The sequence below is a fragment of the Pecten maximus genome, chromosome 18 (genome assembly GCF_902652985.1).
Source record: "Pecten maximus chromosome 18, xPecMax1.1, whole genome shotgun sequence".
In the NCBI taxonomy this organism is placed as follows: domain Eukaryota; kingdom Metazoa; phylum Mollusca; class Bivalvia; order Pectinida; family Pectinidae; genus Pecten; species Pecten maximus.
The window spans coordinates 22,297,662-22,369,750 of record NC_047032.1 but is presented as its reverse complement, the minus strand read 5'-3'; the positions used below and the strand labels follow the sequence as shown (position 1 = coordinate 22,369,750).

General features: G+C 35.5%; 2 protein-coding genes across 2 annotated transcripts; one reads left to right on the top strand and one right to left on the bottom strand.

Moving 5' to 3' along the window:
* Positions 1-12,804: 12,804 nt before the first annotated feature.
* LOC117316690 (gamma-1-syntrophin-like) lies at positions 12,805-37,327 on the bottom strand. The gene is made up of 14 exons (XM_033871424.1): positions 37,212-37,327; positions 36,543-36,689; positions 33,192-33,350; positions 31,757-31,880; positions 30,249-30,283; positions 29,691-29,803; positions 28,425-28,554; positions 27,856-27,894; positions 23,190-23,306; positions 21,369-21,440; positions 20,254-20,406; positions 18,025-18,117; positions 17,397-17,504; positions 12,805-15,746 (listed from the first exon to the last, which is right to left on the bottom strand). Exons 1-14 carry the CDS (start codon positions 37,218-37,220, stop codon positions 15,645-15,647), a joined length of 1,401 nt encoding a protein of 466 aa, XP_033727315.1. The 5' UTR covers positions 37,221-37,327; the 3' UTR covers positions 12,805-15,644.
* Positions 37,328-37,402: 75 nt separating this feature from the next.
* On the top strand, positions 37,403-46,568 carry LOC117316562 (EF-hand domain-containing protein 1-like). The gene is made up of 11 exons (XM_033871206.1): positions 37,403-37,566; positions 38,469-38,690; positions 39,048-39,198; positions 39,634-39,770; positions 40,187-40,414; positions 40,858-41,199; positions 42,053-42,193; positions 42,815-43,109; positions 44,383-44,473; positions 45,207-45,399; positions 45,873-46,568. The coding sequence occupies exons 1-11, from the start codon at positions 37,519-37,521 to the stop codon at positions 45,948-45,950; spliced, it is 1,926 nt and encodes a 641-aa protein (XP_033727097.1). The 5' UTR covers positions 37,403-37,518; the 3' UTR covers positions 45,951-46,568.
* The last annotated feature ends 25,521 nt before the right edge of the window (positions 46,569-72,089 follow it).

The following is a 72,089-nucleotide window of genomic DNA, read 5'->3' as shown; positions in this document are numbered from 1 at the left end:
CTTTACAAAGTTTGAAGTAGCATTTTTAGAAGAACCAGCTATTTCAGTATTTTAATAATCCAACACTTTCACCCATGTGCATCCATGTGCGTTTTGTCTAAATTGTTGAAGTCTCCTTTTTTGTGATGGTTCTCTGAATCAAAACAAGTCAGAATTAAAGATGAAAAATATGTCTGTGAAAAACCCCCTGTATATAGATATTTTAGAGTCTGATACCAACAGCCCATTTTCAGGATTTTCTCCCTTCTATAAGTTCACACAATTACACAAATCACATTGAGACCAAGAGTTATATCCCTTTGTTAATACCCATATTTAGTTTTGAATATTTTGCAAGCTGTACCCAGATGTAGAATGCTATACAATATGAATTTAATATATTTTATCTTATACATAAACTTGTTATAGATATTAAATGCTACCAATTTATTTGAATAAAATGTTTAGCAAAGATTTCCTGCCTCTTGATTTTTTTTACCTTGGTCATAATTTGACAAGAGAATTATGATATGGTGTGGTGTGTCTGCTGTCTATCTGGTATAAACTTTTGATTGTCCAGTGATATCCTCACAGTTATCATTTGTAGTTGTGTTTTCCTGGGTGGCATTTTGATTTGGGTCAGTGCAAGGTCAAAGGTCAATTGAGCAAAAATTATCTGATTAAAGGTATTCTGAAACTATGGGTAGAAGTGGGGGGGACAATAATACATATCAATCCATTTCTTTTTTGGACTGAAACCTGCAAGAAAATTTGGATTTGAGCCCAACAACGAAGCTAGGCCTGTATCTCTTGCCTGGATATTTAACACTCCCATTTCATGTATAATACAAATACTATCCAAGTTTGGGATCTGCTGCTCGATGTCATACATTGCAGTCAACACTTTCTTTAAGCTGATATTGGTAGCATTTGACATTTAAACTTAAAAAATAATCACAATACATGTTCTATGATGTCGACCACCTTGTCTTTGACCTTTGAACCAGTGACCTTGATCTGTGTTAAATTGACCATGTAATCCTGACCAACTCATATCTACAAAATTTGACATTGACCTTTTGGCTTTAGGGGATATTAAATTGGGCTCCGTCCGTCTGTCCGTCCGAGATTCTTTTCCGGGCTATAACTCCATAACCGTTCAATGCAGCTCCTCGAAAACTTGCTGTATATATCAAACTAGTGCCCTAGTTGTGCCTTTTGCTATTGCGGACCTTCCATTTTCGGTATTTTTTCTGTCAGCATGGAAACTTAGTCAAAAATACCAAATTACTGTTTCCTTTTGTTTCTGGGCTATAACTCAAAAACCGTTCAACGCAGCTCCTTGAAACTCTCTATATATATCAGACTAGTGCCCTAGTTGTGCCTTTTGCTATTGCAGACCTTCCATTTTTCGGTATTTTTTCTGTCACCATGGAAACTTAATAAAAAATACCAAATTACTGTTTCCTTTTGTTTCCGGGCTATAACTCCAAAATTGTTCAACGCAGCTCCTTGAAACTTTCTGAATATATCAGTCTAGTTGTACCTTTTGCTATTGCGGACCTTCCATTTTCGGTATTTTTAGCTCACCTGGCCCGAAGGGCCGGTGAGCTTATGCCATGGTGCAGCGTCCGTTGTCCGTCGTCCGGCGTCTGTCAACTTTTTCTTTAAATTGCTACTAGTCCTAAAGTATTGAATGGATTTTCACCAAATTTGGTCAGGAACATCCTTGGCGGAAGGGGAACAGAGTTTGTATACATTTTTACTCTGAACCCCCAGGGGCCTGAGGGGCGGGGCCAAATAGGGGAAATAGGGTTAATCCTTTAAATCGCTACAATAGTCATAAAGTTATGAATGAATTTGAACCAATATAAATTGTGTTGATATGATTTGCAAGTGATTAGATAGTGTGATACGATGAGGTTGAATGACATGTTATGAGCCTTGTACTCAAGGATGTTCTTTTTAAGTCCTGCTATTCTCCGACTATATAGGGTCGGGCACCCAAGGACTGGTCTCATTTGGTTAGTTTATATCGACGATGTAGCACTCTAAAGTAAACAAGACAAGGGGCTTTTGCAAAATGGACAAAATTGGTCAGGGTTAGGGTGAAAGAGTCTGTCATTGCCATGACTGCCATTCACGATTGTGGCTTTAAATTGATTGAGCAACTGCCTTATTCACCTGATCTCGCTCTATCAGACTTTCATTTATTTCCAAAACTAAAAACTGCTATTTCAGGCACCTTAACCCTATAGCATGCACTTTCAGTCCGATGATGACGTCATACATGCAGTGGATGACTTTCTGAACAGCTAAGAAAAGGAGTTCTATAATAGTGGCATTGATGCCCTTAAACACTGCAGGCAGAAGTGTGAAGATACTGAAGGGGGTTATGTTGAAAAATAATAAAATATGTCCGTCAAAATTCAAATCCTTCGATATGAGGCTCACAACTTAATCGGCCCTCGTATCTATAATAGATATATAAACCATTTTTGGCATGTTTTCAGTATACTCATGTAGGGGAGATAACTCTTCGGTGTGCAAATTCAAATTTTGCGCTATACTATATAGCTAATATCACATACAAAACATACCTGAAAAAAAAATATAAAAGCTTTAATCAATTTTAACATGTTTTATTGCATAATGGCATGTAAATATTACAGATGAGAAAATAAAATTATTGCCATGGCCTCGTGATAAAAACATAGAATAATTCTTGACTAGATGTGTAAATAACCTAGGTCATATCTGATATACATTCTATATAGCTAGCTTCCAGCGATACTGACAGGTCAAAACTTACTGGCATGAAATCAAATCCAAGGGCACCCAATACCAATGTCCATATAGAAGGTTATTTCAGGGCAGTACACATTTTGATTTATGAAGAGCTGTGACTATTAACATCAATAAAATACAATGGCCCAATGGGCCTGAATCGCTCACCTGCTATCCAGTGATCCTTTTAGTACATCAACATACTTTAGAACGAGTTTATCAGAGACCAGATGTAAGATCTCGGGGCCCCGACGGTTATTTGAAAGGTGTGTGTTATCAATATTTTGGCCACTCTCTTTCAAACTTAAATCATGGTCAAGGTCATTCATTTGAACAAACTTGGTAGTCCTTTACCCCAGCATGCTACAGACCCAATATCAAGTCCTTGGGACTTGTGGTTATTGAGAAGTTGTTAAAAGAAGTTTAGCCTATTTGAACAATGATCTTGAATGTAGGTCAAGGTCATTCATTTGAACAAACTTGGTAGATCTTTATGGCAGCATGCTTCAGACCCAATATTAAGCTCCTGGGCATCTTGGTTATTGGGAAGATGGTAAAGGATTTTAGACAATTTGACCCCATGTGACCTTGAATGTAGGTCAAGGTCATTCATTTGAACAAACTTGGTAGCCCTTTATCCAAGCATACTACAGGCCCAATTTTAGGTCTCTGGGCATCTTGGTCATTTACAAGAAATTGTTTAAATGGAAAAGTTGACACCAGAAGGCTGGTCGGCCGGCCGGACAGACGATGGATGGACACCACACCATGGCATAAGCTCACTTGCAGATGAGCTAGAATAATTAACTAGCTGAAAGTTTACCCTCCCTGCTACACAGGGAACGGTCCAACCTGGAACATACAAAGTCTGCTAAATGAATGCTAAGAAAAAAACTACAAGAGGCCCAAGGGCCTTAACGGTCATCTGACTCTAAATTAAAACCCTTATATTATTGTAGTATGTAATCTCTGTAGCAAGTATATAGTGGCACTGTTGGCCATGGTGGCCATCTTTGATTTCTGACCGGCCCAATAAATAAGAACACTTGGTCTGGACCATCTAAGGATAATTTCTGGTAAGTTAGAGCTGAATCCCACTGGTGGAATTTGAGGAGGAGGAGAAGTTTGAAATAGGCATTGTTCAGGAAAACCATGATTGCAAAATCATGTTACAAAATGGCTGCCAAGTCAATGATTATACGAGGCCGAAAAATAACACTGTGTTGGCCCTCCTTCCTTAACATCCTCACCAATTTCCAGCTCAATGGCACCAGCGGAACTGGAGAAGAAGTTTAAAATGTGTTTTTCAAGATGGCTGCCATAGCGGCCATCTTGGATTTCTGGCTGACCAGATAAATAACAACACTTAGTAAGGACCATCTCAGGATCATTTCTGGTAAATTAGAGCTTAATCCCACCGGTCGAATTTGAGAAGGTTGAAATAGGTGTTGTTCAGGAAAACCATGATTGCACAATCATGTTACAAAATGGCCGCCATTGCTGCCATGTCAAAGTTTTTACGAGGCCGAAAAAATAACAACACTATGTTGGCTCGCCTTCCTTGAATCCTCACCCATTTCCAGCTCAATGGCACCAATGGAACTGGAGAAGAAGTTTAAAATGTGTTTTTCAAGATGGCGGATATGGCGGTCATCTTGGATTTCAGACCAATCCAAAAAATAACAACACTTGGTCGGGATCATCTCAGGATCATTTCAGGCAAGTTTCAGCTCAATAGCACTGGTGGAACTTGAGAAGAAGTTTAAAATGTGTTTTTCAAGATGGCGGCTATGGCGGCCATCTTGGATTTTGGACTGACCCGAAAAATAAAAACACTTGGTCGGGATCATCTCGGGATCATTTCTGGCAAGTTTCAGCCCAATAGCACTGGTGGAACTTGAGAAGAAGTTTAAAATGTGTTTTCAAAATGGCGGCTATGGCGGCCATCTTGGATTTCGGACTGACCCGAAAAATAACAACACTTGGTCAGGACCATCTCAGGATCATTTCAGGCAAGTTTCAGCTTAATCCCACTGGTGGAACTTGAGAAGAAGATTGAAATGTGAAAAGTTTGCGGACGACGGACGACGACGGACGAAGCATGATGGCTATAGGTCATCCTGACCCTTCGGGTCAGATGACCTAACAAGAGGCCCAGGGGCCTTAACGGTCATCTGACTCTAAATTAAAACCCTTATATTATTGTAGTATGCATTCTCTGTAGCAAGTATATAGTGGCACTGTTGGCCATGGTGGCCATCTTGGATTTCTGACGGACCCAATAAATAACAACACTTGGTCTGGACCATCTAAGGATAATTTCTGGTAAGTTAGAGCTGAATCCCACTGGTGGAATTTGAGAAGAAGTTTGAAATAGGTGTTGTTCAGGAAAACCATGATTGCGCAATCATGTTACAAAATGGCCGCCATTGCTGCCATGTCAAAGTTTTTACGAGACCGAAAAAATAACAAAACACTTTGTTGGCCCTCCTTCCTTAACATCCTCACCAATTTCAAGCTCAATGGCACCAGTGGAACTGAAGAAGAAGTTTAAAATGTGTTTTCAAGATGGCTGCCATGGTGGCCATCTTGGATTTCAGACCAATCTAAAAAATAACAACACTTGGTCGGGATCATATCAGGATCATTTCTGGCAAGTTTTAGCTCAATAGCACTGGTGGAACTTGAGAAGAAGTTTAAAATGTGTTTTTTAAGATGGCGGCCTCAGCGGCCATCTTGGATTTCGGACCGACCCGAAAAATAACAACACTTGGTCGGGATCATATCAGGATCATTTCAGGCAAGTTTCAGCTCAATAGCACTGGTGGAACTTGAGAAGAAGTTTAAAATGTGATTTTCAAGATGGCGGCCTCAGCGGACATATTGGATTACGGACTGACCGGAAAAATAACTACACTTGGTCGGGATCATATCAGGATCATTTCAGGCAAGTTTCAGCTCAATAGCACTGGTGAAACTTGAGAAGAAGTTTAAAATGTGTTTTTCAAGATGGCGGCTATGGCGGCCATCTTGGATTTCGGACCGACCCGAAAAATAACAACACTTGGTCGGGATCATATCAGGATCATTTCAGGCAAGTTTCAGCTCAATGGCACCAGTGGAACTTGAGAAGAAGTTTAAAATGTGTTTTTCAAGATGGCGGCTATGGCGGCCATCTTGGATTTCGGACCGACCCGAAAAATAACAACACTTGGTCGGGATCATTTCAGGATCATTTCAGGCAAGTTTCAGCTCAATGGCACCAGTGGAACTTGAGAAGAAGTTTAAAATGTGTTTTTCAAGATGGCGGCTATGGCGGCCATCTTGGATTTTGAACCGACCCGAAAAATAACAACACTTGGTCGGGATCATTTCAGGATCATTTCAGGCAAGTTTCAGCTCAATGGCACCAGTGGAACTTGAGAAGAAGTTTAAAATGTGTTTTTCAAGATGGCGGCTATGGCGGCCATCTTGGATTTCGGACCGACCCGAAAAATAACAACACTTGGTCGGGATCATCTCAGGATCATTTCAGGCAAGTTTCAGCTCAATGGCACCAGTGGAACTTGAGAAGAAGTTTAAAATGTGTTTTTCAAGATGGCGGCTATGGCGGCCATCTTGGATTTCGGACCGACCCGAAAAATAACAACACTTGGTCGGGATCATCTCAGGATCATTGCAGGCAAGTTTCAGCTCAATGGCACCAGTGGAACTTGAGAAGAAGTTTAAAATGTGTTTTTCAAGATGGCGGCTATGGCGGCCATCTTGGATTTCGGACCGACCCGAAAAATAACAACACTTGGTCGGGATCATCTCAGGATCATTTCAGGCAAGTTTCAGCTCAATGGCACCAGTGGAACTTGAGAAGAAGTTTAAAATGTGTTTTTCAAGATGGCGGCTATGGCGGCCATCTTGGATTTCGGACCGACCCGAAAAATAACAACACTTGGTCGGGATCATCTCAGGATCATTTCAGGCAAGTTTCAGCCCAACAGCACTGGTGGAACTTGAGAAGAAGTTTAAAATGTGTTTTCAAAATGGCGGCTATGGCGGCCATCTTGGATTTCGGACTGACCCGAAAAATAACAACACTTGGTCAGGACCATCTCAGGATCATTTCAGGCAAGTTTCAGCTTAATCCCACTGGTGGAACTTGAGAAGAAGATTGAAATGTGAAAAGTTTACGCACGGCGGACGGCGCACGGCGCACGGCGGACGGCGCACGGCGCACGACGACGGACGAAGCATGATGACTATAGGTCATCCTGACCCTTCGGGTCAGATGACCTAAAAATGTAGAAATGAAAAAAATCTGTTTGTGAAAGGTTTAATAATGGACAATATTTTAATTTCTGCTAAAAGGAATATCTGAGGTAATTTTAAGATACAAAGTCTTACAATGTCAACAGTAGGCTTGATGAAAACTTTGAATTTTCAAACATGATAATGTTTTGCAAATTGGATGATGTGTTGATGAAATGGATAAAAGACTGCCTCTTTAAGACGGCGGGATATGATACACTTTTAACAAATATCATAATAGTTCAATTCTATATTATATCTGATATACCTTTTATCTAGAACGATTTCTTAACAGAATGAAATCAGTTGATATATACAATTCGAAGGCATGTTATCTAACTACTTTCATTAGAGAATTATGAACACTTTGTATCTGCTGAATAATGTGTCAGGACAGCTTCATTCCTGATTTGTATTCCCCTATAGATCTGGTCAAGATGTCATCAATGTTTGCCTTCCATAAACAACTCTCATAGCAATAATGCCAGAACTTTATAGGTCTCACACAACTATTTCACTATATGTTATTACCAATGACACCATCCCCTCAATCGCTCATTTGAAGTTCAAATGTTGTGAAGTTTATCATATTAAAGATTTCCCTACCAGAAAAATGAGGTTATTGGTTAGGTTTAAAAGCATATAAGAGCACACTGGTACTTGGAAGACAGTAACCCTGATATTCAGTGGACTGGGGAACCCCCCCCCCCCCCCCCGGAAATTTCCGCCTTTTCACACCTGGAATCCTACGTCTTTCTATCTATACCAGGAGTGTATGTTTTTGATTTTCAAAATCTCAAGACCCTACTCTTTATTCTCGTATAATGAAAGCTATTTACTCAGGAAATAGCTACAAACCTAAGAAACACATTTTGGTTCTGGTGAAACACCAGCTGGGCTGAATTAGTTGTGTGAAACCTGAAACAAGACATCCTCAATATTAGCTACAGTTGCAGCATTTGTTACTTTATGTTTTCCCCCTACAACAGCAGCTATGTCTATATATATATATATATATCTTTAATGTAAATTTGGTTAAAATTCCCTCAATAAATGTAGGAAATATTGCTAACAAAATGTAATGACTCCAGCATTTCTAATCAAATATATTTTTGATCGCCTTGAGGTGGGAGGGAAAATTCATGCTTATTTGAATATATTGTTTGAAGTATGTTCCATTAAATAGTCAACTTTCTTGAAATAATTTGTTCCACCTCGGACTACATCACCACAAATTCCTTGTGCCGCACTTTTGTGTAAATGCACTTTTCATATATGCTCATAATCGCATCATAACCAGCTACAATTGTACTTGCAGCAAGGTAATCTACAAACTTATATACAGTTTAACAGCCATTCTCTCTTAGGCATAACATCATAACTGCCTGTACAATATTCTAACTTACATATATACAATATACAAGTAAAAACTGGTGCTAAAATTACATTTATATATCTATAATAAAAAAACTAGATTTACTACTTCATCATTTAAGAAATTGAAGGAAATAGGTAGAGGTTACACAATGAGTGGCTGTTGTATATACATAGTATTTCTTTCACTCAAGCAAGTTGTTTTTCCAAAGTTACAAGACAAGAGCTTTAGCGAGTACCAACATCCATATGTTTGTGTGACCTGTTTCTACTACAATAGAATACTGAGGATGTATGGGCCCGTTTTGTGTCAACATGTGTTCTTTTCACAATATCAGGTGTGGTTTAAGGATATTAACTAAATTAAAATGCTGTTAATTAATATGCAAAACTGACGATTTTGAAAATGTATGGAAATATAACAAATCATAACAGATAATAAGCAATTTTTTTTCTTTTTAAATTGATAAAAATCTATATATATATTTTAAAGAAAACGACAAAAACTGTGAAATAATTCTTGTGCATTATCATTTCAAGATCTTCGTGACACACCCTTCAAGTGTTAGCCAATCCAAGTGCATTGAACCACATGATTAAACAAGAGGCCCATGGGCCTTAACGGTCACCTGAGTTTTGATATATTTTAGCACATTTGGCCCCGTGACATTGAACGAAGGTCAAAGTCATCAATTTGAACAAACTTGGTAGCCTTTCATCCCAGCATGCTACAGACCTAATATTGGGTCTCTGCACCTGTTCGTTATCAAGAAGATGTCATTTAAAGATTTTAGCATATTTGACCCATGTGACCTTGAATGAGGTCAAGGTCATCCATTTGGGAAAACTTGGTAGCCCTTCATCCCAGTATGCTAGATATAATATTGGGTCTCTGGGCCTTTTGGTTATCAAAAAGAAGTCGTTCAAAGATTTAAGTATATTTGACCCCTGTGTGCTTGGTAGCCCTACATCCCAGAATGCTACAGATATAATATTGGGTCTCTGGGCCTTTTGGTTACTGTATACCTGGTAATTTTCGCCCCTGTTTAATTTTTGCCATTTTCGCTCTTTGATGATAGGGCGAATTTAAGATGACGGCGAAAATTTCAATCTCAATTGCCGGATTTGCAAGTTATCGTACTTAGGCTAATTGTAGTCGGATCCAAAACATACCCTCGTACTTTTCAAGTGTGTTTTATCCTATACAATTACAAGCAACACATTATATATTTACACTAAATTTATAGAATAATAAATTGTTTTATTCCAATCTATGCATGTGAAATAAAATCTTGATCTAAATCTATGCCTAGTAAATTATCACGTGGAGTTAACTCGAGAATATGGGCTAAGACAGTGTACCAGGATTAGTATATTTGATTTAAAAAAAGCTATAAATACTAAGTAACTTTTCAAATCCAATCATTTTTGAAAATGATGCACACAAAATAGCATCAAATTCTTGCCATTGTGAAGACTGATTTTATGAGTTCACCGTCGCTTGTGGCTTCCATCCATGACAAATGAACAAAAGAAAACACTGGTCAGTAGACTTCTAATTAGTCACGGCACGGTGAACTTACCACTCATCGTGTTTGCTTAAAATCGACCATGCATACCTGATACTATTTGAATCAATATAGGCTAAAAGTAAATCTGAACACAGGCAAACGTATATTTCACACCTGATTACATTTCACACCTCAGCAGGATATGCAAAGAAAAGAAAATAGGGGAATTCCATAAACCAGAGTGTTCCGAGTGCAATTGTATCGAGAATTCCGAACGGAATTTTCTAATTGTGAACAAGGAAAAGACATTTCTTAAAAAGTAGTTTAGGGCGAAATTAAAACGGGGCAAATATCTTTTGTGTTGCTCAAGGACGAAAATAACCTGGGGCGAAAAATACCAGGTATACAGTATCAAGAAGAAGTCGTTCAAAGATTTTAGCATATTTGACCCCTGTGACCTTGAATGAAGGTCAAGGTCATCCATTTGAACAGACTTGGTAGCCCTTCATCCCAGCATGCTACAGATACAATATTGGGTCTCTGAGCCTTTTGGTTATCAAGAAGAAGTCGTTCAAAGATTTTAGCATATTTGACCCCTGTGACCTTGAATGAAGGTCAAGGTCATCCATTTGAACAAACTTGGTAGCTCTTCATCCCAGCATGCTACAGGCCCAATATTAGGTCTCTGGGCCTTTTGGTTATCAAGAAGAAGTTGTTCAAAGATTTTAGCTTATTTGACCTCTGTGACCTTGAATGAATGTCAATGAATGTTTGAACAAACTTGATAGCCCTTCATCCCATCATGCTACAGACCCAATATCAGGTCTCAGGGCCTGTTGGTAATTGAGAAGAAGTTGAAAATGTAAATTGTTTACGACGCAAGACGCCGGACAAAGGCGATCACAATAGGTCAACTGAGACTTCGTCTCAGGTGACCTAAAAATAGTCCCAGTCAAATGTCAGCGTGTCAACCAATCATAACAATTTTATTCCACATGTGGTATAAACTGATGTTATTCAATAGTTGTAATGATTATTTCATACCACGGGAGTTGAATAACACCACCTATTGTGGTAGAAAATTCCTTAAAACACTTATTACCAAGTACCTGTCTATTTTCAGAGCTTTGTTGTTTTCGTAGACCACAGGGGCCGTCTTCACTCTTAGTTGTTCAGGCCCTATGTTTCATCAATATTCCCTAACTTACTAAAAGTTAACTCAAATTTTCCCTAGGAAAATATTTCGGAATTTATGGAAAGTTCTTTAACTGAGATGTTTGCTATATATATCATAACACTAAGGCTAAGAAATTCCCATATGTTAACAAGTAAGAATAGTTAAAGAAAGCGGGTCCAATCAGGTTTAAAAGTGTCGGGCAATGTTGTACGACACCACTGAATAAGGTTTAATGTTTTCTGTTTACATGGAGTATTAAGTAATAATTTCCCTTATAACCTTAGAGCCATATAACCCAGTCTGAAAGTTATATGGCTCTATTTTACCATTTCAATTTCTCAAATCTGAAGTATAATTCCTAATTCCAAAGTTATATATCTTGGCACAATTAATATTATCTAAGTAAATTCAATATTACCCCGGTACTTTAAAAATCACATTTGGAACATTTTAAGGTCACATTGTAAATTCCTCAAACTGAATTAGTAAAAATGCTGTCAACCACTTAATTGTACTGCCTGAAACCACCCAAAAAATCGATCTTAAAACAGCCATCTTTGATATTACCACAAACACCCGATGGGATATTCAACTGGTAGAATGTAATGCATTTATATTTAGAAAACATAAGTGCTTTAGACATCTCAATGAGGAGAGATCTACTGCTGACAGAAGCAGACAGGAGGATCAGCACAGCATGACTTCCCACCAACAACAGGCAAAGGGTTAAGTATTCTTCAATCTAGTTCCAGTTAATGAATGATAAATATTATAATCCATTTGCATACTCATCAAGAACATATATGCTTTGTTTCCAAATACATATATATTGATTAAATGCCAATCTCCAGAATGTGTTCCAATAGTATGAAAAAGTTTGAGTCTGCAGAATCTTGTAATATTCCCAGAGGGGTTAATACATGATCTTTGATTCAAAATTGTGGATGGGCTTATTGCAGGACAATTAAAAGGAAATTCTTGGCATTTTTACTGAACTGAAGTAGACATGGGTGGGTTATTACCAGTCGTGAGTTTATTCTAAATACTGTATAAAAGACAATATGCATAATTACAGCTCTATATGATATATAGTTTGATATATATATATATATATATATATAGGAATAAAGAGAACATCTTCACTCAAAAAGCACAATGGAGGGATTTAGTTTGGATTTCAAGTGGCGAGGAAAACTAAATAACAAGCCCTATGAAGTAAAACTATATAATTTGTTAAAGATTAATTTGATATACATATTAATATAAATAATTTGAAAATCATAAATTCCTTAGGAACAATTCATAATCACTTGTAAGCACAGTACATTAACTCTGTGAATACCTAGATACTGGTATCTAAATTCAAACAAAAAATTAAAACAGAGAAAATTTATTATTGATGATTTGTGTGATGTTTAGTATAAATTTAATAAACTCAGTAATTAGTTATAATGACAAACTTTAAGATAAAGGATCGTAATCTAACTTTTTGACTAAACATTCCAATACACCTGAAGTTTCAACATGCAGAAACTGTGTAACTGTTCTTGATGTTAAAATATGAAGATCAAAATATAAATCATTATTCACCAATATATATTTCAACACAAACGATGAGTATTTTTAAAAGCTGCTAGGATGCTATATATATATACACACAGTAAAACAAGCTCAGAATGAATAAACAATTCCCTTTATTTTGTTAAAACGCATTTATAAACAATAAAAAGTTCCTTCCAGCTAGAGAGTATTCAGTCAATGGATTGCCATACAATTTTAGTTTTGCTGGTTTTTATTTACGATTTGCTACCGAATCTGTGTAATTTCAATTTCTGCTTTTTTTTTATAACAGAAGTCAAAGGTTTGGAGATGGACTTTGTAATTAACTTGTTGATTTAAAGTACATGTTCGTCAACACTGTATGAAATCTCAATGTATAACATCAATGGTCATCACAAATTCAGCGTTGATCCATTTGTATTTATAAAACACTTCAATCAACTTTATTGTATTTTTTATTCATTGTTGGTTATAAAAAAGAACTCTTGAGTATTTTCTAATGTAAACAACCTATAGCTAGTAACAAGATCAAATAAGACATGTTTGGATAACATTAGTAAAACAAATCCCTGTGAAAAATAATTCCCTTTGGAATCAGATCTTCAAATCTTTCCCGCTACCAGGATGATAAATGATCCACACCTGCTCATAACATAAGATTAACTACGTATACAGGTATCAGAGTGACAAACATGTCTCCGCCAGTAACCCCCACCAGTAACCCCCACCAGTAACCCCAAGTAACCCCCACCAGTAACCAAGGAGAAGATTAGTATAATTATTTCTATGATTTTTTTTTAAAGATTCCCACTAGAGGTATGCAAGGCTCTTTGATTTTTGCTAAACTGTTTTTGTGAAATTTTAATTGAAATTCTTTAAGTTAAAAAGTCACTTCTCTAGAAAAAGTAAACTGACCCAATCTGAACTTGACCTGTATATTATTAATTTATCAAACAACTACAGTATACATACCAAACAACAATTCTATATCTGTATAAGTAAAACAAGTGCAATCAATGATTACGAAGCTAACCGGCAGTAGCAATCAGAGTATACACTCATTTTTTTGTATGTTTAAGCATGTCATTTTGAAATTGCACGTCACATAATATCATTACTAAACCTCTAATGGATGTATAAACCAAATAAGAAGGGTGTGGACTTGCAAGCTTTCCAAAACATACCCAAAAATCTTTGAAGTGGGTTTTGGTGCCAAAAAAACTAAAATTTCTGCATGATTCCAAAAACTTACCCTAAAAACTTAGTGGGGTGTGACGCCGACACCAACACCGGGGGTACAGCATTAGCTCACGGTTATTCGTTACCAGTGAGCTAATGAGAAGAAAAGAATTATGATGGAAAGACAGTCAAAGGAAACATTATATGATGAAATGGTTGGACATAAAATATGGCCTACCGGGTATATCATATATAATCAATGGTACCTAGATGACTTTTATAGGTAAGTACTTATACAGTTTTATCTATATTGTCTTTGTAGAAGGTAATTTATGTATACTAACATGTCCAGGTAAAAACAAAACATTGCAGGTGATCAGATGAAATATAAATAAATAAAAAGTTTGATGTATGAAACCTAATTTGTATGTAAAACTCTTCATGTTATGCTAAATGAAATTTTCAAAAAAAATAAACAAGAAATTGAATCTTTAAAATATGATTAGTTGTAAAACAGGACACACTAACAAGTTCTATTATCACAGCCATTTTGTAGCCTACTCGTCATAGCAACAGACATTATCGACCATATCACAATAACATCACTGAAGTCACAATTTTTTTTAAGTATACACAAGAAATTTCTTTTTATCGCCTATATAGGGGAAGTAAAGTTCAAATACTCTACATTATCAAGATTCCATTGTGATAATGAATTTAACACTGAAATATCAAAAAATCTCTTCTGAAAAATTCTATTGTGAAAGCATTAATATTGAAATAACAAAGTTCTCTTTCAAATATCAATGTTCAACTACATTGTACCATAACAAACAATGGGAGGAAGCAGGACTGCCTACGAAATCCCTCCCCAACAACATTTTTCAACCGTTAACATATAACAACGAATAGGAAAAGTCAATAACCTCAAATAACTGTCTTAACAACATAAAGACAGACTATGTCATTCTAAGGTTGTAAGCTTAACTATACTCAGTATCCATAATTTGGATGTCAATGTCAATGGATTTTGTTTAAAACCACAAATTGGAAACAAAATGTTACGTGGTTCATACAGACAGTGATCAAAATTCAAAGACTTTTCAAGGACTTTCTATCATTAAATTCCAGGACTTTTCATGGAAACTGCTCAACTTTTGGTGAAATTTTGCCAGTTACATAACACGATATATCTGTGAGAACCATGTGTTTCTAGACAAAATTGTGTTTGGCGAATTGTTGGTGAAAAGATGATGTAGAGGATATACTTCGGGGAACAATTATATATCTCCCGTCATCTAATCACATATTTCTCATTCAAGCATTGAAAGTCACATATAGCTACTATTGGTAAAAAATTTGCTAAATCTTTAAACTGCCAAAACATGTATTTTACAGGTAAAACTTCACCAATGATCTCCAACAACACCTCTCTATCCCAAATTAAAGCTAAAATACGTCATATTTTCTGCTTTTACTAATATCTACCATATCATCATTTGAAAAGCTTGATTTGTGATGTTTGGTGTTATCTCCCCTTAAATTGATCTTTTAATTGATCAAAATTCCACCGGACAGTAGTTAGTTTGAGATTCCACTGGACAGTAGTTGGTTGGAGATTCAACTGGTAAGTAAATGGTTCCAGATTCAACTGGTAAGTAGTTGGTTCCAGATTCAGATTCAACTGGTCAGTAGTTGGTTCGAGATTCCACTGCTCGGTAGTTGGTATAAGAATTAAATTCAACTGGTCAGTAGTTGGTATGAGATTCAACTGGTCAGTAGTTGGTGAGAAAGGCTGGATCTACGGAGGCAAGTTTGGCAGACAAGAATGCATGGATACAAAACAGCAGTGTTTGTAGATTTGTGCATTCCACTTCCTGTAAAGTGAAATTAAATGGAGATTACTCCAAAAATAACAAAGTCTGGAACAATGAAATTTTGACAACAATGAGTTATCATTTTTATCATATATATTTATCTTCAATTGTTCTCTGTGGATGATGTATAGTATATCAATCTACAAAGGCACCATCCAACAGGCTCCACAACTTAACAATCCAACTTCTTTCTTCAACATTTTGAGTAAAAAATTAGTATGCATGATGCTAACAAACAAGACTACAAGATTACGTCGAACACGAGATCGAGAGGTCTCTGTACTTACTCAAACATCGAACACCAGGTCGAGAGGTCTCTGTACTTACTCAAACATCGAACACCAGATCGAGAGGTCTCTGTACTTACCCAAACATTGAACACCAGATTGAGAGGTCTCTGTACTTACTCAAACATCGAACACCAGATCGAGAGGTCTCTGTACTTACTCAAACATTGAACACCAGATTGAGAGGTCTCTGTACTTACTCAAACATCGAACACCAGATCGAGAGGTCTCTGTACTTACCCAAACATTGAACACCAGATTGAGAGGTCTCTGTACTTACTCAAACATCGAACACCAGATCAAGAGGTCTCTGTACTTACTCAAACATCGAACACCAGTTCGAGAGGTCTCTGAACTTACTCAAACATTGAACACCAGGTCGAGAGGTCTCTGTACTTACTCAAACATCGAACACCAGATCGAGAGGTCTCTGTACTTACTCAAACATCGAACACCAGGTCGAGAGGTCTCTGTACTTACCCAAATATTGAACACCAGATCGAGAGGTCTCTGTACTTACTCAAACACTGAACACCAGATCGAGAGGTCTCTGTACTTACTCAAACATCGAACACCAGATCAAGAGGTCTCTGTACTTACTCAAACATTGAACACCAGATCAAGAGGTCTCTGTACTTACTCAAACATCGAACACCAGATCGAGAGGTCTCTGTACTTACCCAAACATCGAACACCAGATCGAGAGGTCTCTGTACTTACTCAAACATCGAACACCAGATCGAGAAGGTCTCTGTACTTACTCAAACATCGAACACCAGATCGAGAGGTCTCTGTACTTACTGAAACATCCAACACCAGATCGAGAAGGTCTCTGTACTTACTCAAACATCGAACACCAGGTCAAGAGGTCCCTGTACTTACTCAAATATCCAACACCAGATCGAGAAGGTCTCTGTACTTACTCAAACATCGAACACCAGGTTGAGAGGTCTCTGTACTTACTCAAACATCCAACACCAGATCAAGAGGTCTCTGTACTTACTCAAACATCCAACACCAGATCGAGAGGTCTCTGTACTTACTCAAACATCCAACACCAGATCGAGAGGTCCCTGTACTTACCCAAACATCGAACACCAGATCGAGAGGTCTCTGTACTTACTCAAACATCGAACACCAGTTCGAGAGGTCTCTGTACTTACCCAAACATCGAACACCAGGTCGAGAGGTCTCTGTACTTACTCAAACATCGAACACCAGATCGAGAGGTCTCTGTACTTACTCAAACATCGAACACCAGATCGAGAGGTCTCTGTACTTACTCAAACATCGAACATCAGATCGAGAGGTCTCTGTACTTACTCAAACATCGAACACCAGATCGAGGGGTCTCTGTACTTACTCGAACTTCAACACCAGACGTCTCTGTACTAAAATGTAACTTAAGTTTGGACTTCCCATCATCAGACGATCCCTTTAATCTTGAAAACTTATAGACCCACTTGTAACTCTGAAAGATCAAAATTTGAAAAAAAACTGAGATTTAACAAGTGGATACTGAATGGTATCAGCTGAATCAATTAAAAGGGAATGTGTTAACTAAGCATAATGTTGAATGAGTGTACAAGTTTAGTGCTGAATCTATCCTCAAATAAGCCCCCTCCAAGTAGTATAAATGTTTAGTGCTGTGTCTATCCTCAAATAAGCTCCCTCCCAGTAGTCACCAACTACTTCAAGGAAATACCACCTCTAAATGAAAATGGCCATTCATGTGGCGACAATCCCAGCATACAAACAAAGAAGATGAAGGGCAACACTTTTTACCTCCAACCATGTCCACTTGGTAGTGGAGGCCAAGTCTTGATGACAATTCTGAAGAACTAATATTTTAAAACCATAAACTCAATACAGAACAGATTTGTTTTCCTTTCGAAACAATGAAAATCAAACAACCAGAAACGCATAATATTTTACATAAAAAGAAGTCTAAAACATAAAAAAGATCCTTAAAATAAAATATAGATCAGTACCTTTGTTTCACTGTCGTATAAGGAGAATCCTGCTTCAAGATCAAGAGTTAACCCTGACAAGCGACCACGCCATGTACACCCAAAAGTTCGACTCTGAAAACAAAAAATTACATTTATGAACAAAAGACAAAAAAGTATGTTAGATCCAAATAAAACATTATTCATCAATTTTATATCATCCTGATGGACTGTGACAGTTATGACACTTGAATAAATTTCAGTTGAACCCAATAAATTAGTTATAATATTTCAGATTGATAGGAGAATCTGCTGGCTAAGTCCATAATATAGAAGTGAGAAAGCTTGATATAAGTATTCTTGGGGGACTTACAAATTACATAATTATGTAAGGTGGTGATATTGCTGGCCAAGTCAATGATGCTTAAGGGAACAAGCTTGATAAAAGATTTCTCAGGAAACTTAGAATATAAATTACGTTATGGTTAAAATGCCATAATTGAAGCTGTACATATACCTCACCTGAAATAAGCACATACAAGTTTTTTGGATTTTTTTTTATGTTAATACATGTAATATAATAAACATCAAACTATCATACAGAAGGATATAAACTAATACATGTAATATAATAAACATCAAACTATCATACAGAAGGATATAAACTAATACATGTAATATAATAAACACCAAACTATCATACAGAAGGATATAAACTAATACATGTAATATAATAAACATCAAACTATCATACAGAAGGATATAAACTAATACATGTAATATAATAAACATCAAACTATCATACAGAAGGATATAAACTAATACATGTAATATAATAAACATCAAACTATCATACAGAAGGATATAAACTAATACATGTAATATAATAAACATCAAACTATCATACAGAAGGATATAAACTGGGACTTTTGCATCGCACACCATTAAAATTCCATCAAATTCTCATTGATTTTAAATGGTAAAATTTGTGAGAATTTATTGTTTCTTAATTTTTAATTTTGATTAAACTTGCATATATGTAGTAGTGTGGATTGGTGGACTGAAGAATGTCACGGGAAAAAAATGATGGATTTATGGCTGAAGACGAAATAAAATAAGGGTCTTAAGTATGACACAACCACTTTTCTGAATTGATAGCTACTATATATTTATCCAGAAATTATCCTAAGACCACAAATAAGTCCATGTCCAGAGATAAGCCATCTACGTATTTTTTAAAGAATCACCAATCTTAAAACTAGAACTGTCGCCGGGATGGCTGACTAATAACCCCGCAATCTGCCCGAGTCAATGGTGAATTGGAACTGTTAATTAGCTAACTAAGATAACCCAGTAATATAGTGACCAGTTGCAATAACAACCATAATTTTACACATCTACACATGGTCCTCTATATTTGTGTGAAGTTTCATTGAAATCAGCCCTTCGGTTTAGGAGGAATTGTCCGGACAAGCATAAAGTTATGGCTCTTATCGGAAAACCTGTTTATAGTGACCAGTTGCCATAGCAACCATAATTTTGAAAAAAAAAAGTGGCTTGCACATCTATGTATGGTCCTCTATATTTGTGTGAAGTTTCATTGAAATTGGCCATTTAGTTTAGGAGTTCTCCGGACAAACTTAAAGTTATGGTTCTTATCAGAAAACCTGTTTATAGTGACCAGTTGCCAAAGCAACCATAATTTTGAGAAAAATAAAGTGGCATGCACATCTACACATGGTCCTCTATATTTGTGTGAAGTTTCATCGGAATTGGCCCATCGGTTTAGGAGGAGTTGTCCGGACAAAATGCGTCTACAGACAGTTTGTTTGTTTTTGTTTAACGTCCTATTAACAGCCGGGGTCATTTAAGGACGTGCCAGGTTTGGAGGTGGAGGAAAGCCGGAGTACCCGGAGAAAAACCACCGGCCTACGATCAGTACCTGGCAACTGCAACCCAGAGGTTGAAGGCTAGCGTTAAAGTGTCAGGACACCTTAACCACTCGGCCACCGTGGCCCACAGACTACAGACAGACGGACGGACGGACAGACAACCTGATTCCAGTATACCCCCCCTAACTTTGTTGCGGGGGTATAATAATAATCTGAAAACAGCTTACAAACAAGCCCTCCCAAAAATTTAACATGAATTCAAAGCTTTTAAACTATGATAGGGGCTTATTTGAAGTTGAATAAGTTAATATTAAATATACTTCCTTCATGAGAAAATTTTCCAACCAAGTGAAGAAAACAGACATGAATCGGTGCCTACCTTGAGTTTGACAATACTGTTGTGATTACACCTGTACCAGGCCTTCTCCAGGTGTAACAAGTCGCTGCGACTGTCTGTACTCAGGTAAAACTTCTCTCCTGTCCCGGTCTGTATGGTACAGGAGTGCTGCCGGTCATCCAGCAATTCCGAGTCCTGTACACAAATATCAGACATTTTTCTAAACAAACTCCTTCTGGTGCTACTTTTGGTGTACTCAAATTACAAAATTTTAACAGATCAATGCAATGATGAATTGGCACACATTATTTGCTAAAGAACGTGTATACAAAATTAGCTCAACAATAGTTTAGTGCGATGCTTCCTGCATGAAAAGCACCGATTACCAATGAATTGAGTTCATGCACATTTAGCGTATCAAAGAGAATTGAATATAAATATTAACAGATGTTTGTAGAGGGATAAAAGGTATGTCTTCCTTGCAATTTTTTTTTGTTACTCCAGTCTGTTAATTTAAACATCTACATTTTCATATGGTGTGTTTTCTCTAGCTTTGACAAAAAGTAGGGTAATGGTAGTTATATATAGGACTCCAGGATTGTCAATCAGGGACTACCCATTGAAGTGCTTTAAAACAATACTATGTAAAAGACTGCATTTTCTCCCAATACCCACCGTGCACAGAATTCCTTTTTTTCTGGAGGATATGCATTTTGTTGAAATAACCCTACCTTTAATTAACTTCAGTCAATTTCGCATTTCAACATATCAAAGAATTTTACTATCATCCACTACAATATGCTGTAAAGTTGATTACATTCACTCGGGATTTAATTTCGCTACATCTGCAGTAACTAACAATAGAGCAAAATTAATACTCAGCAAGCATTTATAGATATATAGACAAATATATAAAATCATCTACTACAAAATGTTAACAAGGCAGTATTGCATCAAATTTGATACCTGCAAAGTAGTTCCGGCTGAAACAGGCCGTGAATTCTTACAACTATACGGTAATAAAGAGAATATATATTTATAGCCAGATTCATTCAATTTCATGACTAAATGGTGTCATTCTCTATGTATTGCTATTAAATGACTATGAATATACATGCTTGGTTTTGATTTACTTAGTTCACAATTTCAAAACTTACCTTTAATACTTTAAACATACACTCGTAGAGTTTGAATACTGTATCACATCGTACCCAGTCTCTTGTCTGCATCTGAAACAAAATATAAACATAAATCTATTTCTACCAAAATAGTTTGGTGTCATTCAACTTCCAAGGCATCAATTGATTTTTACAACTCTTGTATAACATATATAGTCTATACCACATGTGACCAGAACTACCCATTAACCTGGGTAAATACCAGCCACAGTATACCCTTTAGTTTGAGAGATCTTCTCTTTAGCTCGATAGGTTGAGCTTAAGACTATATATATATAGCTAGTAATCCAGAGGTCCCGGGTTCGAACCCTAGCAGAGGCAGTGATTTAAAATTTATTAATCATGCACTCTGTTACATTAGTGCTCACGTAGGGACTCGGGAATGATACTTAGTGTTAATTGTGAAAGCATTGCTGTAACCTCTGAAAACTCCAGGACAAGTTCTTGCCTGGAGGGGGAGTATGTAACCTGGGCTAATGCTAGTTGCAATATACAGCTCGGCTAGAGAGATCTCTATAGAGTGATCAGTTGTGCTAAGAATAGTAAGCTATCCGGGGTTCGATCCCTTGCAGAGGCAGTGATTTTTTAAAATTTAATCATGTTACAATCACATGGTTCGAAGCATTTTGAATGGCTGACACGTAAAGTCCACTGAACACATTCACGGAAAAGATAACACATAGAAAGTAGCAATGATTTTTGTGATAATTGAATTTTCATATAGATTTCTATCAATTGATTAGTTTGAAGGCAGTATACTAAATCAATTAATTGTAATGATTTGTAATAAATTATATTTCAACATATTTCCAAAATGATAAGCTTTACATATCAATTAGCGGCATTTCACAACAGATCATATATACATCCCAACTGATAGTGTTAACTACCTGGGGTAAAGCACTTAGGAAGACAATAGGTCAATTAATCCTCAGAATAGCTTTTCTATTGACGTAAATTCACTGTTTAACGTCCCATTAACAGCTAAGGTCATTTAAGGACGGCCTCCCATGCGTGCGTGTGGTGGGTGCGTATGCATGTTTTGGGAGGCTGCGGTATGTTTGTGTTATGTCTCCTTGTGATAGGCCGGAACTTTTGCCGATTTATAGTGCTATCTCACTGAAGCATACTGCCGAAGACACCCAGCAGGACACCACACCTGGTCACATTATACTGACAACGGGCGAACCAGTCCACTCTTAACTCCTAAGAGTTATATCCTAACTCCTTATATGATGAGAGCTAAGCAGGAGTAGCAACTACCATTTGTAAAGACTCTGGTATACCGGTATGTCCTGACCAGGGGACAGAACCCAAAGCCTTCATGACAGGGGCGAACGCTCAACTAAAGGCCAAAAGTGAGGCATTGTGAAGGGAGACGTTAGGAAGAAGTTGTTCAGAAAGAAGAGAAAAGATAAGATCCCAAATTTAGTCGCCTCTAACGATCATGCAATGGGGGCAGCAGGTACAATTTTTATGCCCTACCTGCAGGGCAAAGGTAGAAACAGGTCACACAAACTCATGGTTGTTATATATGACCAATTACTGTGTTACCTCAATATCAAATATTAGTGCTAGAAATTAGCATTGTAGCGCTGTTAAACTTGCTAGACAATCATCAACCTCAATTGAGGTGGCCGACAGAAGACAGATGGGTAAAACAGTAAAATAATTGAGGGAAAGTACCTAAAGTCAGCTGTAAACCTTACATGTACATACATAATTTGAGAAAATTCCATCTCGTACTTCTTGCAAAAATCATTAAAAATATATACTTAATAAAACTTGAAATTTACTTACTGGTGGCATATCAAAAAGACAGACGTCTGCTCCCTTCAATGCTACAAATTTGGGTTTCCATGCCTGCCAATGTCTGGCTGGTGACACTCGCTCCTGGGTCCAACTCATGTACAAGATCTGTGGTGATAATAACATCTCGTATACAAGATCTGTGGTGATAATAACATCTCATGTACAAGATCTGTGGTGATAATAACATCTCGTGTACAAGATCTGTGGTGATAATAACATCTTATGTACAAGATCTGTGGTGATAATAACATCTCGTGTACAAGATCTGTGGTGATAATAACATCTTGTGTACAAGATCTGTGGAGATAATAACATCTCGTGTACAAGATCTGTGGTGATAATAACATCTTATGTACAAGATATGTGGTGATAATAACATCTTGTGTATAAGATCTGTGGTGATAATAACATCTCGTGTACAAGATCTGTGGTGATAATAACATCTCGTGTACAAGATCTGTGGTGATAATAACATCTTGTGTATAAGATCTGTGGTGATAATAACATCTCGTGTACAAGATCTGTGGTGATAATAACATCTCGTGTACAAGATCTGTGGGGATAATAACATCTCGTGTACAAGATCTGTGATAATAACATCTCGTGTACAAGATCTGTGGTGATAATAACATCTCGTGTACAAGATCTGTGGGGATAACATCTCATGTACAAGATCTGTGGGGATAATAACATCTTGTGTATAAGATCTGTGGTGATAATAACATCTTGTGTACAAGATCTGTGGTGATAATAACATCTCGTGTACAAGATATGTGCTGATAATAACATCTCGTGTACAAGATCTGTGGGGATAACATCCTGTGTACAAGATCTGTGGGGATAACATCCCGTGTACAAGATCTGTGGTGATAATAACATCTCGTGTACAAGATCTGTGGTGATAATAACATCTCATGTACAAGATCTGTGGGGATAACATCTCGTGTACAAGATCTGTGGGGATAACATCTCGTGTACAAGATCTGTGGGGATAACATCTCGTGTACAAGATCTGTGGTGATAATTACATCTTGTGTACAAGATCTGTGGTGATAATAACATCTCGTGTACAAGATCTGTGGGGATAACATCTCGTGTACAAGATCTGTGGGGATAACATCTCGTATACAAGATCTGTGGGGATAATAACATCTTGTATACAAGATCTGTGGTAATAACATCTCGTGTACAAGATCTGTGGTAATAATTACATCTCATGTACAAGATCTGTGGGGATAACATCTTGTGTACAAGATCTGTGGTGATAATAACATCTCATGTACAAGATCTGTGATAATAACATCTCATGTACAAGATCTGTGGTGATAATAACATCTCGTGTACAAGATCTGTGGGGATAATAACATCTCGAGTACAAGATCTGTGGTGATAAAAACATCTCATGTACAAGATCTGTGGGGATATCATCTCGTGTACAAGATCTGTGGGGATAACATCTCGTGTACAAGATCTGTGGTGATAATAACATCTCGTGTACAAGATCTGTGGGGATAACATCTCGTGTACAAGATCTGTGGGGATAATAACATCTCATATACAAGATCTGTGGTGATAACATCTCATGTACAAGATCTGTGGGGATAACATCTCGTGTACAAGATCTGTGGGGATAACATCTCGTGTACAAGATCTGTGGTGATAATAACATCTTGTGTACAAGATCTGTGGTGATAATAACATCTTGTGTACAAGATCTGTGGTGATAATAACATCTTGTGTACAAGATCTGTGGGGATAATAACATCTTGTATACAAGATCTGTGGTGATAATAACATCTCGTGTACAAGATCTGTGGTGAAAATAACATCTCGTGTACAAGATCTATGGTGATAATAACATCTCGTGTAAAAGATCTGTGGTGATAATAACATCTCGTGTACAAGATCTGTGGTGATAATAACATCTCGTGTACAAGATCTGTGGGGATAATAACATCTTGTATACAAGATCTGTGGTGATAATAACATCTTGTGTACAAGATCTGTGGTGATAATAACATCTCGTGTACAAGATCTGTGGTGATAACAACATCTCGTGTACAAGATCTGTGGTGATAATAACATCTCATGTACAAGATCTGTGGGGATAACATCTCGTGTACATGATCTGTGGTGATAATAACATCTCGTGTACAAGATCTGTGGTGATAATAACATCTCGTGTACAAGATCTGTGGTGATAATAACATCTCGTGTACAAGATCTGTGGTGATAATAACATCTTGTGTACAAGATCTGTGGTGATAATAACATCTCGTGTACAAGATCTGTGGTGATAATAACATCTCGTGTACAAGATCTGTGGTGATAATTACATCTCATGTACAAGATCTGTGGTGATAATAACATCTCGTGTACAAGATCTGTGGTAATAATAACATCTTGTGTACAAGATATGTGCTGATAATAACATCTCGTGTACAAGATCTGTGGGGATAACATCTTGTGTATAAGATCTGTGGTGATAATAACATCTCGTGTACAAGATCTGTGGTGATAATAACATCTCGTGTACAAGATCTGTGGTGATAATAACATCTCGTGTACAAGATCTGTGGTGATAATAACATCTCGTGTACAAGATCTGTGGTGATAATAACATCTCGTGTACAAGATCTGTGGGGATAATAACATCTTGTGTACAAGATCTATGGGGATAACATCTTGTGTACAAGATCTGTGGTGATAATAACATCTCGTGTACAAGATCTGTGGTAATAATAACATCTCGTGTACAAGATCTGTGGTGATAATAACATCTTGTGTACAAGATCTGTGGTGATAATTACATCTCATGTACAAGATCTGTGGTGATAATAACATCTCGTGTACAAGATCTGTCGGGATAATAACATCTCGTATACAAGATCTGTGGCGATAATAACATCTCGTGTACAAGATCTGTGGTGATAATAACATCCCGTGTACAAGATCTGTGGTGATAATAACATCTTGTGTACAAGATCTGTGGTGATAATAACATCTCGTGTACAAGATCTGTGGTAATAATAACATCTCGTGTACAAGATCTGTGGTGATAATAACATCTCATGTACAAGATCTGTGGTAATAATAACATCTCGTGTACAAGATCTGTGGTGATAACATCTCATGAACAAGGTCTGTGGTGATAATAACATCTTGTGTACAAGATCTGTGGTGATAATAACATCTCATTAACAAGGTCTGTGGTGATAATAACATCTCGTGTACAAGATCTGTGGGGATATCATCTTGTGTACAAGATCTGTGGTGATAATAACATCTCATGAACAAGGTCTGTGGTGATAATAACATCTCGTGTACAAGATCTGTGGGGATATCATCTCATGAACAAGGTCTGTGGTGATAATAACATCTTGTGTACAAGATCTGTGGTGATAATAACATCTCATTAACAAGGTCTGTGGTGATAATAACATCTCGTGTACAAGATCTGTGGGGATATCATCTTGTGTACAAGATCTGTGGTGATAATAACATCTCATGAACAAGGTCTGTGGTGATAATAACATCTCGTGTACAAGATCTGTGGGGATATCATCTTGTATACAAGATCTGTGGTGATAACATCTCGTGTACAAGATCTGTGGTGATAATAACATCTCGTGTACAAGATCTGTGGGGATAATAACATCTCGTGTACAAGATCTGTGGTGATAATAACATCTCGTGTACAAGATCTGTGGGGATAACATCTCGTGTACAAGATCTGTGGTGATAATAACATCTCGTGTACAAGATCTGTGGTGATAATAACATCTCGTGTACAAGATCTGTCGGGATAATAACATCTTGTGTACAAGATCTATGGGGATAACATCTTGTGTACAAGATCTGTGGTGATAATAACATCTCGTGTACAAGATCTGTGGTAATAATAACATCTCGTGTACAAGATCTGTGGTGATAATAACATCTCATGAACAATGTCTGTGGTGATAACATCTTGTGTACAAGATCTGTGGTGATAATAACATCTCGTGTACAAGATCTGTGGTGATAATAACATCTCGTGTACAAGATCTGTGGGGATAATAACATCTCGTGTACAAGATCTGTGGGGATAACTTCTCGTGTACAAGATCTGTGGGGATAATAACATCTGGTGTACAAGATCTGAGGTGATAATAACATCTGGTGTACAAGATCTGTGGTGATAATAACATCGGGTGTACAAGATCTGAGGTGATAATAACATCTCATATACAAGATGTGTGGTGATAATGTTTCTGTTATATTCCTTTGAATATACACCAGATATGAAGCCAGCAAAGAGCAAAATGACCTTATTCATTAAGAAACTCCACATAACTCACATTGATATATTGCCCTCTGGTTGTAGTGTAAAATTTCATAAATACACTTGAATTAAGAAGATTTTTCATTTGTGTAAATTAGTATTGACATTTTCTTAAGAGACCAGTTTCAAAATTTAGCAGGCACAATATTTAATCAACAAAGATAACCTATATACATACATAACTGGAGAAAAGTCTATCTATATATAGTCCTTTTTGAGTAGTCATAATACTGGTGATTTAGACATCCCAACATCTGATAATGATGAGGTGATGTCTGTTAAAGAAAGAAAGTTACAGGAAAGCTCCATTCCTTGGCCATGAATTCATACCTGTTCCTCTGGTATCAGCAGCCTGTTGCTCATCTTGATCTACAGAATCGAAATTCAAAAATTTTAATTCAAATTTCAAAAATTTTAATTCAAATTTCAAATCTTTTGCTCATCTTGATCTACAGAATCAAAATTCAAAAGTTTTAATTCAAATTTCAAATCTATAAACCTTGTAATATGTCTAAATAGTCATTTTTTAAACATAATGCAGACTTTCTTTCATGGATTTGACCCTTCAGTTCGTGAAAGATATGTAAATGGTCCCATAACAAAACGAACACCCCCGGTATATGTCCATTTTTTTTAAATTTCCTTTTGCAGTCAAATAAAGAATTACTGTCATACTTGCACAGTCTAAACACTGCCCCCCCCCTTGAACAGACATGTTAGGTTGTAAAAGTGAGTAAAATGTCTGTTAAGAGGCAATATTACTACAAATTACAATGGCGTGGTTGTGTGTGCAGGACGTTATTTAACTGCTAATCACAAATCTTTATGTGAAGAGAAAAGATATCATAAAGAAAACTAAAGGAGTGTGAGTTCAGAGAGACATACTGTAGAGAACTGACCATCTGTGTTAACAAAGATGAGATGTTGTTGGTGATTGCCCTTATCCAATCAGCCAATGAATGACTATCATCACAGTGAATCACACCAGTCGATGCTCCATCAACGCTGACAACTTCAAATGCATTTGCTCTGAATTAAAAAGTTTTACCTTACGATCAATATCCCTCAAACATTCTTTACATCAGACATTTTCGGTTATAAGTAATTGCATAAAGAATATATCATAAAGCATTACAACTGATTTTTTAAAATGAATTCCAAGAAATAACCACATGAAATTAACAATCTATCAGGACAAAACTGATCTTTATAAGCTGTTCTATTGTGATTCTTTTCTCATATCATAAGATTGAGGAAAACATACACAATGTAATGTTAATGTGTGTTATATATAATGTAATGTAAATGTGTGTTATATATAATGTAATGTAAACGTGTGTTATATATAATGTAATGTAAATGTGTGTTATACATAATGTAATGTAAATGTGTGTTATACATAACGTAATGTAAATGTGTGTTATACATAATGTAATGTAAATGTGTGTTATACATAATGTAATGTAAATGTGTGTTAACGTAATGTAATGTAAATGTGTTATATATATATATATATATAATGTAATGTAAATGTGTTATATATAAGGTAATGTAATAACGTAATGTAAATGTGTGTTATATATAACGTAATGTAAATGTGTGTTATATACAACGTAATGTAAATGTGCTATATATAATGTAATGTAAATGTGCTATATATAATGTAATGTAAATGTGTGCTATATAAAACGTAATGTAAATGTGTGTTATATATAACGTAATGTAAATGTGTGTTATATAAAACGTAATGTAAATGTGTGTTATATATAATGTAATGTAAATGTGTGTTATATATAACATAATGTAAATGTGTGTTATATATAATGTAATGTAAATGTGTGTTATATATAATGACCCTAGCTGTTAATAGGACGTTAAACAAAATAAACCAAACCAAAGTGTTATATATAACGTAATGTAAATGTGTTTATGTTGGTATATTCATTTTGGCATAAAACTGAACTGAACAAGGTGATAAATTGCTGTACTCATCAATTTTGTTGTATATAACAATATACACAAATTATTGCAAATAACATAATCATACTTTAGCTTAAAATACTTTCAGAGAAAAGTGCTAAAATAACTAAATAAGATAATCGATAAACATACATTTACATTAAGTTTATTTAAGAATGCATTTACGATATATCTATTATGTTTACCTGAGTTTGTCCGTCCCAGGACAGTAACGAGTGAGATAGGCAAACAGGAGAGGTATGGAAACATAGACTGACCACTGACGTTCTAGACGTGGGAACTGTGAGGAGTCTTCTTCCTGTAAGTTTTTAACACAGGCAAATTTCACTTCATACAGGTTACATTCAGACCTGATCATTCTAAGTCTGAGACAATTTCAAGACATTTTCTGCATCCTAATTAGAATTTGATTTTGATAATATTACACATTATGTAATTTTACTAAGGCTGATTATATGTGATTTCAGCATCAATTTTTTATATTTCTGAATTTTAACCAAAAAAAAAATTAACTGGTTGATACTTGATGTAAAATAAAAACTGAAATCAATCATTGAATTATTGCGACATTCTTTCTCGTAGATTACTTGCCGAGGACAGAAAGCTGTGAACTGTAGAAACTTTAGATTGGTACATAGTTAACAGGAGTTCAATTACAAGCTAATCAATTAAGTTGAATTATCCGATAATCCAAAATTATAATTTTCCAATCATTTTCAAATACTACTTAACTTTATACTCACCATTGGAGAATTGTTGTTGTTACCTGTCGGCTGATCTGAAAGTAAACACACATCAATGTTAAACAGGTATTTATCACATAACTCGCTCATTCTGCCATGTCTTAATAAAAAATAAATACCGTAAGACACACATGTGTAATAACACTATTGTGACATCATCAATAAAGATGTGATGTCTCATGATTGTCTAGGTAGACGGAAACAACCCATCTGAGATGAATTTCACCTGTCTGATATAGAAACAAAAATTAAAAGTTTTTTGCTTATATTCTCATAAATAGTACCCTAAAAACTCATTTAATTTGTGCAGTTTTTTTGTATTGAAATAAAGTTTAAAGTTGGGGATGCGCAAATTATACAGGTTACTATAGACGTTTTCAAGTTTTTTTTACAGAAAAAAGATGGTCAATTCTCAAATTGCTATTTCCTCATTAGGCCAAATAAACATATATGTGTTTAGGGTGACAGGTTGATTTTGTGGGGTCGGTAGGTAGGAAAGTTATTTTATTTCATGTTTTTTATTTTACTCCTTTTTGCATTTTATTATTTGAAATTAGTCAATTTAAACATATATTTTAGCAAAATCAGACGTTAATCATGCCATTGAGATTTAAACCATATTGTCAATGTGTTTTTTCCTAACATCCCCTCCTTTGGGCTATTCTTAAATTGTAAAACATTTATCCCAACCTAGGACCCCAGGATTTAGTTGCTGGTAGTGGTACCATCCATACAATTGAATTTATTAACCTTATGGGAAATTCCTGGGTTTGGGTAGAATTCTTGCTTCATTACAGGTAGCTCTAATAGTTTTAATTTGGACCCGAAAGCATTCAGTAAAAAAAAAAGGAAATAAAATAAGTTTAATTAGGCAATCAAAATGTAGGGTCGGTCGGGAACCCTATAAACACGCAGATATTTTTTTTTGGCCTTACAAATACAAAATAGTATTTAGTAGAATGATTTTAAGCAAAGTTTTGTGCTAATCTGTGTTAGTGTCATTTTCATACATCGTTTTCGGGACCTCCTGGACATCGTTTTTGATCAAAATTTTTTATGCGCAAAATATACGGATAGAAGTTTTTTTCCGCATTTTCAGCCCAAAAAAGTACCTGCGCAAATTTCACTGGTTCACAAATTACATGGGATTTACGGTAGTTATGTGATGAATATAATCTTACACTCGTGGATATGTCATATGAAATTTGCTAAACTTGTTCAATTAATTGATATGCCACGAGCCTTTATCAAATTATTGAACTTGTTTAATAAATTCTATATGACATAGCCACTGGTGTAACATCCTCTCTATAGAACACAGATCTCAACATTTCATTGGATATGTATTTACCCTTCTGTTTGAAGGGGAATATGTTATTTTACTTCTACAATTGTGAATGTCAAGTTCAATGAAAATCTTAAGCTTGCTTAAGAGATCAGCTTCTGAAGTTGTTACAGAAGTATTTTATTATATTTGTGGAGTTGGGGGGAGTCAGGCACAAACCTACCTTTATTGAGAAAAATGGCTGCAGGTTTGAAGTGTTTTACAACCAATGTGACCTCTGACCCAGCTGATTTTAATAAATTGACGACCTCGTCATGGGTAGCTCTGTCACATGGTTCTCCATTCACCTTAAAAAAAAAAGAAATCAGTTTTAAGAAATTTTCTTTCTTAGAATATGAAATGAATATTCACTGCTTTCTAATTTTCTACTGCATAATTAAAAGAAATCATATCTAAATACTGGGTTATTACAGTATGGTTGTTAATTATCACATTGCTTATATTTCCGACTAGTTTGCGGGCCTTGTAAAAATTCTGCAGTGAACTCATCTATACATTTGTCTGTACATGTATATATAAATATTGACCAGCTATATTCTATAGGATATAGGGAAGTGAACTCCCCTGCTAATATTACCAACTACATCAATGATAAATTTACATTTGAGTCCTGAGTCCCATACTCATAGAATTCTGATGGGACTCACAGAATTTCTTGATATGTCTAAATCTAACAATGTGGGACTCATTATTTTAAGCAACACAGTTGAAAAGGATTCATGGAAATCAATTTTAGATTGATCACTGAACTCTACATTTCATACACTTCATAGATCATTGTATTTGTATGTGGTGAACACAATATTTGAAGATATTGGCTTCTCAACATCCATGGACAGTTATATCTTCTTCATTGTGGTTTACAGCTGCTGTCAACATGCGGATCAATACATATACATGTAGCCTAATAATGGCTCCATGACAGCTGAAAAACCACAATAATTTGAAAAAAAGAAGACATTATTTTCAAATATTTTCTATTACGTAGTCCAAAATTTAAAAGAACATGTCAATTAAATCATTCTATAAATTCATTGTTAAATCAAAGAAGTTAATAGCAGTTTTGTCTTTTTACAATATGTAATAATTAAAAGCACCTATATTGATCTACAAATGTAACTTTACTTTTCCTGATGGTATAACATTCTTCTCATGTCATGGTGACTTTATGGGTTATATCTAATATAAATAAATACTGCATTAAAAGCCATCATCCAATGACCATAACTGTTGTTAGTACATCAAACAATCGGATTATCCAAATCTAATCCTGTAAAAAAGTATACATCTTGTTCATAAAGGCTGAAAGGTCATAATAGTGGATGTGTAATTATATAACATGTTACTTAAGTCAAGCAAACCATAAAGATTAAAATTGTAAAAGTGTCAGATTTCTTTTCTGTTTTTGAAATGTGTTGACTATGGCCTATCAAAGGTTAATCCTAAAAGCATGTCCAAATAAAATGTTTTATCCAAAAGTTTTGAAATCTATAATTAGTTAATTATCTAATGTTTTCTTTACAATTGTACTTTTTTTTTTTAATTTTATGAAAACAAATGATGCTCTCTTCATAATTATGATAACCCTGGCCTTCTACCTTTAAAATGGCATCTCCTACATATAGCCCTCCAGTAAGGGCTGCAGCTTGTCCAGTCACCAACTTGGAGACAAGCACAGGGAGTCGGTTCTCAGCACCACCCTTCAAACTAATACCCAGGCCTGACTTTTCATGCTTTTGGATGACAACCTCCCTCACCTGAAAATAGATATATAAATTATATACATTAAGAAATGAATATCTTGTTCTTATTCTTATTTAAAGTTAATGTAGTTAATTTTTTTATTTGAATTTGGAAACATTTTTTGCAAGTTTGTTTCTAGGAAATTGAAATAACTACAAGATTAAATAGAATCTACATTGCATTTTTGGCAATGAAGAATGGGACAAAATTTAGACAGAATTTTAATCCTAAAATGCAGTTGGTATAGACCATAATAATATACACAATTGAACTATTCATGATCATGATCTTTTTCTGACAATTAAGTTGTATCTTGTGTATAAAGTGGACTCTGTCTAAACCAGACACCTTGGGATCACAAAATAAAGTCGGTTTGTAGAGAGTTCCAGATTGTAGAGATTCTACTTTTATATTGTTGTTGAATGCAAAAAAATGAATAAAAGATATTATAAAGGAGATGTCATTGTGCATTATTCATGCATATACAAACTTTGAATTGAATAACATAATTTAATTCAACACTGGCAATATGACACTATGTATTCGTTACATCGGTTGAAAACAATCACCGATTGTTGTTTGTTTTAGAGGCCTTCCACTGAGTCCGATCAATCAACCGATCTGACACTTTCTACAAGTGCTGTGCAGATTCCCAATCTGAGGAATAAGCCTCAATTTCTAATTGGTCCTTAATGTTGGTGGCTGTCACAAGATCCATGTTTGTTAATAATACAAGAGGCCCAGAGGGCCTGTATCGCTCACCTGGATTTTTTGATATATGAAACAAGAATGATGATTAAGAATATTGTTTGTCACTGGTATTGCTATGTCAATATATCATAGGCATTTTATATGGGTACGTGAGGTTTTTATGCCAAAAAATGACTTTTGGCGCAACCCCTTAGGGATGCTACCACACAAATGTGAGTGATATCCATTGCTTAGTTTCAGAAAAGAAGTTGTTTAAACCCATTGACCCCTTTTGACCCCGCCCTCTGCACCTGGGGGGTCAGTTCCTTCCTTTATAAAATTTTGAATCCTTACCCAAAAGAATGCTACCTGTCAAATATGAGCTGTTTCAGAGAAGTTGTTCATATCAATTTAGCCAAATTGACCCCTTTTGGCCCCACCCCTCAGCCTCCTGGTGGGGTCAACCCTAAAATTTGTACAATTTTGAATCCCCACCCCATGACCATGCTACCATACAAATGTGAGTGATATCCATTGATTAGTTTCAGAGAAGTTGTTTATATCAATTTAACCAAATTGACCCCTTTTGGCCCCGTCCCTCAGCCCAAAGGGGGTTGGCCCCCTCATTTGTTCAATTTTGAATCCTTAACCCAAGGAAATGCTACCAGGCAAATATTAGAGATATCCATTGTTTAGTTTCAGAGAAAAAGTTGTTCATATCAATTTAGCCAAATTGACCCCTCTTGGCCTCGCCCCTCAGGCCCCCGTGGGGTCAGCCTCACCATTTGTACAATTTTGAATCCCCACCCAATAGTGATGCTACCAGGCAAATATGAGCAATATCCATTGCTCGGTTTCAGAGAAGAAGTCGTTTATATCAATATAGCCCAATTGACCACATTTGGCCCCGCCCATCAGGCCCCTGGGGGGTCAGTCCAATAATTTGTACAATTTTGAATCCCCACCCAATAGTGATGGTACCAGGCAAATATGAGCAATATCCATTGCTCAGTTTCAGAGAAGAAGTCATTTATATCAATATAGCCCAATTGAACACATTTGGCCCCGCCCCTCAGGCCCCCAGGGGGTCAGCCCCATCATTTGTACAATTTTGAATCCCCACCCCATTGTGATGCTACTAGGCAAATATGAGCAAGATACATCGCTTGGTTTCAGAGAAGAAGTCGTTAATATCAATATAGGTATATTGGCCCCGCCCCTCAGGCCCCCAGGGGGTCAACCCCACCATTTGTACAATTTTGAATCCTCACCCCATAGTGATGCTACCAGCAGATAGGAGCGATATCCTTTGCATGGTTTCAGAGAAGAAGTCGTTTATATTAATAGAGCCAAATTGACCCCTTTTGGCCCCGCCCCTCAGACCCCTGGGGGTCAACCCCACCATTTGTACAATTTTGAGTCCACATCCCATAGGGATGCTTCTGACAAAATTTAGTCAAATTCTGATCAGTGGTTATGAAGAAGAAGTCAATTGTTGACGGACGGACGACAGACGACGGACGCAACGGTATGGCATAAGCTCACCTTGGTCCTTCGGACCAACACGCATGCATGTCGCACGCACTGGAAGCCGTCCTTAAATGACCTTAGCTGTTAATAGGACGTTAAACAAAATAAACCAAACCAAATCCTTCGGACCAGGTTAGCTAATAAACAGAGTAACACAAAAGGTATGTCATCATCATCTCCGACTTCCTCATCTGGGTACGTTCGTGTAGGTCCGCGAAGGGGAAGCCAGCCAGCATGAAATGTTTCTTAATTACGATACATTTTGGGTATAAATGGACAAAATGCATTCTTTATAGTATGTAACAACTGTTTAGGTTTTTATCCAGCCATAGCCACCTGTGGACAGTGATGTTTAATGGTCAAGTGATAATATACCTGTGTGGCAATTACAACTGTATAAACACTTGTCAGGAGCACCTTAATTAAGCTACCGATACCAGCTGGGAAACATCAATGGGACTGACGCCAGTTTATACAGAGTAGATTTACTACTATACAGAAGGAATGGGGCCGGAATATATGGCCGGATTACACTTAACAGAATAGACAGAGTCCGGATTATGCAGAGTTTATTTACTATAAATAAAGAAGAGAGTTTTTGGGACCAAATTATTTGGCCGGTTTTGACAAATATCCGGATTGGACAGAGTGCACTGTAATACAAGTCCACTCATCAAAAAAAACAACATTACATGTTATAATATATATCGTATACACTGTATAGCATTGGGTGGCATATAGTGGACTCGTCTTTTACCTAGACGACTAGTTGGGGGGTTGATTCCCTGATTGGATGTAATCATATGAATAGGTATGGGATCACCTGCTTAACCATGTGGGTTATCTCAAAAAATTATATGCCTATATAGGACGGTCCATGTGCTCCTATCTGAGCCAATAAGAGAGATTACTTGTTTATAGTTGACCATATGTTTATTGTTATAGTACTGTTATCAATGACATCATTTTGTTTTCATTTCGTATACCTTGTTGATTAGTTCATTTGCATTTTCTTCCTGATAAACTGGAACCAACTCTTCCTTCAGTAACGTCAGTGTGTCACTCGAAAGTTGCAATTTTATTGGTTGTGGACGTGTTTTCCCATCATTCAATGTCACCATGCCACTTTTAACCTAAAAGAATTGTTTTAATACATTTTTTAATCAATTTTTTTTTCTCAAATATGTAAATTTGATTGGGCCATTTCTATAATCAAATTACCACAATGTATTAGTTAAATCTGATTAAATCCTGTCAACTTATATGCATACATTACAAAACAATGAGGACCCAGTTCCATTTCATGACTTTCCATTTGCATGATTCACAGTCTGTATATATATATATATATAAGTATGCATCAATTAACCGTGTAGATCTACATGTACATCTACCTACACATTTTCATCATAAATGGTAGGCTCCTTTCAGTATGTATGTATATTATGTATTTCCAATAATTATTTTCTATACAATAGTTTTGATTTGAAAACAATTAGAACATCATGATGAGCCAAAATACGGTTTGTCTTCCAAATTGTATGCATCACTTGCAGTTTCATCAACTTTATTTTGATACTCAAATTGACAGAATTCGTAAAGTTACAGCGAAGTTAGGATTAAAAAATAATTTAAGACAAAAAGTTATAATTTACCTCTTCCATGTTTGCTATTTTAGCACATTTAGCATTTCGTGGCGTTGATTAAACTACATAGAAAAGTTGAAGTGAATGTCTGTCACCGATTTTGACGTCCATTGATAAGAACTCTTTAAAAATGGAGGTACGAAGTTAGAAATTCCGGATGGTGGCGCTTAAGAATTTCCTCTCGTGAAATCTCGCGTTAACTTTGTTTACATAGCAACCACACAGCAACAGTGTCCGGTGTGTATCTGTTGTTGGGGATAACAAGTTGGATAGAAGAAGGGTATCACTTTAGGTTGTTAGGAGGAAAGAATTCGCCATGGACGGGCTACCGTTCCTCCCAGGAAACTCCTTTGTAGATCCAACAGTAAGTAGGATAGTCTATATTTTTCGAAAAATTAATTGAACGGCAGATATTTTGGTGTCTATGATGATGTTTCAGTATTCATGTCTTGCCAGTGTTTTGAAGTTATGGCCATGCATTGTGACTTTAGTCTGTTGCTTCTGTTAACCCTGTTTATATACAACATATCTCTATATTAAATGAATGCACATAACATATACACATACCTGTCTATTTATTTCTTGTTGTTTCTTTCGCTTCACTAGTACTATATAAAAATGATAACGTTCGACTGTGTTTTGGTTACCACATACATCTTTCGAATGCTCAGTACAGTAGGGTATAGGCCTACTGTAATACTTTAACAACATTTCTGGGGGCAACTTGTGCCATGCCATGTTACATTCGTCAGTGTTAATACAATTGTCATACATTTATTTGAAGCAAGCTGCCAAGATGCATCCGGAATATATTTTAACAGCCGAAATAGGCCTACTGTCCTGTAGATACTGTAGTCATTGTTCTATTGAATGTCAGGAAAAAATATTCTGAAACTCAATGAAATTTTACTTTTTGATTGAAATAAGACATGTAATAATGACTGTTATATATATACAAAATGTATATAAATTTGTCTGAAAACATTGATCTTTCATATTTTCAGACAATTCTTATAAGGTTATCATGCCATGTCATATAATAGTGTCATTTTTAGAATAAATAACCCATCCATCCCTCTGTTTGGTATATATTGTATGAATATATAATATTGAATACTGTAGGCATCATGAAAAAAAGTGGGGTCCAATTTTTCACTATGGTCCAACAGACCATAGGACAGCTTCATCACAAACTTTTATTATTTAGAAACTACTTTGAATGACAATTTGAGCTTTGTTGCTTATATCTATTTTTTTCTATTCCAGAAAGCTAAATACCATAGAAGTCATTCCCTCAACTACAAGAATGGCTATGCCACACAGATTCTGCCGACCACTGGAATCGGCGGTGTACCAATTGTTTACAACCAGCTTTCCGAACAGGAGCTTGATGAGCTGGCAAATTTCAACCCAACATTGACATATGGTCAGGCAAAACAAGCTCCTCCAGAAGACTTTGTGCCAGGTCATGTAGCATGGGATAAAAAGGTATAGCAGTAATTGTGTTAGTTATAATTTACTAAATTACTTAACATAATTAATGATGACCTAATTAGTAATAAAGGTAAAATGGCTAATCATCAATTGGTTTCTAAATTAGTTTACAGTACTATTTCACTTTTATCCAATCAGAGCATTTTTGTCTCATTTTGAAAGACATTTAAATACAGATGGTTGTCTTGCCTGCAACAAAGTCGTGAAGCGACTTGCTATGTGGTGTTGCTTCTCTGGCAAAACATCAGACACCATCAGATTACTTTTAATAAAGATGATAAGTTTGTCTTTTTTTATCACACGTTCAATATGATCTCAGTTTCTATAACTAGTTATTTTTCTGTATTGTAGGTGTTGAGATTCAATGCCTACTTTAAACAAACAGTCCATGAATCTCCCGACGAATTCTACCGAGTACGACCTGTAGATCTATATTACTACCTTGAGGACGACAGCATTGCTGTTGTTGAACCTCATGTGGAGAACTCTGGAATGCCACAAGGTAAAAACCATAACGTACTGAGGGTATTGATATAAAATTCATGTTAATCATAATGAATATGTTCTACTCAGGAATATGCTGTGGAATTAAAATGACATGTAAAAGAATATGAAATTGTTGCATGCCATGAGTTGCAAAATTATGGTTTGTTTACATTTAATAACGGTCTGTTCAAAATGTTATTTTTATATTTTAAAGAAGTTCTCAATGTTCTTAAAATCCACAAAAATATGATGTTGTTGAACAATTGTTAAAATCTTGATCTATAAATTGTCTTAAACCATGGTATGATTACCATATGTCCTATGGCATGTACCTATACACTGACCTAAACACAACTTCTTAACATAATATTGATGATAAAAGCAAAAAATTTTCAAAACACAAAAATTCATCAAAACGATTTTTTAGTTAACTTGTCTTCTTAAATTTCAGGAAAGCTAATTAAGAGACAGCGACTTCCCAAGGATGACCAGGGAAATAATTGGCACTGGAGAGATCTCAACAATGGAATGAATGTTACATTTTACGGAAAAATCTTCAGAATTGTCAACTGTGATGCATTCACAAGGGTAAGTTATAGATTTTTTTTTATAAAAGAACGACAGAACTAGATGTCTTTGCGATGTTTTCAGACTAGCCTTGAAAAAAACCTTTAATGCCTATATTTATGTAAACATTTGTAGGTCTATTGAGATTTCTGCCTGAAATTTTACCGTAATATCAAACAAAACAAAAAAAAAAAGAAATAAAAAAATAACAAACTGGTTTGTCACCATCAACATACAAGGCCCATCATATACCAGGGATCAAAGATTCAAGTTTCACATATACCTGGAAAACATTACTGATTTAATTGGAAATCAGTGTAGGTGGTTTGTTAAAATAGCCAAAACAAATAAGTGTTAAATTTAGTTTCTCATGTTTACCAATGATAAAAATGTACCTAAAACAGACTTTGTAACTAGAATTTTCTTCATTCACACAGAATTTCCTGGAGAGCGAAGGTATGGTTGTCAATGACAATGAAAGTTCCCCAACTGACCCCTACATCGAGAGAAGGAAGGAGGCTGCTGCCCTTCGAACCTACAACACTCCGTCCTCCTTTGACAAGCTCAAGCAGTTTCTGGAACTTGATCGTAAAGTTCTACGTTTCTACTGTATCTGGGACGATCAGGATAGCATGTTTGGGGAGAGTAGACCATTTGTTATCCATGTAAGTTTTGCTTTTAAATCTATATCATATATTTAAAATGTAAGAAATTTTACCATACTTACAATTGTAACTTATATACATATACAGTGTATATATGTAAAGGGCATATTTAATTCATTAAAATTATTTAATATTTTTATTATTTTTTCCAAAATAAACTAAGTTATGATGAAAATTAATTACATTTAAGTTTTTTCAAAACTATTTCTACTTCAAAATCTTATCTTGGTTTAAAAAAGTACTATACTATAATTTTCAAAGTGTTACGTATTTGTTGCTTTTAGCTGGCATGATATATATATTAGAGGGTGATTATTAATGAAAAATTAACTGCTCTTTTTTATTCAGTTTTACTTTACAAAAGATTAATCTAAGTTCAAATTTAAGATTTAAAAATAGAATTGATAATCGTCAATATTATAATTGTTTATATTTGAATTTAGTATTACTTGGTGGACGATACGCTGGAAGTCCGTGAAGTTCACACGCCCAATGATGGACGCGATCCGTTCCCAGTTTTGATTGGAAGACACAAAGTTCCTAAAGACAGATACAACATTGAATCCTCATTCCCTGGAGTTGTGATGGAGCTGTCAGAACATGAAATCAAAGAGTATTTCACACCCAAAGACTTCAAATTAGGCGAACCAATGACAATATATGGACGCCGATTCCTTGTATATGAATTTGATAACTTCACAAAAGCATTCTTCTATCAGAACTTTGGAATGACAGACTTCAAGCCTGTTGATGTAAAGAACAAAGCTAGGGCTCTTCCAAAGATGGTAATTTCTTTAAAAGTTCTTTCAAAGTTTCCTGATATTATTGTAACTTGTGTTTCTATATAAAAAAAAATTTACTGATCACGCAAAGTGAAAAGATTCTACTATAAAATGAAATCGTATAATTATTTATTTGACTTCACAATTCATTTGATTTTGTTTTCATTTCTTTTTGAAAGAAACTCAGGTCAAAATTTGTGTATGTAGTATGTTCTATACATATCTTTAAAGATAACCATAAACTTCTTAAATACAGCCAGTTTCTGTGATATGCACTGTTTAATTTTCTGCATAATAAACATTCTAGACATACTTTAAAATAAATATTTTAGTGAACTGAAGCAATTTTAGTACAATGTCAATTGAATTTCATCACAAGTAATTAATCCTCTAAATGTTTTAAATGCCAGCAGTATTAAAATGATATGATAACAAACTATATATATGTTTACGATATGGTTAATTAAAAAAAGATCTAAATTTTATCAAATTATGATTCATTTGTATTTTGGAAAACCTTTTTGTTTTTATTATTTATTTTATTTTATGCAGGTACTGATTTCTCAGGAAATCTTAATAATAATAATAGTGGACGCAGGCAATCGGAGCCTATAATAATATCATATTAGTTACAATGAGTTTTTTCCCTGAAATATGGATTAGTGCGTTATTATGCATCTCATGATTATTAAAACATTCAGCTTGTCCCCGAATACTTATCCAATCAGGATTCAGGTTAACGTCACTGAAAGAATATTTTCTCAAATTTAGTCTACTAGTAAAATCTTGTAGAAAAAGAGGAATTAAATTTATAATCAAGTGTGATAGGTATATATGTAGATGATTTACATTTCAGGAAATCCCACCTTACAACCAGTTTGGATCACTGGAGGATTCTCTACAGAGCTGTCTCTCTCTGATTCCACAACCACCCAAAAAGGACTTTATCAAGATGTTAGAAAACGACCATAAAGTGCTACGCTTTGAAGCAATCATGGTAAGAACTACCGTATTTATCCACAAATAAACCCCTGTCCACAAATAAACCCCTGTCCACAAATAAACCCCTGTCCACAAATAAACCCCTGTCCACAAATAAACCCCTGTCCACAAATAAACCCCTGTCCACAAATAAACCCCTGTCCACAAATAAACCCCTGTCCACAAATAAACCCCTGTCCACGAATAAACCCCTGTCCACGAATAAACCACTGTCCACAAATAAACCCCTGTCCACGAATAAACCCCTGTCCACAAATAAACCCCGGTCCACAAATAAACCCCTGTCCACAAATAAACCCCTGTCCACAAATAAACCCCTGTCCACGAATAAACCCCTGTCCACAAATAAACCCCTGTCCACAAATAAACCCCTGTCCACAAATAAACCCCCTTCTTCATTTTTGCAGAATCAATTTTAAAATAGTAACCTAAAATTGGTTCACAAATAAGCCCTCCCCAAACTTTAATACAAAACTTTAAAACTCATATTTTCCATTGAACTGACACCCATGTGCTTGTGTCGTTAGGTTCCATAATGGGTTGATGTTTTCCGATGAATAGAAAATGTGTGTTTAGCGTAGATCCTATAAAAAATGAAGTGAATATTTGTGTTCAGGATTCAGTGAAGCCAGAAGACAAAGGAAGACGATTCATCATTTCCTATCGTCTGGCCGATGATATGATGACAATTTATGAGCCTCCAGTAAGGAACTCCGGAATCATTGGCGGGAAATTCCTAGAACGGACACGTGTAGCGAAGCCCAACTGCCCACCTGACCAGCCGTCCTTCTTTGGCCCACAGGACTTCTACATTGGTGCTGTGATTGACATCTTCAAGCATCGATTCATCATCACAAACGCCGATGCCTATGTTCTTGAATACATGCAGAACCACAAGCATCAATTCCCAGGTAAATTACATTGATAATTCACTATTGAAAAGAGAAACAATGATTATGATTTTGTGATATCAAGTGACATAACATTTCTTACATTTTATGGACAATTAATTGAGAAAAATCTGTTTTAAAAATTAAAAACTTTCTTTTATAGTCTAATCTAACTGTAGAAAAAATATTTATGCATGATCAATATATCTCATAAACGTGGCACTCTTCTGAGGTTTCAGTCATATTCAAGTCTCGTTTTGCATAAATGTTTTTGTAATATGGAACAAACAGCAAACTGACCCCACTTTTTTATATCAGTTGTGGAAAGAGCATACTTTTCCCATTTGATCTGCAAAAAACCTTAAAAAGTTGAATAGCAGAATTGTTTATATCTAGCATTAAATCTAGCATAAATGGTGAACAATTTGGTATTTTATACTTAAAAAGATAGGGGTAGGGGTAACATAAATTGCTATTCTGAATAAAAATAATAGGCTAGATCAATTTAACTAATAAATGAAAAGAAAAAAAAAAGAGTGAATTTTAAATTTTGTCACTTTTGCAAACATTAATACCACATATTTGATAACACACTTTGAAGATATTGCTTTGAATTGTTGTGTTTATGGCTAAATCAGCCGAATTCACGTAAAATTACATATTACCCGGTGTTTTCATTTTCTGCTATGGCATGAACTTCCATTTCCAAAAATTTATATGAGAAAAAAATACAGGCTAAATTTGGACTTCTCAGAGGTGTACATCCTTAATAGTACTTTTACTGCAAATTGTTATAGCATCTAGTTATAGTGATTGGATTATGGTGACAAATTAAGTCTTTGTATAAATAAGTAGTGTTTTCGTTGAAGATCTGCATTTAAAAGATAAAAGTTTCACTTCTCCATTCTCAAAGTTAAGTGTAAATGCCCTCCATTTCTTGATCAAAGGGTTACATACATGTAAATGCAAACGCACTCATTAAGAGTAAATTTTTTAATACCAAATTTTTACAGCAAATAATATGCTTATACCTGCTAATATAGCTGTCTACTGACAAAAACATTTCAGTAAAAATGCCAAGAAATGGTGGAGTTTATGTTCTCGTCCTTTGCTGGGCTTAATATATATTAATACCCTAGACTTGCAGTTAACATCAGGATATTTTTTGCTACATTATTTATAAAACATCTAAATTTGTTGGGTCAGAGTTGATATATATGTGGCTCAATACATGCATAGGATACCCCTAGCTGGTACACAAAGAATATTTTTTGATAATTTTACTTCCTTTCAGATTCAACTGTGTCCTCATTACAACATAAACTGTCCGAGCCACAGACCATGTCTGAGGCGGTCAAGGGAGGATCCATGAAGATTAAACGGAAGTAAGTTGATGTTGGCCAAATAGCTCTGTACGTATGCCATTTCACAGCGTTAGGTCTTTATTGGTAGGAAGAGGTTTGATTTCTGGGGTTGAGAACAACTTGTTTCATACCTCCAGATAGGGACTTTAAATCATACAATAAAATTGGGGGGGGGGGGGGGGGGGGGGGGGTGGGGTGCAGTTTGGGTGTTTTTTATTGTAACTCTAAGGTTATAAATATGAAAATCATGTGAAGTAATATTATATAAAAGAGAAGTTGAAATGCTTTGGGATCCAGTTCAATTCCTGATGTTCTTCGAAAAAGAATATTAAATTAAGTCCTGGTCATGTAAAATCATTTGGAATAGATCTTATATTTTTATTGTAACCAATCAATAATTAAGAGAAATATGAATTTATTGCAGTTAGCTGTATCTAATTAGTACCTATCTTGCATCTTAAAATTAACAGATTTTAAATGTTCCTTTTTGTACAAACTTAATTACATGTAAAAAAAACCTTTTCATTTTATTTCAAAATATGTAATCAAATTAGTAGGATTTAGTAGAAATTGGTCTTTGACTATTCTAAAGCCTAATTCTATCTAAAATGTGTCTCAGAAGTCCTCCAATACAATAATTACTACATTAACAAATTTTCAACTATACAATATTACTTATTTCCTTTTTTGATATCTGTTGAAACCTCATGACTACCGTGTCTGCATATGATTATTTCTCCATTTCTTTCCACAGTGAGGGTGACCTAGAGATTTTGGTACAACAGATTCGTGCCCAGCTCAAGAAGATCGCCATCACAGACAAGACTCGTGTCGATGAGATGTTCCTCCGGTACGATAAGGACAGGACGGGATACATCGATGCCAACAACATGAAAAACCTGTGCCGTAGTTTGCAACTCCCAGTTGATGATGATGTCATAAATGCTGTAAGTGCTTTATACAGACTTGATAAAATATTAGGACTCTGCATCAAGCGGGTGCTTTAGTAAATCAGGTTGTCTGTTTTTCCTCCCGTCAAATGTAATCCTTCCAGAATTTTAAATGAAGATTTTCCTTGGTAGTTCTTTACACATAGTTTATTTTTTTAATTAATTGAAGTCAAAATGAATTTTTGTATTTTGCCTGTTACCATGGAAGTAATTATTAAGTGATATAATATTTGCTTTTTTGATGAAAATGTATCAAGAAAAAACTGTTCATGAAACTCCTGTACCTCTGTCTTGCTATGATTGCCTTTTTCGTTTTCCATATTTTCTCCTTTTCTGTTGAAGTTGTTCTAAAAATGGTTTTTAAATACTGGATCTAATTATAATTAATGATAAAAATGAAATGTGCATTTATTTGAGAAATGTTTTGGATTCCTCAAAAAAATTGATTTTATTTTTTTTTAATTTTTCAGCTGATCTGCCAGTGTACACAGGACCCAAATGGAAGAATATCACTAGAAGATTTCAGACGTTTTGTGGAGAGTTCGTGAAAAAAGGGAGATAATTTAATCTAAACAAACAATTAAGAAACTGTGATACTTTGATGAGGAGAATGCATGGAAACAGTGAAAGAAGACAGTTGGGATCACAAATAATTTTAATATAACAAAAAAGTGGTTGTGTTGAAGTATTGGATCCTGAAATACAAAAAGTAAACATTAATATTTCAATGAAAAACCATTTTTCTTGTTAATGGAGTAATTCTAAGTATTGTTTGTACATAATGTATATATATAAATTATGTTACCTACATATGTGAAAGACATTTTCCTAGTTTTTGCAATTTTCACACACATAACTGATGAAAACCAAGATGGCAGTTTTATATATGTGAATTTATGTATTGTATTAACGACTGAAACATGATAGAAGTGATGCTTTATCATTTCTGAAACAACTTGTTATTTTCTAAGTTTGATCACAACTCAAAGAAATAATAATCTCTAAATCATGAAAAGAAAAGAGCATGTGTTTGTCAGTTGTGATCACTTTAAGGAAGAGAAAAAATTGCAGTTTTCAGCAAATCACTATTAAAGAAAATAAAACAATTGAAGTATTGTGAATGTTGAAGAAACAACTCTGAATAAATTTATATCTAAAACAACAAGTGTCATGTTCTCTTCGTTTAATTGTTCTCTACAAAATCTTTTTTAATTTAAATTCAAATATTTTCAAAATACCAAATTTTATTGTCACCATGCATATTGTCAGCCAAAATAATTTTTCCTTATAATTTCTCTCATTATTTTTGAATGTCATCAAACCCTTATATAATTCATAATTCTGATTTTTTAAAAACAATTTCATGTCTGTTTGATGAAATGCTGGGTGTCATGTGATATCTAAATAATGATATCACATTGAAGTAGATTCATGATAAATTCACTAGTGATACTTTAGTTCTCTATAATATTACAATAATAATAATAGGCTTTATTTATTCTTGATGATATATTTAGTCAACGACTCGTCTTACATATGGTCAAGCAAAATGTACATTATTTACAACAACTCTACTAGTAGTGAAAAATGTAGTAAATTATCAGTGTATATTGTAAGGTTAAAACATTTGGCAATAGCTTTCCAGGAAATTTTCAACATTTGTCCAAGGGGCAATACCCGGATATTCTGATGTTACACAAACTAAATCCTTTGACCAAAATCTTTATTTGACATTTCCTATAAATACAAGTTGTAAAAAAGACTTTGACCTTGAAATTGGAATCCTGAAACAAAAACTCATCTCAGGCAATCTCATATGATAGAGAGAAACCTTGATGTGTAATGTTGACATCTGAAATGACGTTATGACTTATACATACAAAGAAAGGTTTAAGCATCTATTATGAACACTCGTTTTTTCAACAATTTGTAACAAAACCAGGAAAGACCCATTCGTGTCACAGATGCTCAAAAACACATATGTAAATCTACAGAAAATTTTACTGTGAAAATCATCTTCAAACACAATGGTCAAACAGATGAAAAACCACATAAAGCAGTGTCATGTACACAAAATCCTGAGGATTATCTGTCTTCACATACACATAGGGTGGCTTAACCTGTCTAATGACTAAAACAGCAAACTCATTCAGACATGAAAGTCACCAGAGTGATGTCACTAGGTTGTAGATTTGCTTTCAAGTGTAAATGGCTATGAACTTGATATTTGATTTTTGAAACTGAATCTTTCAGAGCTCAAATATAAAAGTCGTGTATGTATCAATACATCCTAAAAAAAATGATTACATGCGGTCAGATTTGCATAGAATAGTTTTTATCTATTTTTATTTCCAAATCCTTCAATGCACTACACTGGTAATTACCTCCCTTGCACCTCGTGCTTAATTTGGTAATAAAAATAGTTTGTATAGTTTCTATGCAACTTTGAGACTAATTCCAAGAACAAATCTATTACCAAATCATGTTTGAGATTGAGGTCATGTAGTAGCTAGTCTATGGTCAGGTAGAGGTCACCTATAATGTAATGGTCAAGTAGATGCCACATATCAAGTTTTGGTCAAGTAAAGGTCACATAATAAACAATGGTAAAGTAGAGGTCACAAGTAGGAAATGGTCAAGAATAAGTCAAATATTAGGCAATGGTCAAGTAAAGGTCACAGTAAGCAATGGTCAAGTTGAGGTCACAAAGTAAACGCTGTAAAGTATTGGTCACATATAGTAAACAAAGGTCAAGTAGAGGTCACAGTAAACAATGGTCAAGTTGAGGTCATATAGTAAACACTAGCTGTCAAGTAGAGGTCACGTAGTAAACAAAGGTCAAGTAGAGGTCATAGTAAACAAAGGTCAAGTAGAGGTCGCATAGTAAATACTGTCAAATAGAGGTCACATAGTAAACACTGTCAAGAAGAGGTCACATAGTAAACACTGTCAAGAAGAGGTCACATAGTAAACAAAGGTCAAGTAGAGGTCACATAATAAACACTGTCAAGAAGAGGTCACATAGTAAACAAAGGTCAAGTAGAGGTCACAGTAAACAAAGGTCAAGTAGAGGTCACAGTAAACAAAGATCAAGTAGAGGTCACATAGTAAACAGTAGATTTCCTTATTATATTTGATGATATAGAATATCTATGCCAATCTAATTACAAGAGATCCCAGAGGGATCTTGGCGACCACCAATGAATGATCTTTATAGGTTGATCTTCTCTCTATTTTCCCCTTCCTCTTACTAATCTGTGTAAATTGAGAAACATCCCTCCAGTACTTTTCAAACAAGGGGAACTTATATATGAAATTTGAGATTTAGCGATAATGGCTGTCTGTCGGCCATGTTGTCTTCAGATTGGTCCCAAAATACAATAGGGGAACATACATATAAAATTAGAAAAAGATCCATTCAGTACTCTCTGTAAAGTAGCGATAACAAACTTCAATTGTCAAAGTCTAAGATGGCTGCCTATCAGCTATGTTGTTTTCAGATTGGTTCCAAAATGCAACATGCGTAATTAGGGACCAAGGGCAACCTACATATCAAATTCAAGAAAGATCCCTTTAGTACTTTCTGAGAAATAGCGATAACAATCTTGAATGGTAAAATCCAAGATGACTGCCTGTCGGCCATGTTGTTTTCCGACTGGTCCGAAAATAAAATATGCATAATTAGGGAGCAAGGGGAACCAATACATTTGAAATTTTGTAATGATCCCTTCAGTACTTTCTGAGAAATAGCAATAACAAACTTCAATTGTCAAAATCCAAGATGGTTGCCTGTCGGCATGTTGTCTTCCGACTGGTTCTGAAATGAAATACGCATAACTTGAAGGACCAAGGACAGCCTTCATTTGAAATTTCAGAAAGATCCCTTTAGCACTTTCTGAGAAATAGCGATAACAAACTTCAATTGTCAAAATCCAAGATGGCTGCCTGTCGGCCATGTTGTTTTCCACTCGGTCCCAAAATGGGATATGCACAACTTGGGATCAAGGGGAACCTGCATGTGCAAGATGAGAAATATCCCTTCAGTACTTTCTGACATCTAGCGTTGACAAACTTCAAATGTCAAAATCCAAGATGGCCGCATGTCGGCCATGTTCTTTTCCTAACGCTCTCAAAATAGAATATGCACAACTAGGGACCAAGAGGAAAGTGCATGTGGAATTTTGTAATGATCCCTTCAGCACTCAGCACTTTCTGGGAAATAGCGATAACAAGAATTGTTTATGGACGGACCACGGACGTAAGGCAATTTGAATAGCCCACCATCTGATGATGATTGTGGGCTAAAAATCTAGATGGTCATTCTCACCACGTTACATGAACATGAGATTGTAACGTAGTGGGAATGACCATCTAGATTTTAATTAGATTGTATTTATGCTGGCGTAATATGGGGAGTACAAGTGTCATGTTCAACCTTAACGTCCAAAGTTCATAAACAGCCAAGGTCATTTAACACAACCTCCACTGGTTGGTTAGGGTTAGGGTTAGGGTTAGAGTATCAATCGAGAGCTTGGATGTCTCGTGATACGAATAATATCAATTATGTACGTGTACCGGTTAAACTTGTAATGATAATAGCATTCATAAAAATACATAAGACAATGTATTGTTATGGTATGAAGTATTATTAGTTTCAGTTCAATTGTAATATCATTTGATGTTTACTTCAGTGTTTTTCGATTACCATTACAGGCTCTATACCTAGCACTTATTGGTTCAGGACTGTTGTTTTCCATTCATTTCAATTTTTTTACAGGTTTTGACAGCAATTGGGGATAGTTTGGGTGACTACCAGTTATAGCAATGTATGCTTGATTTTGAGCAAGGCAAGGAAATGTAAGGAAAATTGGTTTTCTGCTGGAGTTATCTCCCTTTTACATACACTTGTTAAGCGCTGTTTTATCTCATTGATTATCAGATGATTACTAATCAATAATGGTCGGATTGCATCAATTGAAAATGATTCCTAAATATACCTTTATTGATAAGATAATGTACCCTGTAAATGTGTTTGTATATAAAGCTCCGTACTAGCCTACGCCTCACCTACTAGTGGTGAACTTGCTATTGTAAATATAAAGGTTAAACTATAGCTACAATCTATTTATTTAAAACATTGTCAAAGGTTTGTCTGTGAGCAGTCTGAAGCTAAGTGGAGATATTTTACAATATACATTTGGCTGTCCGTGAAATTTTGTGATTTTTTTTTTACATTTGATAATAACTTTCCTCATAGTGAATGGTGTCCTCCTTTTTATACTTGTATTTTTGAACTGTTTAAGAAATATACACATGATTTTTCAGATGGTAATTTTGAGGTGTCAACCACTAAAGATTTTATTTGAAGCTGTTGTCCTCTGTAACAAAGACACCACGTGTCGTCAGAATTTTTCCATTAGTAGACTTCGGTCGAGTTTTCCTTAATGTTTCCAACAAGTTTTTAGATACCCACTCTAGGGATGTTGTTTAAAATTGTTCATGATATTTTACCGGTTAATTACCGGATGCATAAATTTGGGATTGATTCATCAAAAAAATGTACGTTTTGTGATGGTATTGAAACCATTCCACACCTGTTTTATGAATGTTCTTTCATTCAACCTTTAGTATCTTTAGTGAACGCTTGGATACACACTATCTCGGATAAAAAGGTCCCTACTGATTCGGAACTTTGGCGTTTCCATGCTCCTGTTAGTCTTACTCTAAAAGTAAAGTAGCTTGTCTTGTATTTGGTGGCAGAATCCCTATCGTCCATTTGGTATACCCCTTGCTCCAGGAAATTATACCAAAAGTCTCTTACTTCTGATTCTGAATCACTTGTCTGCCACTTTCTCATTTATGTAACTATGCGTATGCAATATGATTTTACCCGTTTCCCCCAGAACATTTTTTCCGAGTATTGGTGTACTGCAAGTGTTTTATGCGCTATCCAATAGAATACACTGGTAAATAAACTTCCTTTGTAATGTCATGTTTAATCTTATAATATTGTACTTTCTTGTAATACGTTTCTTACTTAAGCATTTACTATTGTTGATGTTATTTTAAGTTAAACTGGTTTTCTGTTTGTATTGTGATATTACTTGTAGATATGTAAATACAATTTTTATCAAACTTAAAAAACTGCAAAGCTACAAAGGCTGAGTAAGTCTTTGTCGAGAGACTGAGCAGACTCTCGTGTAGTGATTGGTGGTCGCTGAATAAGTGCCCATTAGTCGTGAGGTAGCGGGTCGATGCGTTGTACGAGGCTAGTGCACAAGGCGCCGGGAGCAATTGTATTGCTGGTGCGCAAGGAAGCCACTGCGAATATAGACCAGTCAAGTGAGCTGAAAGCACAGCTTATCCCAGGAGACACTTGGGACGGACCAGGTGCACGTTACAGAAAAAAACACCAGTCAGAAACAGTTATAAAAGGGAAAAAAGTGACACTTTTCTTATTTAAATATTTAGCAAACATCGTTGTTAAACTTGTAAACAATGAAAAAAATCCCATCGCCAAAAATAAAGGACGAAGTAGGTATTAAGATTACATTTTGGTGTTTGTTATTACAAATATCAGTGATGCGCCACGTACTATGCGGCTTAACCTTAAGTATATACAGAGATGAACAATGCACGATACATATTCAATATCCACATATTTCTTTTTCTCGCCAACACACAAACGTTTTATTAACACAGATACATACCGTAAATTTAAATACACGATACCTATTCAACATCCACACATTTCTCTTTCTCGCTAACACAGATACATACTGTAAATTTAAATACGTACAAAGTGATATTGAAAATTGATTTGGTCCCGACCGACAAATGCTCCGGACACTTCACAAGTTCGTCGTGCGGGTAGTGGTTTCTATGGATGCGTGTTTTAGTCTGCATCCCTACATTTGTACAATAATTCGTCCAGAGTCCGTCGAAAAAAAAAAAAAAAAACACGTTAACAATTTCTTGAAAATCTCGGATCAACTTTTTTTACTCTGTTAATTGACAAATATTGAAGGCTTTTATTATATTTGTATATAAAATATATAGATCTTAATGTAGGCATGCTATTTTGAAACCTTGTAAATGGTGAAATGATCATTTTGACTAATTTCCTCAAGATATGTCATAGGAGAAGGGAGGTATTAGTATGTCAAGGGTTAATAAGGATGGATGATCAATTAAAAATTGGTTGCTGCAATTGTAGGGGCCTATCATCTGATAAAATAAAACGTCAAGATATTTTTACATGTAAAAATAAATATGACACTTCTGTCTTAATCGATACACACTCGACTAAAGAATCTGAATGTTACTGGGCTACTGAGTGGGGTTATACGGCCAGATTTTGATCTTTTTCCAGTAATAGCAGGGACATTGCTATTCTCTTTAAAAATACTTTTAAATTTGAAATCACAAACGAAATTAAGGATCCAAACGGTAACTTTTTAATACTTGAAATTAGATTATTTGACAGGAAGATAACCCTGGTGGCTCTATATGGTCCAAATGATGATAACCCTACTTTTTTTTTATAACATACAAAGAAATGTACACCATAAACTCGAAACTTTAGATAATAATCCTATGGTAATTTGTGGAGATTGGAATTTGTCTCTTAATTATGACCTAGATACACTTAATTATAGGCAGAAAAATAATCCCAAAAGCCAAAATAGAGTTCAGGAAATGATGGCTTCTTTAAATATTCTAGACGTGTGGAGAGAAGAAAACCCAGGAAGTAAAAGATATACTTGGAGAGGTCCACAAACAAAAACAAGCTAGGTTAGATTACTTTTTAGTCTCTACGGATTTAATACTTTTTATTACAAATGCTGATATAGGAATAAGCTATAGATCGGATCACTCTCCAGTCTCTGTTTTTTTTGTTGATGAAAAAGGAGTAGAGGTACGTGGAAATTTGATAATTCATTACTTCACAACAATATATATGTAGAAAAAGTTAAAGAATGTATCTCAGACAAATTAATTCAGTACAGAACTAGAGATAGCACCTTCCCAAATGAATATACAATTGGGGACCAATTACTCTGGGAAACTATTAAATTAATGATAAAGGGGGGGGCTTTAAGATATGGAATATGAATGAGGAAGGATTAATGAAAATTTCACGGAAATTCAATTGTTTTTGGTGTAATGTTATTCAGATATGGGCCTCGATCTTGTCTGGTACACCTCCCACACCCCATGATGAGCTACTATGGCTAAATGATAAAATATTAATAAATAATAGGCATGCTATATACTACAAGCGGGTAGAAGGCAATGTCTTCTTTATAAATGACTTAATAAATGAAATTGGTGAATTCTTATCTGTGAAAGAGTTAAAACAGAAATTTAATATAAATACATATTTGGTAACCTCTCAAGGGCTACTTTCTGCCATTCCAAGAAGTTGGAAACAAAATATCATACAAAATGGCAGAAAACTTAATAATATTTTAAGCAAATATACAAGTCTACTTGAGACAAACATTAAAGTTGCAAAATATTTCTATAATCTTATAGTAAGTAAATACCAGGAATTTCCAGTGAAAAACATAGACAAATGGAATGAAAAACTGGAAACTACATTCAATTCAGAAGAATGGAAATTAATATTTAAATCACCGATTTGCCTGACATACCAACACTTCAGTATAAATTGCTTCACAGAATCATTTATACAAACACTAGACTGATGAAAATGAAATTAGTAGAAAGCGAGCTTTGTACGTTCTGTATGGCAAGTAGGGAATCCTTGGAACATCTTTTTGGGGAATCTCCTCACTCCCGTGTTTTATGGGAATTTCTAAAAAAAAAAAGGTTTGATACTTTTTCCACAATACATTTTCCTATGGCATGTTCTTCTGTGATACAAGGTTCAAACAATGATCCACAGTTTGATAGCATAAATAATTGTATTTTACTTGTAAAAAATATGTATATGCTAGCAGATATAAGTACACTATTCCAGGTATTGAATTTATTTCATATTTACATTCATTGCCAGGATATATATTGGTTCACATTTTACTGGATGGCCCTTTGGCCCATCAACTGCAAACATGTATGCTAGAACAGTTTAGGCTGAATACAATATATATGTAAGATGTATGCTTGACTTATAAGGTGATATCCAATAATAGCCACTCATGCGACGCACTCGTGAAAATATCAAAATATTAGCTAGTTAGTAAGAGTGCTTAACGGCCCATCAACACTATAAAGGTCATAAGGGTCAAAACGTGATTAAAACATGAGCAAAATGGGCAAGAGACAAAATGACATAAAAAACGAAACATGTAAAAATGTAGATATATATTGGTACATTCACGATCAGTTTAAAATCAAAAAGTGGCTATGGTTACTCAAACCTTGTGATAAAGACCAATAACGTTCCGATAGATCAAAATTTTGTACATGTATATACTAACAGACTCGAACAGAATCTTCAGACTTGCCATGTTGTTGTAATAATTCTCTCTTGCAAGTTGTAGATCAATGCAACCAAATAGAAAGTGTTAAACGGTAAATGGTTCATTGTACACGATACACTGAGGCTGGTTTTCAAGTAGGAGTGTGCTATATATGTATGGCCCATCCTAAGACGGGCAAGAACAACCTCGTCTCATCGATTGTCTCTGTAGCAAGGAGACCATTCGCCGATATTTCCTTTGATTGAGTATAGTTTATTGTCTACATATTGGTTCCATTCATTTTGCCACCGTGATAATAAAAAATTAATAACAAACGGCTTAAAATAGGTAAAATGAAGTTTAAAATTAGTTGGTGGAAGTGATTTATATTCTTTTTATTTTACTTTACTTTTACTTTTACTTTTTATTTGCCAGGTATTCCGGTATGTCCAGGAACCCAGCAAAATATAATATAACAATTTAAGGCGATAATATACAGTAGAACCAGTATTGTTCGAATAGACATGTTATCTAGATTTCTGTTACTTAGACTCTAAGACAGATAGAGAGTCAGAATAGATAATTGCTCTCGTTTCATTTTAAGTTTTAATGTGTTCGAGAGTGGGGCATATGTATGGGCTTCTGCAGAGAATATCGAAGCGTCATTTGGAAGTCGGAATCTCAAGGCTGCATTTGTCGTAACCATGGCTGCCGCTACCTTATGGTCGTTCTTAGAACCAGCAGTGTAGAATGATTGGAAGCCACTGTATTTTGACTGTAGGTCTAAGAATGACAAACAGAAGATATGAGGGTCAGTATCAGATTTAATTGTGTCATGAAGAGTGAGGTCAATTTTCGGTAATTTTAAATTCTATGGAGGGAAGCCAATTTAGAAGCACATGAAGGATAGACTATTGTTAATGTTTACAGGAACTAGTGTCAAACTACTTTTCAGTCAATTTTGTCAAGCAAGGGATATTCGTAAATACAAACTGTGTCCAGAGAAATGGAATAATGCCAATTGCAATCATTTTTTTTCATTATTCCTAACAAGTTAAAGACTATTAGTACATCAAATCATTTTAACAAAGAATTAACAAGAATTATCAAAACATTTTCATATGATTTAAGATATTTTTATGAAAAATCCTCATAACTAATAAGACTTTCACAGGTCTGCCAAGATCAGGGGTTCCTTCCAATAGTGTCTTGAACCTATTCTAATTACAGAAATAGATTTTTAAATACTAGTATTTTTACCAAATGAAGAGCTACACACATAAAATATTTACTAGTCGACAGAAATGTTGTTGAAGAAATAGAACAAACAGTTTCAGTTCAATAATTATCGCCGTTCCTATATTTTTTCAAATTATCAACCAGGAAATCGCCATTTTTTAGTCACTGAAAATAGACATTTCGCCCTCAATCGATATGATCAGATTTTGTCCATAAAAATCACTCGTTCCCGCCTATTTTTTTTTAAATATAAACAATAACAACATTAGGAAAGTGCGTTTAACCGTTTTTTATACCACATTTTTATCTCGTGTGGAAGAAAGAATTGAAGATTTACAGCTGTTATTTGAACGTAACGTCTGTCCACTTGGAAATAACTTTACTTATTACTCCTTCCGGTATTATTCTTTCGCTGTTTGAAAACATTTTGCTGCGATATTAAAGAAATGGTACCAATGATTCTATTTAGTCATGTAAAAGTCGTCACCATATCGCTAGCATAGATATTTTGTGAACATGATAACACATCGATCGTGTCTGTCCATGGTGCTTCCTGTTACGTTCTTAAAATAGATCATTAAATATAGTTTTCGGGAACTCCCTAAATAAACTTGACTGCCGCGTGTATGTTCAAACTTTCCCACAATCCATCGCTCAGTCAAAGGAATGCAGGTCAGCGGAGATGCATGATGGCTGCAGGGAAGTGAAGTACATATTGTAAGTCTGTCCTAATGTTACGTTCAAGCCAAAAGTTACGTTTATGGATGTATTATGTTGTTTTTATGCAGTTAGGAATAGTTTTAAAGGTAGAATATGCATTGTTTCATAGGAGATTAGTCACTTAAATATGTTTTCGATTCATCGACGTTGTGATTGTGCTTAACAAGGAAAACATGTTTGCTATTTGTGTGAAACGGCAGACACGATAGCGAAAGTAACGGAACATGACAGACACACCAACAGTCTGTCCTTGTTACGTTAGTTTATAATTTCAACAAAATGAACCCCGAGGGGTATAACTGTGAAATATTATGGCATCATGTATGTTGAATTAATTGTTTCCATGCCCATGTACGTTAAATAGTAAAAAAATACTCCACATTGTTGCTTTAATTTCACAAAATACTAAAGCACGTAACAGTGTCTGTCTTGTCAATGACTGGTGTCTGTCATTGTTACGCGATTCTTGTATGGTTTATTTGATGCGATTTTTAAGATTTGCAGTACAATCACTGACCCCAAAATATTTCAAATCCAACAATAGCTTTGCGGATGGAATGATAACGTATTTATAGTATAAGCAATTAAAAGTATTCAACAGTCTGTCCTTGTTACGTTAGTTTGTAATTTCAACATAATGAACACCGAGGGGTATAACTGTGAAATATTATGGCAACATATATGTTGAATTTATTGTTTCCATGTCCATTGCCTTGAATAGCAAAATACCCAACGTTGAATTGCTTTAATTTTACAAAATACTAAAGCACGTTACAGTGTCTGTCATTGTTACGTGATTATTGTATGGTTTATTTGATGCGATTTTTAAGGTTCACAGTAGAATCACCGACACCAATATATTTCAAAGTCAACAATAGCTGTACAGGTGGAAACAAAGTATTTTTAGTATAAGCAATTAAAAGTCAAACGAAAAAATTGTGAAATGACAGTCTCATAAGCGGAAGTAACGTAACATGACGGACACGCCATCAATCTGTCCTTGTTACCTTAGTTTGTAATTTCAACATAATGAACCCCGAGGGGTTTAACTGTGAAATATTATGGCAACAAGTTTGTTGAAATTTGTGTCCATACTTATTTGCGGTAAATAGCCAAAAAACTACTCATTATTGCTACTGACACAAGTAGCAATGTACGATATGTTAGTGACTGTATAGTCTGTTATTGTTATATGATTCTTGTATTTTTTATTTGATTTTAAGAGAAACAAATTTAATTGATGACATTTTAAATATTGAAAAGCCAATTTTAGCTTCACTGTTGAAATAATTAAGTATTTGTCATTACCAATTAAGAGTATTCTCAAGTTATAAACTTTAATGTATTCTATATCTAAAGAGGTCATTTAAGCATTGAACTGTTACCAAATGGTAGTATACAGTCGATATGAATAGAATTTGGTTGACAGATAAATAGAATGTCGCCCGTTAGGGCGACATGAAATATTAATCCGTCACCCAAATTGTATTCATATCGACTGTATACTACCATTTGGTAACAGTTCAATGCTTATATTTACATTCATAAAGATTTTTTATTTACTGTAGATTATGACGCTTTTAAATTTGCCGCTTACCATATCACTGACGTCATCTTGTTCAAATACCGGAACAGCCGAAATTTCCAGAAGGAATAATATAGTCCATCGTGTCGTTATTAATGGCAAACACATTCAATGGTTTTGCACAAATTTGACTTTATTTTCTATTTCATATACGTTTGTAGATATCGTCAAATTATTCACAATTGCATAATTTCCGATTGTTTAAAATCCAAGCCTTTTTTCGGCGCAATGCTATACGGTTAGTATTTAGAAGTGATGCGGCTTTGAACGGGTATTGCACAGGATAGACTCGATTCCTCGGAAACACCTAAGTTTCTATCGACTGGATTTACGTTATTTTCAGAAGAATATCAGTTCTTAAATTCTAAATGAAAGTCGTCTTGACAGTAGGTGAAAACAATTCCAAGGATACATTTGTCTTTCGTTCGAAACAGATTCAAGTCTAACCAGTCACATCTTAGCAGACGATTTTCAACTTCACAGGGGCTCGATTTTGTAAGCTAGGCCTTTGACATCAGTGGATAACCGCAAACCTAAAATCCAATATACATACACAACCGGAAACCATGTCCATACTCCCGATTTTTCACGAGATTTTCTTTATATAAATACTGGACTTTTAATGCTAATGTTTAATGTCGTGTCTTACATTTCTGAAAATTCGGAAACGAGCCCCTGTGAGTGTGACGACATTGACTTTGACAATTTGATAATTCCTAGATCAAGAACGGCGCTTATAGCTATTTTGTGATGACTACATTTTGTTTTAATTATAAAATATTACTCTCATAACTTGTAAAGTTGCTTTATTTTTTTTGTTGTGGATTATAAATGCTAGCATTCGAAAGCTCTCCAGGCTGAAAGTAAATGGCGGCCATTGTTTTGACCTGCAACACCCGGGGCTGTATTCCTACTCTGACCGAATCACTATAAACTGTAGTATACAGTCTCATGAATACAATTTGGTTTACTAACGACATATAGGCAAATGCAACACAGAATGTAAATATTATGTGCGTAAATTATCTTTTTGTTAAATCAACTGGTATATACTGAACAAATAGGTCCTAGTGTATCAGGAAAAATATATTATTGAGTAAATCGTCTGTGATCAAATAGGCAAATAGTTCCTAACGTGTTGTTAAAAAAAGCAAATGGAGTAAATGTGCTTTCAGTAATGATCAGTTGCGGTCGGCAGGTTGACAGTTTACTTCACTTGCATTGATATTCATGAAGGTTTGCAGGTAGGAACCTCGCTAAGATTATATTTATGTATCTAGAGGTCGACACTTTGCTTAGATTGCATTAGTATTTTATGTTGAGATCGGCACATTGCTTACCTCTTGCATTCATTTTGAGTTTGGTTTGGTTTGGTTTATTTTGTTTAACGTCCTATTAACAGCTAAGGTCATTTAAGGACGGCCTCCCGTGCGTGCGACATGCATGCGTTTTGGCTCAACTAAAGGCCAACAGTGAGCCATTGTCAAGGGAGACATTAGGAAGAAGAAAGTTGTTAAGAAAGAAGAGAAAAGATAAGATCCCAAATTTAGTCGCCTCTTACGATCATGCAATGGGGGCAGCAGGTACAATTCTTACACCCTACCTGCAGGGCAGTCATTTTGAGGTAGGCATTTGACCTTACATTAACCAAAACGCAATTAAGCAAATACAAGTATACATGCACTTTTAACATCAAAGACTTGAATTGTAATATTTTGTTGGTATTGATGAAACACAGCTTAAAGTACACATGCATACTTTTAACAACAAAGACTTGAATTGTAGTGTGTGTAATAGCATAAGATTTTTCAAGATTAACGCATTCTAATTTTCGGAGTGTATGAACGTTTGATTTCATTCAGTCATGCTCCGGAACTATTTGTTCCGTATACTCCAGTTTTGCCAATTTTAATATAGATTACAATCAACAGTATAACCTATTTAGACTTCTATAATGGAAGGATAATGGAAAAGGCATATATGAATGATAATTTTGCGACTACCAAGCTACTACTGATACTAATGTATATACAATGTAGTAGTGTTAGACTCGTTAACCAGAAGTGTGAACGAAAAATATTATGTAATCCCTATCGCTTTACCGCTCAACCCGTTCATGTGTATCAGAAAAGGTGTACAGTAGCCTTGCGTTTGAAACGAGAGTCGTGATCGTTTGAAACGAATGCTGTGATTGGTCGATCGCGAGTGTACACATATGTGCAGATCCAGTTGACACCGCCAAGCACGTGCAAAATGATGGACGATCATGATAAGCTTGATCAATTTTTGAAAGGAATCAACTCTGGATTGTCTCAGTTTCGAGATGAACTTAAAAAGATCGCTGTTACATGTGAAGACACCCTCCGTTTTCTCAGACCACAAGAAGTATTTAATATGAATATACCCCTGGTGTTTAAACGGCTTCTGGTGGATCGCATTGTTAATCTGCAGACGCCAGAGACAAAACAAAAAATGAAAAGGTCGGTAGAAAAAGACGACGACAACACAGTCCATGATACTCGAAAACCTAAAAAAAACTTAAATTTGAAGAGCCCAAACCTAACGAGTGTGAGGTATCGCCACCGATTAATTCCGATGGACATCTACTCACCGAACTAGCGAGACTGAAAGATGAGAAAGATACGCTCACACTTCTATTGACCCACAAAAAAGACGACCTTCGTGATCTCAGTACTTCTCCCGGGGAGCTTGAACCACTTAATATTCCCGGAAACCCAGTGACAAAATTTACATGTGACCGCTGTCATCATAAAGGCCACAGACATAAAGGCAACAAGGGCAACAAGGAATGTACATTCGGTGTGTGTGCAGGAAACACCCAGAACACAAGATGGCAGTAACAGAGGTAAGCTTTCGAGCTGTTCAGCCATATGGGGACAGACTGAACATAGGCTAATAAATAATATTCAGAACCGAGCTATGAGGATTTATTTAGGTGTGTCCAGAAATACTTCTAACGCAGGTAAAATCGGTGATATGGGATGGATATCGTGTCTAGCCAAACAGCGGATAGAGGTTTTTAGACTGTGCTGTAGACTGAAATCAGTGGATTGTGATAGACTTTTGTATAACGTCCATAAGTGGTCAGAGAGGAGGGGAAAGTCCTGGGATGCTAACGCAAATAAACTAGCAAATCATTACCAAGTCGACCAAATCATCACGAGGGCTACCGGAGCTACGAAAGCGGTCATGCGCGATATTTCTAAAAAAAGTTTTTAAGTTAGATGAACAGTCATGGTTTACAAGGGTCTGGACAGATAGTGGGCAACACAATGGTAATAAGCCGAGAACTTATAGATTGTTTAAGAAAGATTTAATACCTGAAACTTATGTAACCAGTATTATGCCTAGATCACACAGGAGCGTCTTAGCTAAACTACTATGTGGAAGTTTGCCACTATGTATAGAGACTGGTCGCTATTTTAAACCTGCAATACAATTATGTGACAGACTCTGTACATATTGTAAATCTAAATCTGTTGAATCTGAAATTCATTTTTTATGCGAGTGTGATTATTATAATGAATTCCGGGAACCTCTTTTTATAAAGGCTAATGACATCTCATCAGATTTTTTAGATATGTGTTCGAAAGATAAATTTATATTTTTAATGAATGAGGCATCTCTGCAGTGTTTTATAGCTAGAACAGTGTTTTTATGTACAATCTTTTAATCATGATTGATTTGTGTTAATGTTGTATATTAATTTCTGTGTCTCGTAAGCCAAATACTGGCTGGGCATTTTATAAATCATGCATTGTTTTAGTTAAAACTATTATGTATGTATTTTAAAATGTGTGACACGCTAATAAAATATTTATTATTATTATTTATTAATTATTATTGTATTAACGTAAGCCCTGTCGTTTTCGATGCAGCTGAAGCGAAAAAAAGAAATCTTTATGGAGATGTATTGAATTACAGCCAATCGAAAGTACTTAAGATATCGATGCAAATTCATAGATATTAAAAGAAAATATTAATCACATTTCTCATTTTCATTGTTTGCTCAAAAGGTTCTATCTAGCAAAAACGTAGTTTATTTTTTTCGTAATTTTCAATTAGGCCTTCTCTAGAAAGTTCAGTCATCGAAAGAAATAACCTTTGTGCTTGGCCTATATAGCCAAAATGGACCACAGCTTTCAAGTGCTAGATTGTGTATGGATTACATAATATAATATATAGATGTCGACTCTGAGACTGTGATTTCATTTTACGATGTTGTAATTTACCCTATTTGTAATAATTATAAAGAAAAAAAATCTGGTTTGAAATGGTAATGTTAGATTACATCAATATGAAATTGGAATCATAATCATATGTTGAACTTTAACATGTTTGTCATTATATTGCCCCCTTGCATGAATCTGTCTTTGTGACATTCATTGTGTGTGATGATTTATTTACATTAACATCCAATCAAGTCGCTTGTGTATAATGTAAAATTTGGCAACCACCTCACCCGCCCCATCCCCGCTTCCATCAAATTATAGTTGATATGTTGCTAAGATAATTATCTTATCTAGACACAAAGACCCTATGATATTTATATATATATACGGTAAACCACCAATTAGTTCGAACACACTTTTTTTCTAGAAAAACAATAATGTTTAGCTACTGATAGTTCGAACTCTGGCTGTTTATAACTGACACTATTTCGGATAGTTCGAACTTGTCAAATGAAGAACGTAAAGCAAGATTTTTTTCGGAAAACTCCATTGAAAGCTCGCGACGACCCGGCCCGACGACCGGCCCAGAAAAATGCCAAGATTTAAATTTGATCAACAGACACGTTTAGGTTATTAGATTGTATGCGTGATCATTAGAATGCGTCTGTGATTTATGTGCCACATATTTTAGCGTTAATTCAGTTTTTTTACATTGCAAAATACACCACGCACGAGACAGCTGATTGCAAATTTAGGCCCCGACAATGTATGAATAACATGCGACATTTGTATTCGCGCTGTATGGCAAACTAAAAAATCGTCCGTGTATTTTCACATATAACTAGTGTTAACTTAGCAATATGATTATTCTAATTGTGACTGGGTGACTGGGTATCTCTTAAGTATTGCCAATCAAGGTATTACATGAAAACCTGCGACCTCACGCTAGGTAAGCAGGCCACGCGAGGTGTCGTTTGCGGTAAAGTTGAAAGGATCGGCTGCCCGTTCATATCCAGTCAAAACAATCCACAGGTGTCCCAATTAGTGATGGATAATTTTGCAGGTATCAAATATATTTGATAGATGATACGACTGGGCATATTTAAAAGCAGACATGTTGATGTTCTGACCTAATTTTACCAACATATATCGCCCATTTTTGTACAGTAGTGCTTTCGTAAACGCAACAGGTTATGTAGACGATGTTTTTGATGTATTAAACACACCATTTATTACAATAATATAGCGAACGTTTCTGAATCAGATAAAAGATATAACTATGCTTATCCATATTTGACTGTAAATTGAGTTGTTGAATGAACTGGAGGAAAAAAAATATTGAAATAATTATATTTATTTTACAATGCCAATGAATAACAGTGAGAAATGCAAAAGCATACTTGTACGATGTACCCCGATTTACCTATCATATAACTCAAAGAACAAATCAATTGTGATAGACTGTTTTATGTAGGGACAAAACGAAATTGAAAACATACTGTGGACATTTGAGCCTTGTACAATGAACCAGTGAATTTATTAATTACATGTAATTACATTGAAATAATTTTTTTCAATGCTTATTTTCATTCTCATAACGTTCGTTTTTTATAAAATTTAAATTTAGACTTCTTGCAATTTCCAATAATTTCCTTCAGATAACATAATTTTACATATATTTATGTAAATATATGCAATTATGTTCCTCTTTATTTATTTGTGTAAAAATATATATAGCCTATAGTTACATATATATTTGGGCTTGAATGGAATTAACACTAAACATATCAGTCCAAGTTTCCTCTAACCTCAATACCAGCTGCTAGACATTCTATGGGGCCGCGGTGGCCGAGTGGTTAAGGTGTCCGACTCTTTAACACTAGCCCTCCACCTCTGGGTTGCGAGTTCGAAACCTACGTGGGGCAGTTGCCAGGTACTGACCGTAGGCCGGTGGTTTTTCTCCGGGTACTCCGGCTTTCCTCCACCTCCAAAACCTGGCACGTCCTTAAATGACCCTGGCTGTTAATAGGACGTTAAACAAAAACAAACAAAATAGACATTCCAAGGGACAGAATAGATGTATGGACACAACATGCACACATATGCCAAAATATCTTGTGTCTGATATTGAGATCAGAAGAAACTGCTATTAAAAGCTATATATATATATATATATATTTTTTTTTTCAATTTCAATTTAAGAAATGAAAATAATAATAAAAAAACCCCCAGATAAACAAAATATGAAAACTGTTGTTTTAGGTTACCAAGGAAACATCTAACCTGGAAAAGAGACTGAAAGGATTAGATGAGGAAATTGGAAGCATACATGCATTTGTAAAACACAACTCAACTAATTTCATCAGTGTTTTGCGTCCATGTTTAAAGGCAAACTTTCCAGACAAGTACAAAGGACTTAGCGGGTCACAGCTGCTTCAGAAGGATCTTAGATATCTAAAAATAGCTTGCAGTGGAAAAGTTCCAGGCTATAATGCACTGACCAAGGAAAATCTTATATCATTGATTAACAAGGGACAGAATTGTGTAAATCCCTTCAATGGTACAGGTGAAGGCACATGTACAACTGCCAGTCTGTACACATCCTCCTACTTGGAAAGTCCACCTGCATCCACATGCACCATTTCAAGTCCTCCTGCATCCACATGCACCATTTCAAGTCCTGCATCCACATGCACCATTTCAAGTCCTCCTGCATCCACATGTATTGCAATGAATACATATCCACCTTCAGCAACACAAAATTACTTTAGTAATTGGACTGTGCCTACCATGGCAACAACACCATTGGCTGGTACAGGATACCAGTATATGTATCCTTACACATTTCACAGTGGATGGAGTGGCAACGTTAATGCGCATGCCATGAGTGGATTACCATCCTATACCCCAATACTCCCTTCACCTCATTATGCTGACAGTAGTCATATGGGAATGGTTGGTGGTTTCCAGTCTCCATTCAACAATACTTCTGCTACTGACACCAATACAGAAATTTTCCCACCTTTTCCCAGGGAAGATCCACCACCCAATCCACCTTTACCAAGGGACTTGGACTAATCAGTGATATTGGACTTGACAACTTATGATAAAGACTTTGTTGAAGTTTAAAGTTTTTTTTCGGCATAGCCGTCTAATTTTCTTTTGGCCCCGGATATGACGCGACAGGTGGCGTTCTGGTCAAGATGAAGTATGTGATTGGTCAATGTAGCGGTCAATGTAAAATGCAGATATACAGTTAAAAACGAAACAAAGTTAAAGGGACCTCACGGTAAACCAATATTTATTTTGTATTTTCTATCATATTATTGAGTATATCTTTAAAAGAAATAACCTTCTGAACAATGACCATTCGAATTTGATGATGTATGTACATAAAAACATCAATTATCAATTATTAAAATGTTATCACTCTGAATATGCAAATTTTGTGACATATACGATAAACGCATGCGCACAACAAACTAAAACACATGGAAACAAAATTGGCTTCCAATGTGAATCGACTGGGGTTGAAAACGATAACAGCTTCCGCAATGAAGAGAATAATAGGAAAATGGGTCAAACACAATCCTAGAATTAAACTTGGGAAACAGTACAATAGATTGTAACAGTTCAAACATGAAAACAACAGTAATACGGACGCCGCTCGTATTCTGCTTGATTGTTTGATAGTAGGTCATGATAATCTCGGTAATATTTACACAAACTCGGTAATTTTCACACAAACTCAGTAATATTAACACAAACTCGGTAATAGTTCCACAAGCTCTGTAATATTTATACAGTCTGTACCAGTACATCGCTACTGTCACTATACTATATGAACAGTGTTAACACTTATTTACACATAAATATGTGTGCCGTAATATATACAGAACGTGTTATTTAACATTTAAACCACTGTGTATAATATCGTTATCCAACTAACCCAGATGGAATATAGATATCACCTTGTAAACTATCGTGTGTTTGTGTTGCCACGATTTCAAAACAGTCACGTAATGATCTAAAAATAATTCCCGCGCTAAATTTAGAGGGGGATTCCCAACTAAATCGAGTGGTCAAGCTGTACATAGGGATTGACTGTGAACATTGGAACAGCACAGAAACATAACTGGAAAGGAACAAAACGCGTACATTCAGTGAAAATTGCAACGTTTTTACCGTGATGTCCCTTTTAAATTGAATGCAAGCTGAATAAGTGGATGCATCTATTCAAATGACACATTTGCAGTCTTATTATCACCAAAATGATTCAAACTGATATAATTTTGTTATCCGTGCTGAAACTGCGTATTTATTAATTACATCGTAGTTCGTTAATTTATTTCACCAGTAGTTTTACATTATAACCACCAGCATTAAAACTATGCCGTTTATCTTTTTAAAAGATATTTCTTGTTTATTATTACTTTGATTTGCCTCAGATCAGCAGGAAGTATGAATTTCCTAATGTTTATTATTTGTCATACCAGGGCAGTCAAGGATATTGCCGGTTTGATTTACCCAAGTATTGAACTGCAACATCTGTAAAGAGTGACATTCTTTCAACACCTTTAATTATGGAAATCTATTTTGTTCTAAGAAGCGGTTCAGCTATTAATAGTATTTTCATTTTTCCCTTAAGTTAAATATCAGAAAGTATTTACAATTGGAATGATATTACATGTGATTATGATATGAAACTAGAGAGAATTCTTGAAAGTGATACTACATGTACAGGAGAGAAGTAACACAGCTTTAAAAAGGTGGAAAATGTACTTGTGTTAATGTCAACTATTTGAGAAATTTGACAACCATCCATGAGGACTTGGACAACCATCCACCTTGAATTGTATCTTGGTTTCTAGTATGAGTCAATTAGATTTGATTTGAAATGAGTTTAAATCAATTTACTTTGATTTAAAATGGTATTGAAATCTGAATCTTGTTTATTTTAATTGTATGAAATAGATCTTCATAAACAAGCAACCTTGAGATTTATACATTTTACAGTATAGAAACTACATGTTTTTAGATTTTGTAAAAATAATTTAAGACATGGGAAAATTTCTTAAGGTTATTACTATATTCCAAAACCTCAAGCACCCGAGACAAATAAAAAGTGTCGGTGTCACATGATGAAAAATGAGGACATCATCATGCAGGATATTTAATTTTTCGTCATTTGTGAGCGTTGGCAAATTGACAGATCAAAGTTACTTTCACCATTACATGGTCAATTGGCAATGCCATCCAACACGTACATGTCGCACGCACGGGAGGCCGTCCTTAAATGACCTTAGTTGTTAATAGGACGTTAAACAAAATAAACCAAACCAAACCAATCATCCAACACCTGAATGAAAATCCATTGGTATTTAGATCTGTATTCATATCAATAACTAGACAGGTATGCCATGTCATAAAGATAAAACATCGAAAGAACTGTGTCATAAATCAATTCTGATGTTATATACCCTATGACATCATTTATTAAAATGTCAAAATCGTCTTGGTAGTGGAAAATACACAATTTTCTTTGACACTGGTTTGTATATAGATTTTGCATTAAATATAACTTAGTACATTTTATTGAGCGAGATTAATATTACATTTATAGACACTCGCATACAAATTCTACGTATTACATTACAAAATAGGGCAAATACAATTAAAAAAAGGTTTTGGTGACAAAACTGTTAAGAAATAATATACCGGTACTAGTACCTGTACCTGAAAGGTAGCAAGTTTTCTAGAAACAGACACTATTGTAGCGACCAAAATGGTCACGCTCAATTTTATTTATAATTTTTTATAATTGAATACTCCAAATTTAATTTCTAAAGACAGGGTGCCAGTCTAACAGAATGTTTTAATAACAATAGTCTAGTTTAACGGCGATTATCTGAAGGATGTTGCGCCACATTCAGCATTTAGAATTTTTTTATTATAATTACATGTATTATCACAAAAACTCCAGGTATTCAAAACATCATTCCGTCATACAAGTACACAAGTGTAGGCCCTACACATGTATACGACCTCTTGTAAATTTCACCGTTCAAAATGTCGTCCGTGAACGCACAAAGACGCAATTATATATCAAGGGAAAACCTACTGATATAGACACGAGAAAAAGGATTATATCGCTTCATTCTGAGGGATAATCGTTTGAAAACATAAGCAGGCAGACTGGAATTTCTAAGACGGGATGCCACAAAATCGTCCAATCTTTTGTACAGACACAGTCTGTTATGCAAAAACCCAGGAAAACGCCATTAGTTCCAAGGAAAGTTACTGAAGAAGTGATGAAATATATAGAGTTCGAAAAAACGAAAAAGCCATCTGTGTACGGGAGAGAAATTCGAGCAAATCTTGTTGCGCAAAATGTATGTACAAATGAAAATGTGCCCTCGGTTACAATGATAAACAGAATCATACGTCATGACCTGGATATGACCAGGAAAAAAAATTACTGCAATTCCTGTGGAGACTTTAAGACCTAACCATGACGAAGTGGTAACAAACTATCTAGTGAAAATGATGAATTTCCGACCTGAAAATATGCACTTTTTTGATGAGTCATCAGTTTTAGTGACAGCAGGAAACCGAGAATATGGGCACAGTGTAATTGGTACAAAAGCTGTGGAAGTACAAAGATATGCGAGTAACGCAAACTTTAGTAAACGCATTCGAGATGATGACCTTTTTTGAAGAGGCTCTGAACGAAACAAACGATGTTGGAAACCCGATTTTTGCAAGAGGGGATGTCGTCATAATGGATAATTGCGGGTTCAATCATCACCGTGTTGGCGAACGACTTCTTAAAAACCTGCTGGAACAATATGGCTGTACACTTGTATTCCAACCACCATATTCCCGTCAGTACAACGTGACTGAGTGCATTTTCCACGTTATGAAACATCGCCTACGAAACAAACCAAAACTTGTTGAACGATTCACCGAATTCGCCATCGTCGATGCACTCCTAGACATTCCATCTGTACATCAATCTCAATTTTTCAAACATTGTGGCTACGTGTAGATTACAATTAAACAAAGACGTGCGTTTTATGACATGTTTTGTGTATTAATTTATACAAATTTGCTTGATCGTAATGTTACACATGGTCGGATTCCCCCGGGGAAAATGTTAGCAGGTAAATGCAAAATACTGCATTCCAGTGTATTTCACGATAGATTCATACAATGTTAACAAACACGTCATGCACCCGTACCTTCATTTAGACTATAGTGACCGCCCGCTATCGAATACGCTTGTAACTTTATTGAAATGTACCTGTGAAAACACTATCGAAGCACTACAACACACATAACTTGCACTTCCGACCAATCACGGCTCTCGTTTCAAACGCACCTCATGTGATTGGCCCAGCAAAGCTACTGTACACCTTTCCGATACACATGAACGGTTAAGCGGTACAGCGATAGGGATTACATAATATTTTTCGTTCACACTTCTGGTTTCACGAGTCTAAGGGGCCGAGTGGTTAAGGTGTCCCGACACTATCACTAGCCCTCCATCTTTGGGTCGCGAGTTCGAAACCTACGTGGGGCAGTTGCCAGGTACTGACCGTAGGTCGGTAGTTTTTCTCGGGTATTCCGGCTTTCCTACACCTCCAAAACCTGGTACGTCCTTAAATAACCATGGATGTTAATAGGACGTTACACAAAATAAACCAAAATAGTGTGAAGACTAACGTGTTATAAGTAAGATGGATCCAGATTATAGGACAGATGTAAAATAAAATTGGTAATAAAACGGATCATACAAACTCTTATAGGTTTTGATAGCCATTCGAACACTATAACTGACTTTAATTCATGCTAGCCTCTATATCATACAGAAGCATGTGTATTTCTACCAGCAAAAAATATTGAACTCAAAAGTATTTCTTCATCATTTGTCAGATCTTTCGAATCAATATCACAAAAACAAAATTCAAAGTGGTCTTGAGCCACGGAAAGGAAAATAATGGTTCAAATGCTGAGAGAATGCGGAGACACAGACAAAAATGGAGTGATGAACAGAAAGAGCTAAATCGAGAGATGTCAAGGCGAAGAATGCAGAAAATGCGTGAAAGAAAGAAGATGGAACAGGCGAACGATCATACAGATAATAGATTTAGAATTAAAACTAGACGAAAGGAAAAGAAAGAAGAAGACAAAAATAAACAAAAATGCAGAATACAGACGGGAGTATGGAGCGACACTTTCTTCACAAAAGAAAAGACGGATAAGGCATAAAGATGCTGCGAGGAGGAGATTGAAGAGGACCACCTCTATCCCAGTACAGAGCAGCAATAGCGAAGGCAATATCCATTCCAGTGATAGTACCGACACATTAATGTCAGTTATTACCCCTAGTGCTACAAAAACGCTATATATCGAGCGAAGAAGAAATTGCCGAAATCTCCTAGAAAATATGCAGCGGCGGTACATTTGAAAAAAAAAGTATGGAATGAGAGGACTTTTCAGCAGGTCACTTGGGATACATGGAAAATATCTATATACGGGATGTCTTCAAAAACAAAAGAGAAGAGATTCTATTGACAATAAAACAGAGCAGTCTGTCAAGAACCTTTTTTCTAGATGACATCTCGACAAATATCACACAAGAAATGCATAAAAAAAGATTGAGTGGAAAGCCGCGTGCTACAAAAATCTCTGCGCATGGGAGTTAATGCTGAACTTCAGTATAAAATTAACGAAAATGAGGTGTATATAAAACAAACATCACTTGTTATGTGTAAATCAAATATTTAAGCAATTATACACATCTAGTGAACTTCCGTGGTGATTGTGGAACAGTCTGCAACTCACAACGCAGTTGTCGTTCTTCCAGATCGGTCACGTGACCCAAAATATGTGCTGCATTAACACAGCTCAAAAATTTCTCACGGCGCACCCTTTTGAGAGTTACGAACAATAACACTAATTATACTTGTTCTAAAGATTCCATAATTATTCAGAAAGTGACCCAGAAGAAAGTAAGCCGTATACATATCAGGAGAGTCTCATTTAAGTCTATGGAAACTCAACAAGCATCATCTTCATCCTGTTCATCTACCCCATCATCGCCGACCGGTATAACCAGAGCATTCACAATTCCAGAACCTATCAGACCTCTCCCAGTTCCAGAACCTTCTCAACCAAAAATGCATCAGTAGATCAGGAGCCTGTAGGCGACACATTTTCATCTGTGGTTTTATCCAATGTTTCAGTGCTTGGTTTGGTTTGGTTTATTTTGTTTAACGTCCTATTAACAGCTAAGGTCATTTAAGGACGGCCTCCCGTGCGTGCGACATGCATGCGTGTGGTGAGTGCGTATGTGTGTTTTGGGAGGCTGCGGTATGTTCGTGTTAAGTCTCCTTGTGATAGGCCGGAACTTTTGCCGATTTATAGTGCTACCTCACTGAAGCATACTGCCGAAGACACCCAGCAGCACACCCCACCCGGTCACATTATACTGACAACGGGCGAACCAGTCGTCCCACT

What these genes read in the sequence shown, in the direction of transcription:
- LOC117316690 (XM_033871424.1), bottom strand. An exon ending in CAAATGAACTAATCAACAAG is followed by an intron (nt 33,351 to 36,542) that starts GTATACGAAATG and finishes ATCTATTTTCAG; the next exon opens with GTGAGGGAGGTTGTCATCCA. An exon ending in ACAACAACAATTCTCCAATG is followed by an intron (nt 29,804 to 30,248) that starts GTGAGTATAAAG and finishes AAAAACTTACAG; the next exon opens with GAAGAAGACTCCTCACAGTT.
- LOC117316562 (XM_033871206.1), top strand. Translation starts at nt 37,519, where the DNA reads ATGGACGGGCTACCGTTCCTCCCAGGAAACTCCTTTGTAGATCCAACA. An exon ending in GAACTCTGGAATGCCACAAG is followed by an intron (nt 39,199 to 39,633) that starts GTAAAAACCATA and finishes CTTAAATTTCAG; the next exon opens with GAAAGCTAATTAAGAGACAG. An exon ending in CTAGGGCTCTTCCAAAGATG is followed by an intron (nt 41,200 to 42,052) that starts GTAATTTCTTTA and finishes TTTACATTTCAG; the next exon opens with GAAATCCCACCTTACAACCA.